Here is a 72,089-nt window from a genome sequence, read left to right on the forward strand (position 1 = left end):
CGGGTTCATACAAATGGCGGTGAAGATATTTCCATGCTCATACAGATGGCGGTGTAGGTATTTCCATGTTCATACAAATGGAAGTGTAGATATTTCCATGTTCATAGAGATGGCGGTGTAGATATTTCCAGGTTCATACAAATGGTGGTGTAGATATTTCCATGTTCATAGAGATGGCGGTGTAGATATTTCCATGTTTATAGAGATAGCAGTGTAGTTATTTCCATGTTTATAGAGATACCAGTCTGGTATTTCCATTGATATATAGATAGCTGTGTAGATATTTGGATGTTCATACAGATAGCGGTGTAGATATTTCCATGTTCATACAGATAGCGGTGTATATATTTCCATGTTCATACAGTTAGCGGTATAGATATTTCCATGTTCATACAGATGGCGGTGTAGATATTTCCATGTTCATACAGATGGCGGTGTAGATATTTCGAAGTTTATAGAGATAGCGCTGTAGTTATTTCCATATTTATAGAGAAATCTCTGTAGATATCTCCATGTATATTCAGATAGCTGTGTAGATATTTCCATGTTCATGCAGATTACGGTGTAGATATTTCCATGTTCATCCAGATGCCGGTGTACATATATCCGTGTTCATACAAATGGCGGTGAAGATATTTCCATGCTCATACAGATGGCGGTGTAGGTATTTCCATGTTCATACAAATGGCGGTGTAGATATTTCCATGTTCATAGAGATGGCGGTGTAGATATTTCTAGGTTCATACAAATGGTGGTGTAGATATTTCCATGTTCATAGAGATGGCGGTGTAGATATTTCCATGTTTATAGAGATAGCAGTGTAGTTATTTCCATGTTTATAGAGATACCAGTCTGGTATTTCCATTGATATATAGATAGCTGTGTAGATATTTGGATGTTGATACAGATAGCGGTGTAGATATTTCCATGTTCATACAGATAGCGGTGTAGATATTTCCATGTTCATACAGATAGCGGTGTAGATATTTCCATGTTCATACAGATAGCGGTGTAGATATTTCCATATTCATACAGTTAGCTGTGTAGATATTTCCATGTTCATGCAGATTACGGTGTAGATATTTCCATGTTCATCCAGATGCCGGTGTACATATATCCGTGTTCATACAAATGGCCGTGAAGATATTTCCATGCTCATACAGATGGCGGTGTAGGTATTTCCATGTTCATACAAATGGCGGTGTAGATATTTCCATGTTCATAGAGATGGCGGTGTAGATATTTCCAGGTTCATACAAATGGTGGTGTAGATATTTCCATGTTCATAGAGATGGCGGTGTAGATATTTCCATGTTTATAGAGATAGCAGTGTAGTTATTTCCATGTTTATAGAGATACCAGTCTGGTATTTCCATTGATATATAGATAGCTGTGTAGATATTTGGATGTTCATACAGATAGCGGTGTAGATATTTCCATGTTCATACAGATAGCAGTGTAGTTATTTCCATGATTAGAGAGATAGCATTGTAGATATTTCCATTGATATACAGATAGCTGTGTAGATATTTACATGTTCATACAGATAGCGGTGTAGATATTTAAATGTTCATACAGATAGCGGTGTAGATATTTCCATGTTCATACAGATAGCGGCGTAGATATTTCCATGTTCATACAGATAGCGGTGTAGATATTTCCATGTTCATACAGATGGCGGTGTAGATATTTACATGTTCATACAGAAGGCGGTGTAGATATTTCCATGTTAATACAGATGGCGGTGTAGATATTTCCATGTTCATACAGATAGCGGTGTAGATATTTCCATGTTCATACAGATAGCGGTGTAGATATTTCCATGTTCATAACAATAGCGGTGTAGATATTTCCATGTTCATACAGTTAGCGGTGTAGATATTTCCATGTTCATACAGGTGGCGGTGTAGATATATACATGTTCATACAGATGGCGGTTTAGATATTTCCATGTTCGTACGGATGGCAGAGTAGATATTTCCATGTTCATACAGGTGGCGGTGTAGACATTTCCATGTTTATACAGATAGCAGTGTAGTTATTTCCATGTTTATAGAGATAGCAGTGTGGATATTTCCATTAATATTCAGATAGCTGTGTAGATACTTTCATGTTCATACAGAGTGCGGTGTAGCTATTTCCATGTTCGTACAGATAGCGGTGTAGATATTTCCTTGTTCCTACAGATAGCGGTGTAGATATTTCCATGTTCATACAGATAACGGTGTAGATATTTCCAAGTTCATGCAGAGAGCGGTGTAGATATTTCCATGTTCATAGAGATGGCGGTGTAGATATTTCCATGTTCATACAGATGGCGGTGTAGATATTTCCATGTTCGTACAGATGGCGGTGTAGATATTTCCATGTTCATAGAGATGGCGGTGTAGATATTTCCATGTTTATGCAGATAGCGGTATAGATATTTCCATGTTTATACAGATGGTGGTGTAGATATTTCCATGTTTATAGAGATGGCGTTCTAGATATTTCCATGTTTACAGAGATAGTGGTGTAGTTATTTCCAAGTTTATAGAGACAGCATTGTAGATATTTCCATGTTTATACAGATAGCGGTGAAGATATTTCCATGTTTATACAGATAGCGGTGTAGATATTTCCATGTTTATACAGATAGCAGTGTAGATATTTCCATGTTTATAGAGATAGTGGTGTAGATAATTTCAATTTTATACAGAGAGCAGTGTAGATATTCGCAAGTTCATACAGATAGCGGTGTAGATATTTCCACATTTATAGAGATGGCGGTGTAGATATTTCCATGTTTATACAGATAACACTGTAGATATTTCCATGTTTATAGAGATAGTGGTGTAGATAAAGTCAATTTTATACCGAGAGCAGTGTAGATATTTCCAAGTTCATACAGATAGCGGTGTAGATATTTCCATGTTTATAGGGATGGCGGTGTAGATATTTTCATGTTTACACAGATGGCGGTGTAGATATTTCCATGTTTCCACAGATATCAGTGTAGACATTTCCATGTTTACACAGATAGCGGTGTGGATATTTCCATGTTTATGCAGATAGCGGTGTAGACATTTCCATGTTTATGCAGATAGCGGTGTGGTTATTTCCATGTTTATACAGATAGTGGTGGAGATATTTCCATGTTCATACAGATACCGGTGTTGATATTTCCATGTTCATACAGATAGCGGTGTCGATATTTCCATGTTCATACAGATGGCGGTGTAGATATTTACATGTTCATACAGATGGCGGTGTAGATATTTCCATGTTCGTACAGGTGTTGGTTTAGATATTTCCAGGTTCATAGAGATGGCGGTGTAGATATTTCCATGTTTATGCAGATAGCGGTATAGATATTTCCATTTTTATACAGATGGTGGTGTAGATATTTCCATTTTTATAGAGAAGGCGGTCTAGATATTTCCATGTTTATAGAGATAGTAGTGTAGTTATTTCCAAGTTTATAGAGACAGTGTTGTTGATATTTCCATGTTTATAGAGACAGCGGTGAAGATATTTCCATGTTTATACAGATAGCGGTGTAGATAATTCCAATTTTATACAGATAGCGGTGTAGATATTTCCATGTTGATTGAGATAGTGGCGTAGATAATTCCAATTTTATACAGATAGCAGTGTAGATATTTCCAAGTTCATACAGATAGCGGTGTAGATATTTCCACGTTTATAGAGATGGCGGTGTTGATATTTCCATGCTCATACAGATGGCCGTGTAGATATTTCCATGTTTATAGAGATGACAGTGTAGATATTTTCATGTTTACACAGATGGCGGTGTAGATATTTCCATGATTACACAGATAGCGGTGCAGACATTTCCATGTTTACACAGATAGCGGTGTGTATATTTCCATGTTTATGCAGATAGCGGTGTAGATATTTCCATGTTTATACAGATAGCGGTGCGGATATTTCCATGTTTATACAGATAGTGGTGCAGATATTTCCATGTTTATACAGATAGCGGTGTAGATATTTCCATCTTAAAACAGATGGCGGTGTAGATATTTCCATGTTTATGCAGATGACGGTATAGATATTTCCATGTTTATACAGATGGTGGTGTAGATATTTCCATCTTCATACAGATGGCGGTGTAGATATTTCGAAGTTTATAGAGATAGCGCTGTAGTTATTTCTATATTTCTTTAGAAATCTGTGTAGATATTTCCATGTGTATGCAGATAGCTGTGTAGATATTTCCATGTTCCTGCAGATAGCGGTGTAGTTATTTCCATGTTCATCCAGATGCCGGTGTAGATACATCCATGTTCATACAGATGGCGGTGAAGGTATTTCCATGTTCATACAGATGGCTGTGTAGATATTTCCATGTTCATAGAGATGGCGGTGTAGATATTTCCATGTTGATGCAGATAGCAGTGTAGTTATTTCCATGTTTATAGAGATAGCAGTGTACATTTTCCATAGATATAGAGATAGCGGTGTAGATATTTCGGTGTTCATACTGATAGCGGTGTAGATATTTCCATGTTCATACAGATAGCGGTGTAGATATTTCCATGTTCATACAGATAGCGTTGTAGGTATTTCCATGTTCATACAGATAGCGGTGTAGATATTTCCATGTTCATATTGTTAGCGGTGTAGATATTTCCTAGTTCATACAGATAGCGGTGTAGATATTTCCATGTCCATCCAGATGCCGGTGTAGATATATCCATGTTCATAGAGATGGCGGTGAAGATATTTCCATGTTCATACGGATGGCGGTGTAGATATTTCCATGTTCATACAAATGGCGGTGTAGATATTTCCATGTTCATACCAATAGCGGTGGAGATATTTCCATGTCCATACAGTTAGCGTTGTAGATATTTCCTTGTTTATACAGATAGTAGTGTGGTTATTTCCACGTTTATACAGATAGCAGTGTAGATATTTCCATTGATATTCAGATAGCTCTGTAGATATTTGCATGTTCATACAGATAGCGGTGTAGATATTTCCATGTTCATACAGATATCGGTGAAGATATTTCCATGTTCATACAGATAGCGGTGTAGATATTTCCATGTTCATACAGATAGCGGTGTAGATATTTCATTGTTCATACCAATAGCGGTGTAGATATTTCCATTTTTCATACAGTTAGCGGCGTAGATATTTCCAAGTTCATACAGATGGCGGTGTAGATATTTACATGTTCATACAGATGGCGGTGTAGATATTTCCATGTTCGTACGGATGGCAGTGTAGATATTTCCATGTTCATACAGGTGGCGGTGTAGATATTTCCATGTATATACAGATAGCAGTGTAGTTATTTCCATGTGTATAGAGATAGCAGTGTAGATATTTCCATGTTTATACAGATAGCGGTGGGGATATTTCCATGTTTATACAGGTAGTTGGGCAGATATTTCCATGTTTATACAGATAGCGGTGTAGATACTTCCATCTTAATACAGATGGCGGTGTAGATTTGTGCATATTCGTACAGACGGCGGTGCAGATATTTCCATGTTCAAACAGATGGCGGTGTAGATATTTCGAAGTTTATAGAGATAGCGCTGTAGTTATTTCCATATTTATAGAGAAATCTGTGTAGATATTTCCATGTATATTCAGAGAGCTGTGTAGATATTTCCATGTTCATGCAGATAGCGGTGTAGATATTTCCATGTTCATCCAGATGCCGGTGTACATATATCCAAGTTCATACAGATGGCGGTGAAGATATTTCCATGTTCATACAGATGGCGGTGTAGATATTTCCATGTTCATACAAATGGCGGTGTAGATATTTCCATGTTTGTACAGATAGCAGTGTAGTTATTTCCATGTTTATAGAGATAGCAGTGTGGATATTTCCATTGATATGCAGATAGCTGTGTAGATAATTGCATGTTCATATAGATAGCGGTGTAGATATTTCCATGTTCATACAGATAGCGGTGTAGATATTTCTGTGTTCATACAGATAGTGGTGTAGATATTTCCATGTTCATACAGATGGCGGTGTAGATATTTCCATGTTCATAACAATAGCGGTGTAGATATTTCCATGTTCATACAGTTAGCGGTGTAGATATTTCCATGTTCATACAGATGGCGGTGTAGATATATACATGTTCATACAGATGGCGGTTTAGATATTTCCATGTTCGTACGGATGGCAGTGTAGATATTTCCATGTTCATACAGGTGGTGGTGTAGACATTTCCATGTTTATACAGATAGCAGTGTAGTTATTTCCATGTTTATAGAGATAGCAGTGTGGATATTTCCATTAATATTCAGATAGCTGTGTAGATACTTGCATGTTCATACAGAGAGCGGTGTAGCTATTTCCATGTTCGTACAGATAGCGGTGTAGATATTTCCTTGTTCCTACAGATAGCGGTGTAGATATTTCCATGTTCATACAGATAACGGTGTAGATATTTCCAAGTTCATGCAGATAGCGGTGTAGATATTTCCATGTTCATACAGACGGCGGTGTAGATATTTACATGTTCATACAGATGGCGGTGTAGATATTTCCATGTTCGTACAGATGGCGGTGTAGATATTTCCATGTTCATAGAGATGGCGGTGTTGATATTTCCATGTTTATGCAGATAGCGGTATAGATATTTCCATGTTTATACAGACGGTGGTGTAGATATTTCCATGTTTATAGAGATGGCGTTCTAGATATTTCCATGTTTACAGAGATAGTGGTGTAGTTATTTCCAAGTTTATAGAGACAGCATTGTAGATATTTCCATGTTTATACAGAGAGCGGTGAAGATATTTCCATGTTTATACAGATAGCGGTGTAGATATTTCCATGTTTATACAGATAGCAGTGTAGATATTTCCATGTTTATAGAGATAGTGGTGTAGATAATTTCAATTTTATACAGAGAGCAGTGTAGATATTTCCAAGTTCATACAGATAGCGGTGTAGATATTTCCACATTTATAGAGATGGCGGTGTAGATATTTCCATGCTTATACAGATAGCAGTGTAGATATTTCCATGTTTATAGAGATAGTGGTGTAGATAAATTCAATTTTATACCGAGAGTAGTGTAGATATTTCCAAGTTCATACAGATAGCGGTGTAGATATTTCCATGTTTATAGAGATGGCGGTGTAGATATTTTCATGTTTACACAGATGGCGGTGTAGATATTTCCATGTTTCCACAGATATCAGTGTTGACATTTCCATGTTTACACAGATAGCGGTGTGGATATTTCCATGTTTATGCAGATAGCGGTGTAGACATTTCCATGTTTATGCAGATAGCGGTGTGGTTATTTCCATCTTTATACAGATAGTGGTGGAGATATTTCCATGTTCATACAGATACCGGTGTTGATATTTCCATGTTCATACAGATAGCGGTGTCGATATTTCCATGTTCATACAGATGGCGGTGTAGATATTTACATGTTCATACAGATGGCGGTGTAGATATTTCCATGTTCGTACAGATGTTGGTTTAGATATTTCCATGTTCATAGAGATGGCGGTGTAGATATTTCCATGTTTATGCAGATAGCGGTATAGATATTTCCATTTTTATACAGATGGTGGTGTAGATATTTCCATTTTTATAGAGAAGGCGGTCTAGATATTTCCATGTTTATAGAGATAGTAGTGTAGTTATTTCCAAGTTTATAGAGACAGTGTTGTTGATATTTCCATGTTTATAGAGACAGCGTTGTAGATATTTCCATGTTTATAGAGACAGCGGTGTAGATATTTCCATGTTCATACAGATAGTGGTGTAGATATTTCCATGTTCATACAGATAGCGGTGTAGATATTTCCATGTTCATACAGTTAGAGGTGTAGATATTTCCATGTTCATACAGATGGCGGTGTAGATATTTGCATGTTCAAACAGATGGCGGTGTAGATATTTCCATCTTCATACGGATGGCAGTGTAGATATTTCCATGCTCATACAGATGGCGGTGTAGATATTTCCATGTTCATAGAGATGGCGGTGTAGATATTTCTATGTTTATGCAGATAGCGTTATAGATATTTCCATGATTATAGAGATGGTGGTGTAGGTATTTCCTTGTTTATAGAGATGGCGGTCTCGATATTTCCATGTTTATAGAGATAGAGGTGTAGTTATTTCCAAGTTTATAGAGACAGCGGTGAAGATATTTCCATGTTTATACAGATATCGGTGTAGATATTTCCATGTTTATACAGATAACAGTGTAGATATTTCCATGTTTATAGAGATAGTGGTGTAGATAATTTCAATTTTATACAGATAGTAGTGTAGTTATTTCCAAGTTCATACAGATAGCGGTGTAGATATTTAAACGATTATAGAGATGGCGGTGTAGATATTTCCATGTCCATACAGATGGCGGTGTAGATATTTCCATGTTTATAGAGATGGCGGTGTAGATATTTTCATGTTTACACAGATGGCGGTGTAGATATTTCCATGTTTACACAGATAGCGGTGTAGACATTTCCATGTTTACACAGATATCGGTGTGGATATTTCCATGTTTATGCAGATAGCGGTGTAGATATTTCCATGTTTATACAGATAGCGGTACGGATATTTCCATGTTTATACAGATGGGCAGATATTTCCATGTTTATACAGGTAGCGGTGTAGATATTTCCTTCTTAATACAGATGGCAGTGTAAATATGTCTATGTTCGTACAGATGGCGGTGTAGGTATTTCCATGTTCATACAGATGGCGGTGTAGATATTTCGAAGTTTATAGAGATATCGCTGTAGTTATTTCCATATTTATAGAGAAATCTGTGAAGATATTTCCATGTATATGCAGATAGCTGTGTAGATATTTCCATGGTCATGCAGATATCGGTGTAGATATTTCCATGTTCATCCAGATGCCGTTGTAGATATATCCATGTTCATACAGATGGCGGTGAAGATATTTCCATGTTCATACAGATGGCGGTGTAGATATTTCCATGTTCATACAAATGGCGGTGTGGATATTTCCATGTTCATAGAGATGGCGGTGTAGATATTTCCATGTTCATACAAATGGCGGTGTAGATAATTCCATGTTCATAGAGAAGGCGGTGTAGATATTTCCATGTTTATACAGATAGCAGTGTAGTTATTTCCATGTTTATAGAGATAGTGGTGTAGATAATTTCAATTTTATACAGACAGCTGTGTAGAGATTTGCATGTTCATACAGATAGCGGTGCAGATATTTCCATGTTCATACAGATAGCGGTGTAGATATTTCCATGTTCATACAGATAGCGGTGTAGATATTTCCATGTTCATACAGAGAGCTTTGTAGATATTTCCATGTTTATACAGATAGCGGTGTAGATATTTCCATGTTCATACAGATAGCGGTGTAGGTATTTCCATGTTCTTGCAGTTAGCGGTGTAGATATTTCCATGTTCATACAGATGGCGGTGTAGATATTTCCATGTTCATACAGATGGCAGTGTAGATATTTCCATGTTCATACAGGTGGCGGTGTAGATATTTCCGTGTTTATTCAGATAGTGGTGCGGATATTTCCATGTTTATAAAGATAGTTGGGCAGATATTTGCATGTTCATACTGATATCGGTGTAGATATTTCCATGTTCATCCAGATAGCGGTGTAGAGATTTCCATGTTCATACAGATAGCGGCGTAGATATTTCCATGTTCATAGAGATAGCGGTCCAGATATTTCCAGGTTCATACCAATAGCGGTGTAGACATTTCCATGTTCGTACAGATAGCGGTGTAGATATTTACATGTTCATACACATAGGGGTGCGGATATTTCCATGTTTATACAGATAGTGGTGCAGATATTTCCATGTTTATAAAGATAGCGGTGTAGATATTTCCATTTATATACAGATAGCTGTGTAGATATTTGCATGTTCATACAGATAGCGGAGTAGATATTTCCATGTTCATACAGATAGCGGTGTAGATATTTCCATGTTCATACAGATAGCAGTGTAGATATTTCCATGTTCATACAGACGGCGGTGTAGATATTTACATGTTCATACAGATGGCGGTGTAGATATTTCCATGTTCATACAGATAGCGGTGTAGAGATTTCCATGTTCATACAGATAGCGGCGTAGATATTTCCATGTTCATACAGATAGCGGTCCAGATATTTCCAGGTTCATACCAATAGCGGTGTAGACATTTCCATGTTCATACAGTTAGCGGTGTAGATATTTCCATGTTCATACAGAGGGCGGTGTAGATATTTACAAGTTCATACAGATGGCGGTGTAGATATTTCCATGTTCGTACGGATGGCAGCGTCGATATTTCCATGCTCATATAGGTGGCGGTGTAGATATTTCCATGTTTATACTGATAGCAGTGTAGTTATTTCCATGTTTATAGAGATAGCAGTGTAGATATTTCCATTGATATACAGATAGCTGTGTAGATATTTGCATGGTCATACAGATAGCGGTGTAGATATTTCCATGTTCGTACAGATAGCGGTGTAGATATTTCCATGTTCATTCAGATAGCGGTGTAGATGTTTCCATGTTCATACAGATAACGGTGTAGATATTTCCATGTTCATACAGATAGCGGTGTAGATATTTCCATGTTTATACAGTTAGCGGTGTAGTTATTTCCATGTTCATACAGATGGCGGTGTAGATATTTACATGTTCATACAGATGGCGGTATAGATATTTCCATGTTCGTACAGATGGCGGTGTAGATATTTCCATGTTTCTGCAGATAGCGGTATAGATATTTCCATGTTTATACAGATGGTGGTGTAGATATTTCCATGTTTATAGAGATGGCGGTCTAGATATTCCCATGTTTACAGAGATAGTGGTGTAGTTATTTCCACGTTTATAGAGACAGCGTTGTAGGTATTTCCATGTATATACAGATAGCGGTGAAGATATTTCCTTGTTCCTACAGATAGCAGTGTAGATATTTCCATGTTCATACAGATAGTGGTGAAGGTATTTCCATGTTCATACAGATAGCGGTGTAGATATTTCCAAGTTTATAGACATAGTGGGGTAGATAATTCCAATTTTATACAGATAGCAGTGTAGATATTTCCAAGTTCATACAGATAGCAGTGTAGATATTTCCACGTTTATAGAGATGGCGGTGTAGATATTTTCATGCTTACACAGATGGCAGTGTAGATATTTCCATGTTTACAAAGATAGCGGTGTAGTCATTTCTATGTTTACAGTCATTCTATGTTATGTTACATTTCTATGTTTATGTACATATTTTCATGCTTACACAGATGGCAGTGTAGATATTTCCATGTTTACACAGATAGCGGTGTAGTCATTTCTATGTTTACAGAGATAGCGGTGTGGATATTTCCATGTTTATGCAGATAGCGGTGTAGATATTTCCATGTTTATGCAGATAGCGGTGCAGTTATTTCCATGTTTATACAGATAGTCGTGCAGATATTTCCATGTTTATACAGATATCGGTGTAGTTATTTCCATCTTAAAACAGATGGAGGTGTAGATATGTCCATGTTCGTACAGATGGCGTTGTAGATATTTCCATGTTCACACAGATGGCGGTGTAGATATTTCGAAGTTTATAGAGATAGCGCTGTAGTTATTTCCATATTTATAGAGAAATCTGTGTAGATATTTCCATGTATATGCAGATAGCTGTGTAGATATTTCCATGTTCATGCAGATAGCGGTTTAGATATTTCCATGTTCATCCAGATGCCGGTGTACATATATCCATGTTCATACAGATGGCAGTGAAGATATTTCCATGTTCATACAGATGGTGGTGTAGGTATTTCCATGTTCATACAAATGGAGGTGTAGATATTTCCATGTTCATAGAGATGGCAGTGTAGATATTTTCATGTTTATACAGATAGCAGTGTAGTTATTTCCATGTTTATAGAGATACCAGTGTGGATATTTCCATTGATATACAGATAGCTGTGTTGATATTTACTTGTTCATACAGATAGCGGTGTAGATATTTCCATGTTCATACAGATAGCGGTGTAGATATTTCCATGTTCATACAGATAGCGGTGTAGATATTTCGATGTTCATACAGATAGCAGTGTAGATATTTCCATGTTCATACAGTTAGCGGTGTAGATATTTCCATGTTCCTACAGATGGCGGTGTAGATATTTACATGTTCATACAGATGGCGGTGTACATATTTCCATGTTCATACAGATAGCGGTGTAGAGATTTCCATGTTCATACAGATAGCGGTGTAGATATTTCCATGTTCATACAGATAGCGGTCTAGATATTTCCAGGTTCATACCAATAGCGGTGTAGACATTTCCATGTTCATACAGTTAGCGGTGTAGATATTTCCATGTTCATACAGATGGTGGTGTAGATATTTACATGTTCATACAGATAGCAGTGTAGTTATTTCCATGTTTATAGAAATAACAGTGTAGATATTTCCATTGATAAACAGATAGCTGTATAGATACTTGCATGGTCATACAGATAGCGGTGTAGATATTTCCATGTTCGTACAGATAACGGTGTAGATATTTCCATGTTCCTACAGATAGCGGTGTAGATATTTCCATGTTCATACAGATAACGGTGTAGATATTTAAATTTTCATACAGATAGCGGTGTAGATATTTCCATGTTCATACAGTTAGTGGTGTAGATATTTCTATGATCATACAGATGGCGGTGTAGATATTTACATGTTCATACAGATGGCGGTATAGATATTTCCATGTTCGTACAGATTGCGGTGTAGATATTTCCATGTTCATAGAGATGGCGGTGTAGATATTTCCATGTTTATGCAGATAGCTGTATAGATATTTCCATGTTTATACAGATGGTGGTGTAGATATTTCCATGTTTATAGAGATGGCGGTCTAGATATTCCCATGTTTACAGAGATAGTGGTGTAGTTATTTCCACGTTTATAGAGACAGCGTTGTAGGTATTTCCATGTATATACAGATAGCGGTGAAGATATTTCCTTGTTCCTACAGATAGCAGTGTAGATATTTCCATGTTCATACAGATAGTGGTGAAGATATTTCCATGTTCATACAGATAGCGGTGTAGATATTTCCAAGTTTATAGACATAGTGGGGTAGATAATTCCAATTTTATACAGATAGCAGTGTAGATATTTCCAAGTTCATACAGATAGCAGTGTAGATATTTCCACGTTTATAGAGATGGCGGTGTAGATATTTTCATGCTTACACAGATGGCAGTGTAGATATTTCCATGTTTACAAAGATAGCGGTGTAGTCATTTCTATGTTTACAGTCATTCTATGTTATGTTACATTTCTATGTTTATGTAGATATTTTCATGCTTACACAGATGGCAGTGTAGATATTTCCATGTTTACACAGATAGCGGTGTAGTCATTTCTATGTTTACAGAGATAGCGGTGTGGATATTTCCATGTTTATGCAGATAGCGGTGTAGATATTTCCATGTTTATGCAGATAGCGGTGCGGTTATTTCCATGTTTATACAGATAGTCGTGCAGATATTTCCATGTTTATACAGATATCGGTGTAGTTATTTCCATCTTAAAACAGATGGAGGTGTAGATATGTCCATGTTCGTACAGATGGCGTTGTAGATATTTCCATGTTCACACAGATGGCGGTGTAGATATTTCGAAGTTTATAGAGATAGCGCTGTAGTTATTTCCATATTTATAGAGAAATCTGTGTAGATATTTCCATGTATATGCAGATAGCTGTGTAGATATTTCCATGTTCATGCAGATAGCGGTTTAGATATTTCCATGTTCATCCAGATGCCGGTGTACATATATCCATGTTCATACAGATGGCAGTGAAGATATTTCCATGTTCATACAGATGGTGGTGTAGGTATTTCCATGTTCATACAAATGGAGGTGTAGATATTTCCATGTTCATAGAGATGGCAGTGTAGATATTTTCATGTTTATACAGATATCAGTGTAGTTATTTCCATGTTTATAGAGATACCAGTGTGGATATTTCCATTGATATACAGATAGCTGTGTTGATATTTACTTGTTCATACAGATAGCGGTGTAGATATTTCCATGTTCATACAGATAGCGGTGTAGATATTTCCATGTTCATACAGATAGCGGTGTAGATATTTCGATGTTCATACAGATAGCGGTGTAGATATTTCCATGTTCATACAGTTAGCGGTGTAGATATTTCCATGTTCCTACAGATGGCGGTGTAGATATTTACATGTTCATACAGATGGCGGTGTACATATTTCCATGTTCATACAGATAGCGGTGTAGAGATTTCCATGTTCATACAGATAGCGGTGTATATATTTCCATGTTCATACAGATAGCGGTCTAGATATTTCCAGGTTCATACCAATAGCGGTGTAGACATTTCCATGTTCATACAGTTAGCGGTGTAGATATTTCCATGTTCATACAGATGGTGGTGTAGATATTTACATGTTCATACAGATAGCAGTGTAGTTATTTCCATGTTTATAGAAATAACAGTGTAGATATTTCCATTGATAAACAGATAGCTGTATAGATACTTGCATGGTCATACAGATAGCGGTGTAGATATTTCCATGTTCGTACAGATAACGGTGTAGATATTTCCATGTTCCTACAGATAGCGGTGTAGATATTTCCATGTTCATACAGATAACGGTGTAGATATTTAAATTTTCATACAGATAGCGGTGTAGAGATTTCCATGTTCATACAGTTAGTGTTGTAGATATTTCTATGATCATACAGATGGCGGTGTAGATATTTACATGTTCATACAGATGGCGGTATAGATATTTCCATGTTCGTACAGATTGCGGTGTAGATATTTCCATGTTCATAGAGATGGCGGTGTTGATATTTCCATGTTTATGCAGATAGCTGTATAGATATTTCCATGTTTATACAGATGGTGGTGTAGATATTTCCATGTTTATAGAGATGGCGGTCTAGATATTTCCATGTTTACAGAGATAGTGGTGTAGTTATTTCCATGTTTATAGAGATAGCAGTGTAGATATTTCCACTGATATACAGATAGCTGTGTAGATATTTGCATGTTCATTCAGATAGCGGTGTAGATATTTCCATGTTCATACAGATAGCGGTGTAGATATTTCCATGTTCCTACAGTTAGCGGTGTAGATATTTCCATGTTCATACAGATGGCGGTGTAGATATTTACATGTTCATACAGATGGCGGTGTAGATATTTCCATGTTCGCAAAGGATGGCAGTGTAGATATTTCCATGTTTATAGAGATAGTGGTGTAGATAATTTCAATTTATACCGAGAGCAGTGTAGATATTTCCAAGTTCATACAGATAGCGGTGTAGATATTTCCACGTTTATAGAGATGGCGGTGTAGATATTTCCATGTTCATGCAGATGGCGGTGTAGATATTTCCATGTTCATACAAATGTCGGTGTAGGTATTTCCATGTTCATAGAGATGGCAGTGTAGATATTTCCATGTTCATACAAATGGCGGTGTAGATATTTCCATGTTCATAGAGATGGCGGTGTAGATATTTCCATGTTTATACAGATAGCAGTGTAGTTATTTCCATGTTTATAGAGATAGCAGTGTAGATATTTCCATTGATATACAGATAGCTGTGTAGATATTTGCATGTTCATACAGACAGCGGTGTAGATATTTCCATGTTTATGCAGATAGCGGTATAGTTATTTCCATGTTTATACAGATGGTGGTGTAGATATTTCCATGTTTATAGAGATGGCGGTCTAGATATTTCCATGTTTATAGAGATAGTGGTGTAGTTATTTCAAAGTTTATAGAGACAGCATTGTAGATATTTCCATGTTTATACAGATAGCGGTGAAGTTATTTCCATGTTCATACAGATAGCGGTATAGATATTTCCATGTTTATACAGATAGCGGTGTAGATATTTCCATGCTTATAGAGATAGTGGTGTTGATAATTCCAATTTTATACTGATAGCAGAGTATATGTTTCCAAGTTCATACAGATAGCAGTGTAGATATTTCCACGTTTATAGAGATGGCTGTGTAGATATTTCCATGTTCATACAGATGGCGGTGTAGATATTTCCATTTTTATAGAGATGGCGGTGTAGATATATTCAGGTTTACACAGATGGCAGTGTAGATATTTCCATGTTTACACACATAGCGGTGTAGACATTTCCATGTTTACACAGATAGCTGTGTGGATATTTCCATGTTTATGCAGATAGCGGTGTAGATAATTCCATGTTCATACAGATAGCGGTGTAGATATTTCCATGTTCATACCAATAGTGGTGTAGATATTTCCATGTTCATACAGTTAGCGGTATAGATATTTCCATGTTTATACAGATGGTGGTGTAGATATTTCCATGTTTATGCAGATGGCGGTATGGATATTTCCATGTTTATACAGATGGTGGTGTAGATATTTCCATGTTCATACAGATGGCGGTGTAGATATTTCGAAGCTTATAGAGATACCGCTGTAGTTATTTCTATATTTATATAGAAATCTGTGTAGATATTTCCATGTATATGCAGATAGCTGTGTAGATATTTCCATGTTCGTACGGATGGCAGTGTAGATATTTCCATGTTCATACAGGTGGCGGTGTAGATATTTCCATGTTCATACAGATAGCGGTGTAGATATTTTCCTGTTCATACAGATAGCGGTGTAGATACTTCCATGTTCATACAGATAATGGTGTAGATATTTCCATGTTCATACAGTTAGCAGTGTAGATATTTGCATGTTCATAGAGATAGCGGTGTAGATATTTCCATGTTCATACAGATAGCGGTGTAGATATTTCCATGTTCATACAGATAGCGGTGTGGATATTTCCATGTTTATGCAGATAGCAGTGTAGATATTTCCATGTTTATACAGATAGCGGTGCGGATATTTCCATGTTTATTCAGATAGCGGTGCGGATATTTCCATGTTTATACAGATAGTTGGGCCGATATTTCCATGTTTATACAGATAGCGGTGTAGATATTTCCATCTTAATACAGATGGCGGTGTAGATATGTCCATGTTTGTATAGATGGCGGTGTAGATATTTCCACGTTCATACAGATGGCGGTGTAGATATTTTGAAGTTTATAGAGATAGCGCTGTAGTTATTTCCATATTTATAGAGAAATCTGTGTAGATATTTCCATGTATATTCAGATAGCTGTGTACATAGATCTATGTTCATGCAGATAGCGGTGTAGATATTTCCATGTTCATCCAGATGCCAGTGTACATATATCCATGTTCATATAGATGGCGGTGAAGATATTTCCATGTTCATACAGATGGTGGTGTAGATATTTCCATGTTCATACAAATGGCGGTGTAGATATTTCCATGTTCATAGAGATGGCTGTGTAGATATTTCCATGTTCATTCAAATGGCGGTGTAGATATTTCCATGCTCATAGAGATGCCGGTGTTGATATTTCCATATTTATAGAGATAGCAGTGTAGTTATTTCCATGTTTATAGAGATAGTAGTGTAGATATTTCCATTGATATACAGATAGCTGTGTAGATATTTGCATGTTCATACACATAGCGGTGTAGATATTTCCATGTTCATACAGATAGCGGTGTAGATATTTCCATGTTCATACAGATAGCGCTGTAGATATTTCCATGTTCATACAGATAGCTGTGTAGATATTTCATTGTTCATACAGTTAGCGGTTTAGATATTTCCATGTTCATACAGATGGCGGTGTAGATATTTACATGTTCATACAGATGGCGGTGTAGTTGTTTCCCTGTTCATACAGATAGCGGTGTAGATATTTCCATGTTCATACAGATAGCGGTGTAGATATTTCCATGTTCATACAGATAGCGGTGTAGATATTTCCATGTTCATACCAATAGCGGTGTAGAGATTTCCAAGTTCATATATTTAGCGGTGTAGATATTTCCATATTCATACAGATGACGAAGATATTTCCATGTTCATACAGATAGCATTGTAGATATTTCCATGTTCATACAGTTAGCGGTGTAGATATTTCCATGTTCATACAGATGCCAGTGTACATATATCCATGTTCATACAAATGGCGGTGAAGATATTTCCATGCTGATACAGATGGCGGTGTAGATATTTCCATGTTCATACAAATGGCGGTGTAGGTATTTCCATGTTCATAGAGATGGCGGTGTAGATATTTCCAGGTTCATACAAATGGCGGTGTAGATATTTCCATGTTCATAGACATGGCGGTGTACATATTTCCATGTTTATACAGATAGCAGTGTAGTTATTTCCATGTTTATAGAGATACCAGTCTGGATATTTCCATTGATATACAGATAGCTGTGTAGATATTTGCATGTTCATACAGATAGCGGTGTAGATATTTCCATGTTCATACACATAGCAGTCTAGATATTTCCATGTTCAGATAGCGGTGTACATATTTCCATGTTATTACAGATAGCGGTGTAGATATTTCCATGTTCATACAGATAGCGTTGTAGATATTTAAATGTTCATACAGTTAGCGGTGTAGATATTTCCATGTTCATACAGATGGCGGTGTAGATATTTACATGTTGATACAGATGGCGGAGAAGATATTTCCATGTTCATACAGATAGCGGTGTAGATATTTCCATTGATATACAGATAGCTGTGTAGATATTTGCATGGTCATACAGATAGCGGTGTAGATATTTCCATGTTCGTACAGATAGCGGTGTAGATATTTCCATGTTCATACAGATAGCGGTGTAGATATTTCCATGTTCATACAGATAACGGTGTAGATATTTCCATGTTCATACAGTTAGCGGTGTAGATATTTCCATGTTCATACACATGGCGGTGTAGATATTTCCATGTTCGTACAGATGGCGGTGTAGATATTTCCATGTTCATAGAGATGGCGGTGTAGATATTTCCATGTTTATGCAGATAGCGGTATAGATATTTCCATGTTTATACAGATGGTGGTGTAGATATTTACATGTTTATAGAGATGGCAGTCTAGATATTTCCATGTTTACAGAGATATTGGTGTAGTTATTTCCAAGTTTATAGAGACAGCGTTGAAGATATTTCCATGTTTATACAGATAGCGGTGAAGATATTTCCATGTTTATACAGATAGCGGTGTAGATATTTCCATGTTTATACAGATAGCAGTGTAGATATTTCCATGTTTATAGAGATAATGGTGTAGATAATTTCAATTTTATACAGAGAGCAGTGTAGGTATTTCCAAGTTCATACAGATAGCAGTGTAGATATTTCCACGTTTATAGAGATGGCGGTGTAGATATTTCCATGTTCATACAGATGGCGGTGTAGATATTTCCATGTTTATAGGGATGGCGGTGTAGATATTTTCAAGTTTACACAGATGGCGGTGTAGATATTTCCCTGTTTACACAGATAGCGGTGTAGACATTTCCATGTTTACACAGAGAACGGTGTGGGTATTTCCATGTTTATGCAGATAGCAGTGTAGATATTTCCATGTTTATAAAGATAGCGCTGCGGATATTTCCATGTTTATACAGATAGTTGGGCAGATATTTCCATGATTATACAGATAGCGGTGTAGATATTTCCATCTTAATAGAGATGGCGGTGTAGATATTTCTATGTTTATGCAGATAGCGGTGTAGATATTTCCATGTTCATCCAGATGCCTGTGTACATATATCCATGTTCATACAGATGGCAGTGAAGATATTTCCATGTTCATACAGATGGTGGTGTAGATATTTCCATGTTCATACAAACGGCGGTGTAAATATTTCCATGTTTATACAGATAGCAGTGCAGTTATTTCCATGTTAATGGAGATAGCTGTGTAGATATTTCCATTGATAAACAGATAGCTGTGTAGATATTTGCATGTTCATACAGATAGCGGTGTAGATATTTCCATGTTCATACAGATAGCGGTGTAGATATTTTCCTGTTCATACAGATGGCGGTGAAGATATTTCCATATTCATACAGATGGTGGTGTAGATATTTCCATGTTCATACAAATGGAGGTGTAGATATTTCCATGTTGATAGAGATGGCATTGTAGATATTTCCATGTTCATACAAATGGCAGTGTAGATATTTCCATGTTCATAGAGATGGCGGTGTAGATATTTCCATATTTATTGAGATAGCAGTGTAGTTATTTCCATGTTTATAGAGATAGAAGTGTAGATATTTCCATTGATATACAGATAGCTGTGTAGATATTTGCATGTTCATAGAGATAGCAGTGTAGATATTTGCATGTTCATAGAGATAGCGGTGTAGATATTTCCATGTTCATACAGATAGCGGTGTAGATATTTCCATGTTCATACAGATAGCGGTGTAGATATTTCCATGTTCATACAGATAGCGGTGTAGATATTACCATGTTCATACAGATAGCGGTGTAGTTATTTCCATGTTCATACAGTTAGCGGTGTAGATATTCCCATGTTCATACTGATGGCGGTGTAGATATTTACATGTTCATACAGATGGCGGTGTAGATATTTCCATGTTCATACAGATAGTGGTTTAGATATTTTCATGTTCATACAGATAGCGGTGTAGATATTTCCATGTTCATACAGATAGCGGTGTAGATATTTCCATGTTCATACCAATAGCGGTGTAGACATTTCCATGTTCATACATTTAGCTGTGTAGATATTAACATGTTCATACAGTTGGCGGTGAAGATATTTACATGTTCATACAGATGGCGGTGTAGATATTTCCATGTTCCTACGGATGGCAGTGTAGATATTTCCATGTTCATACAGGTGGCGGTGTAGATATTTCCATGTTTATTCAGATAGCCGTGTAGTTATTTCCATGTTTATAGAGATAGATGTGTAGGTATTTCCATTGCTATACAGATAGGTGTGTAGATATTTGCATGTTCATACAGATAGCGGTGTAGATATTTCCATGTTCATACAGATAGCGGTGTAGATATTTCCATGTTCGTACAGTGAGCGGTGTAGATATTTCCATGTTCATACACATAGCGGTGTATATATTTCCATGTTCATACAGATAGCGGTGTAGGTATTTCCATGTTCATATAGTTAGCGGTGTAGATAATTCCATGTTCATACAGATGGCGGTTTAGATATTTACATGTTCATACAGAAGGCGGTGAAAATACTTCCAAGTTCTTACAGATGGCGGTGTAGATATTTCCATGTTCATAGAGATGGCGGTGTAGATATTTCCATGTTTATGCAGATAGCGGTATTGATATTTCCATGTTTATACAGATGGTGGTGTAGATATTTCCATGTTTATACAGATGGCGCTCTGGATATTTCCATGTTTATAGAGATAGTGGTGTAGTTATTTCAAAGCTTATAGAGTCAGCATTGTAGATATTTCCATGTTTATACAGATAGCGGTGAAGTTATTTCCATGTTTATACAGATAGCGGTGTAGATATTTCCATGTTTATACAGATAGCGGGATAGGTATTTCCATGTTTATAGACATAGTGGGGTAGATAATTCCAATTTTATACAGATAGCAGTGTAGATATTTCCAAGTTCATACTGATAGCAGTGTAGATATTTCCACGTTTATAGAGATGCCGGTGTAGATATTTCCATGTTCACACAGATGGCGTTGTAGATATTTCCATGTTTATAGAGATGGCGGTGTAGATATTTTCATGCTTACACAGATGGCAGAGTAGATATTTCCATGTTTACACAGATAGCGGTGTAGACATTTCTATGTTTACACAGATAGCGGTGTGGATATTTCCATGGTTTTGCAGATAGCGGTGTAGGTATTTCCATGTTTATACAGATAGCGGTGCGGTTATTTCCATGTTTATACAGATAGTCGTGCAGATATTTCCATGTTTATACAGATATCGGTGTAGATATTTCCATCTTAAAACAGATGGAGGTGTAGATATTTCCATGTTCATACAGATGGCGGTGTAGATATTTCGAAGTTTATAGAGATAGTGCTGTAGTTATTTCCATTTTTATAGAGAAATCTGTGTAGATATTTCCATGTATATGCAGATAGCTGTGTAGATATTTCCATGTTCATGCAGATAGCGGTGTAGATATTTCCATGTTCATCCAGATGCCGGTGTACATATATCCATGTTCATACAGATGGCGGTGAAGATATTTCCATGTTCATACAGATGGTGGTGTAGGTATTTCCATCTTCATACAAATGGCAGTGTAGATATTTCCATGTTCATAGAGATGGCAGTGTAGGTGTTTCCAGGTTCATACAAATGGCGGTGTAGATATGTCCATGTTCATAGAGATGGCCGTGTAGATATTTCCATGTTTATACAGATAGCAGTGTAGTTATTTCCTTGTTTATAGAGATACCAGTGTGGATATTTCCATTGATATACAGATAGCTGTGAAGATATTTATATGTTCATACAGATAGCGGTGTAGATATTTGCATGGTCATACAGATAGCGGTGTAGATATTTCCATGTTCATGCAGATAGCGGTGTAGATATTGCCATGTTCATCCAGATGCCGGTGTACATATATGCATGTTCATATAGATGGCGGTGAAGATATTTCCATGTTCATACAGATGGTGGTGAAGTTATTTACATGTTCATACAGATGGCGGTATAGATATTTCCATGTTCTTACAGATGGCGGTGTAGATATTTCCATGTTCATAGAGATGGCGGTGTAGATATTTCCATGTTTCTGCATATAGCGGTATAGATATTTCCATGTTTATACAGATGGTGGTGTAGATATTTCCAAGTTTATAGACATGGCGGTCTAGCTATTTCCATGTTTACAGAGATAGTTGTGTAGTTATTTCCAAGTTTATAGAGACAGCGTTGTAGATATTTCCATGTTTATACAGATAGCGGTGAAGATATTTCCATGTTTATACAGATAGCGGTGTAGACATTTCCATGTTTATTCAGATAGCAGTGTAGATATTTCCTTGTTTATACAGATGATGTAGATAATTTGAATTTTATACAGAGACCAGTGTAGATATTTCCAAGTTCATACAGATAGCGGTGTAGATATTTCCACGTTTATAGAGATGGCGGTTTAGATATTTCCATGTTCATACAAATGGTGGTGTAGATATTTCCATGTTCATAGAGATGGCGGTGTAGATATTTTCATGTTTACACAGATGGCGGTGTAGATATTTCCATGTTTACACAGATAGCGTTGTAGACATTTCCATGTTTACACAGATAGCGGTGTGGATATTTCCATGTTTATGCAGATAGCAGTGTAGATATTTCCATGTTTATACAGATAGCGGTGCGGATATTTCCATGTTTATTCAGATAGCGGTGCGGATATTTCCTTGTTTATACGGATAGTTGGGCAGATATTTCCATGTTTATACAGATAGCGGTGTAGATATTTCCATCTTAATACAGATGGCGGTGTAGATAAGTCCATGATCGTACAGATGGTGGTGTAGATATTTCCATGTTCATACAGATGGCGGTGTAGATATTTCGAAGTTTATAGAGATAGTGATGTAGTTATTTCCATATTTATAGAGAAATCTATGTAGATATCTCCATGTATATTCAGATAGCTGTGCAGATATTTCCATGTTCATGCAGATTACGGTGTAGATATTTCCATGTTCATCCAGATGCCGGTTTACATATATCCATGTTCATACAAATGGCGGTGAAGATATTTCCATGCTCATACAGATGGCGGTGTAGGTATTTCCATGTTCATACAAATGGCGGTGTAGATATTTCCATGTTCATAGAGATGGCGGTGTAGATATTTCCAGGTTCATACAAATGGCAGTGTAGATATTTCCATGTTCATAGAGATGGCGGTGTAGATATTTCCATGTTTATACAGATAGCAGTGTAGTTATTTCCATGTTTATAGAGATACCAGTGTGGATATTTCCATTGATATACAGATAGCTGTGTAGATATTTACATGTTCATACAGACAGCGGTGTAGATATTTCCATGTTCATACAGATAGCTGTGTAGATATTTCCATGTTCATACAGTTAGCGGTTTAGATATTTCCATGTTCATACAGATGGCGGTGTAGATATTTACATGTTCATACAGATGGCGGTGTAGTTATTTCCATGTTCATACAGATGGCGGTGTAGTTATTTCCATGTTCATACAGATAGCGGTGTAGATATTTCCAAGTTTATACAGATAGCGGTGTAGATATTTCCATGTTCATACAGATAGCGGTGTAGATATTTCCATGTTCATACCAATAGCGGTGTAGAGATTTCCATGTTCATATATTTAGCGGTGAAGATATTTCCATGTTCATACAGATGGCGAAGATATATCCATGTTCATACAGATAGCGGTATAGATATTTCCATGTTCATACAGTTTGCGGTGTAGATATTTCCATGTTCATACAGATGGCGGTGTAGATATTTCCGTGTTCTTAGAGATGGCGGTGTAGATATTTCCATATTTATACAGATAGCAGTGTAGTTATTTTCATGTTAATAGAGATAGCAGAGTAGATATTTCCATTGATATACAGATAGCTGTGTAGATATTTGCATGTTCTTACAGATAGCGGTGTAGATATTTCCATGTTCGTACAGATAGCGGTGTAGATATTTCCATGTTCATACAGATAGCGGTGTAGATATTTCCATGTTCATACAGTTAGCGGTTTAGATATTTCCATGTTCATACAGATGGCGGTGTAGATATTTACATGTTCATACAGATGGCGGTGTAGTTATTTCCATGTTCATACAGATAGCGGTGTAGATATTTCCAAGTTTATACAGATATCGGTGTAGATATTTCCATGTTCATACAGATAGCGGTGTAGATATTTCCATGTTCATACCAATAGCGGTGTAGACATTTCCATGTTCATCTATTTAGCTGTGAAGGTATTTCCATGTTCATACAGACGGCGAAGATATTTCCATGTTCATACAGATAGCGGTGTAGATATTTCATTGTTCATACAGATGGCGGTGTAGATATTTCCATGTTCATAGAGATGGCGGTGTAGATATTTCCATATTTATACAGATAGCAGTGTAGTTATTTCCATGTTTATAGAGATAGCAGTGTAGATATTTCCATTGATATACAGATAGCTGTGTAGATATTTCCATGTTCGTACAGATAGCGGTGTAGATATTTCCATGTTCATACAGATAGCGGTGTAGATATTTCCATGTTCATACAGATAACGGTGTAGATATTTCCATGTTCATACAGATAGCGGTGTAGATATTTCCATGTTCATAGAGATAGCGGTGTAGATATTTCCATGTTCATACAGTTAGCGGTGTAGATATTTCCATGTTCATACAGATGGCGGTGTAGATATTTACATGTTCATACCGATGGCGGTGTAGATATTTCCATGTTCATAGAGATGGCCGTGTAGATATTTCCATGATTATACAGATAGCAGTGTAGTTATTTCCATGTTCATAGAGATACCAGTGTGGATATTTCCATTGATATACAGATAGCTGTGTTGATATTTACATGTTCATACAGATAGCGGTGTAGATATTTAAATGTTCATACAGATAGCGGTGTAGATATTTCCATGTTCATACAGATAGCGGTGTAGATATTTCCATGTTCATACAGATAGCGGTGTAGATATTTCCATGTTCATACAGTTAGCGTTGTAGATATTTCCATGTTCATACAGATGGTGGTGTAGATATTTCCATGTTCATAGAGATGGCGGTGTAGGTATTTCCATGTTTATAGAGATAGCAGTGTAGTTATTTCCATGTTTATAGAGATACCAGTCTGGTATTTCCATTGATATATAGATAGCTGTGTAGATATTTGGATGTTCATACAGATAGCGGTGTAGATATTTCCATGTTCATACAGATAGCGGTGTAGATATTTCCATGTTCATACAGATAGCGGTGTAGATATTTCCATGTTCATACAGATAGCGGTGTAGATATTTCCATGTTCATACAGATAGCGGTGTAGATATTTAAATGTTCATACAGTTAGCGGGGTTGATATTTCCATGTTCATACAGATGGCAGTGTAGATATTTACATGTTGATAAAGATGGCTGTGTAGATATTTCCATGTTCATACAGATAGCGGTGTAGATATTTCCATGTTCATACAGATAGCGGTGTAGATATTTCCATGTTCATACAGATAGCGGTGTAGATATTTCCATGTTCATACAGATAGCGGTGTAGATATTTCCATGTTCATACAGATAGCGGTGTAGATATTTCCATGTTCATACCAATAGCGGTGTAGACATTTCCATGTTCATACATTTAGCGGTGTAGATATTTCCATGTTCATACAGATGGCGGTGAAGATATTTACATGTTCATACAGATGGCGGTATAGATATTTCCATGTTCTTACAGATGGCGGTGTAGATATTTCCATGTTCATAGAGATGGTGTAGATATTTCCATGTTTCTGCAGATAGCGGTATAGGTATTTCCATGTTTATACAGATGGTGGTGTAGATATTTCAAAGTTTATGGAGATGGCGGTCTAGCTATTTCCATGTTTACAGAGATAGTGGTGTAGTTATTTCCAAGTTTATAGAGACAGCGTTGTAGATATTTCCATGTTTATACAGATAGCGGTGAAGATATTTCCATGTTTATACAGATAGCGGTGTAGATATTTCCATGTTTATACAGATAGCAGTGTAGATATTTCCTTGTTTATAGAGATAATGATGTAGATAATTTGAATTTTATACAGAGAGCAGTGTAGATATTTCCAAGTTCATACAGATATCGGTGTAGTTATTTCCACGTTTATAGAGATGGCGGTGTAGATATTTCCATGTTCATACAAATGGCGGTGTAGATATTTCCATGTTCATAGAGATGGCGGTGTAGATATTTTCATGTTTACACAGATAGCGGTGTAGATATTTCCATGTTTACACAGATAGCGGTGTAGACATGTCCATGTTTACCCAGATAGCGATGTAGATATTTCCATGTTTATGCAGATAGCAGTGTAGATATTTCCATGTTTATACAGATAGCGGTGCGGATATTTCCATGTTTATTCAGATAGCGGTGCGGATATTTCCATGTTTATACAGATAGTTGGTCAGATATTTCCATGTTTATACAGATAGCGGTGAAGATATTTCCATCTTAATACAGATGGCGGTTGAGATATGTCCATGATCGTACAGATGGTGGTGTAGATATTTCCGTGTTCATACAGATGGCGGTGTAGATATTTCGAAGTTTGTAGAGATAGCGCTGTAGTTATTTCCATATTTATAGAGAAATCTCTGTAGATATCTCCATGTATATTCAGATAGCTGTGTAGATATTTCCATGTTCATGCAGATTACGGTGTAGATATTTGCATGTTCATCCAGATGCCGGTGTACGTATATCCGTGTTCATACAAATGGCGGTGAAGATATTTCCATGCTCATACAGATGGCGGTGTAGGTATTTCCATGTTCATACAAATGGCGGTGTAGATATTTCCATGTTTATAGAGATGGCGGTGTAGCTATTTCCAGTTTCATACAAATGGCGGTGTAGATATTTCCATGTTCATAGAGATGGCGGTTTAGATATTACCATGTTTATAGAGATAGCAGTGTAGTTATTTCCATGTTTATAGAGATACCAGTCTGGATATTTCCATTGATATATAGATAGCTGTGTAGATATTTGCATGTTCATACAGATAGCGGTGTAGATATTTCCATGTTCATACAGATAGCGGTGTAGATATTTCCATGTTCATACAGATAGCGGTGTAGATATTTCCATGTTCATACAGATAGCGGTGTAGATATTTCCATGTTCATACAGATAGCGGTGTAGATATTTAAATGTTCATACAGTTAGCGGTGTAGATATTTCCATGTTCATACAGATGGCGGTGTAGATATTTACATGTTGATACAGATGGCTGTGTAGATATTTCCATGTTCATACAGATAGCGGTGTAGATATTTCCATGTTCATACAGATAGCGGTGTAGATATTTCCATGTTTATACAGATAGCGGTGTAGATATTTCCATGTTCATACCAATAGCGGTGTAGACATTTCCATGTTCATACATTTAGCGGTGTAGATATTTCCATGTTCATACAGATGGCGGTGAAGATATTTACATGTTCATACAGATGGCGGTATAGATATTTCCATGTTCTTACAGATAGCGGTGTAGATATTTCCATGTTCATAGAGATGGCGGTGTAGATATTTCCATGTTTCTGCAGATAGCGGTGTAGATATTTCCATGTTTATACAGATGGTGGTGTAGATATTTCCATGTTTATAGAGATGGCGGTCTAGCTATTTCCATGTTTACAGAGATAGTGGTGTAGTTATTTCCAAGTTTATAGAGACAGCGTTGCAGATATTTCCATGTTTATACAGATAGCGGTGAAGATATTTCCATGTTTATACAGATAGCGGTGTAGATATTTCCATGTTTATACAGATAGCAGTGTAGAAATTTCCTTGTTTATAGAGATAATGATGTAGATAATTTGAATTTTATACAGAGAGCAGTGTAGATATTTCCAAGTTCATACAGATAGCGGTGTAGATATTTCCACGTTTATAGAGATGGCGGTGTAGATATTTCCATGTTCATACAAATGGCGGTGTAGGTATTTCCATGTTCATAGAGATGGCGGTGTAGATATTTTCGTGTTTACACAGATGGCGGTGTAGATATTTCCATGTTTACACAGATAGCGGTGTAGACATTTCCATGTTTACACAGATAGCGTTGTGGATATTTCCATGTTTATGCAGATAGCAGTGTAGATATTTCCATGTTTATACAGATAGCGGTGCGGATATTTCCATGTTTATTTAGATAGCGGTGCGGATATTTCCATGTTTATACAGATAGTTGGGCAGATATTTCCATGTTTATACAGATAGCGGTGTAGATATTTCCTTCTTAATACAGATGGCGGTGTAGATATGTCCATGATCGTACAGATGGTGGTGTAGATATTTCCATGTTCATACAGATGGCGGTGTAGATATTTCGAAGTTTATAGAGACAGTGATGTAGATATTTCCATATTTATAGAGAAATCTGTGTAGATATCTCCATGTATATTCAGATAGCTGTGTAGATATTTCCATGTTCATGCAGATTACGGTGTAGATATTTCCATGTTCATCCAGATGCCGGTGTACATATATCCATGTTCATACAAATGGCGGTGAAGATATTTCCATGCTCATACAGATGGCGGTGTAGGTATTTCCATGTTCATACAAATGGCGGTGTAGATATTTCCATGTTCATAGAGATGGCGGTGTAGATATTTCCAGGTTCATACAAATGGCAGTGTAGATATTTCCATGTTCATAGAGATGGCGGTGTAGATATTTCCAAGTTTCTACAGATAGCAGTGTAGTTATTTCCATGTTTATAGAGATACCAGTCTGGATATTTCCATTGATATACAGATAGCTGTGTAGATATTTGCATATTCATACAGATAGCGGTGTAGATATCTCCATGTTCATACAGATAGTGGTGTAGATATTTCCATGTTCATACAGTTAGCGGTTTAGATATTTCCATGTTCATACAGGTGGCGGTGTAGATATTTACATGTTCGCACAGATGGCGGTGTAGTTATTTCCATGTTCATACAGATAGCGGTGTAGATATTTCCAAGTTTATACAGATAGCCGTGTAGATATTTCCATGTTCATACAGATAGCAGTGTAGATATTTCCATGTTTATACCAAAAGCGGTGTAGACATTTCCATGTTCATATATTTAGCGGTGAAGATATTTCCATGTTCATACAGACGGCGAAGATATTTCCATGTTCATACAGATAGCGGTATAGATATTTCCATGTTCATACAGATGGCGGTGTAGATATTTCCATGTTCATAGAGATGGCGGTGTAGATATTTCAATATTTATACAGATAGCAGTGTAGTTATTTCCATTTTTATAGAGATACCAGTGTGGATACTTCCATTGATATACAGATAGCTGTGTAGATATTTGGAAGTTCATACAGATAGCGGTGTAGATATTTCCATGTTCATACAGATAGCGGTGTAGATATTTCCATGTTCATACAGTTAGCGGTGTAGATATTTCCATGTTCATACAGATGGCGGTGTAGATATTTCCATGTTCATACAGATGGCGGTGTAGATATTTCGAAGTTTATAGAGATAGCGCTGTAGTTATTTCCATATTTATAGAGAAATCTCTGTAGATATCTCCATGTATATTCAGATAGCTGTTCAGATATTTCCATGTTCATGCAGATTACGGTGTAGATATTTCCATGTTCATCCAGATGCCTGTGTACATATATCCGGGTTCATACAAATGGCGGTGAAGATATTTCCATGCTCATACAGATGGCGGTGTAGGTATTTCCATGTTCATACAAATGGAAGTGTAGATATTTCCATGTTCATAGAGATGGCGGTGTAGATATTTCCAGGTTCATACAAATGGTGGTGTAGATATTTCCATGTTCATAGAGATGGCGGTGTAGATATTTCCATGTTTATAGAGATAGCAGTGTAGTTATTTCCATGTTTATAGAGATACCAGTCTGGTATTTCCATTGATATATAGATAGCTGTGTAGATATTTGGATGTTCATACAGATAGCGGTGTAGATATTTCCATGTTCATACAGATAGCGGTGTATATATTTCCATGTTCATACAGTTAGCGGTGTAGATATTTCCATGTTCATACAGATGGCGGTGTAGATATTTCCATGTTCATACAGATGGCGGTGTAGATATTTCGAAGTTTATAGAGATAGCGCTGTAGTTATTTCCATATTTATAGAGAAATCTCTGTAGATATCTCCATGTATATTCAGATAGCTGTGTAGATATTTCCATGTTCATGCAGATTACGGTGTAGATATTTCCATGTTCATCCAGATGCCGGTGTACATATATCCGTGTTCATACAAATGGCGGTGAAGATATTTCCATGCTCATACAGATGGCGGTGTAGGTATTTCCATGTTCATACAAATGGCGGTGTAGATATTTCCATGTTCATAGAGATGGCGGTGTAGATATTTCTAGGTTCATACAAATGGTGGTGTAGATATTTCCATGTTCATAGAGATGGCGGTGTAGATATTTCCATGTTTATAGAGATAGCAGTGTAGTTATTTCCATGTTTATAGAGATACCAGTCTGGTATTTCCATTGATATATAGATAGCTGTGTAGATATTTGGATGTTGATACAGATAGCGGTGTAGATATTTCCATGTTCATACAGATAGCGGTGTAGATATTTCCATGTTCATACAGATAGCGGTGTAGATATTTCCATGTTCATACAGATAGCGGTGTAGATATTTCCATATTCATACAGTTAGCGGTGTAGATATTTCCATGTTCATACAGATGGCGGTGTAGATATTTCCATGTTCATACAGATGGCGGTGTAGATATTTCAAAGTTTATAGAGATAGCGCTGTAGTTATTTCCATATTTATAGAGAAATCTCTGTAGATATCTCCATGTATATTCAGATAGCTGTGTAGATATTTCCATGTTCATGCAGATTACGGTGTAGATATTTCCATGTTCATCCAGATGCCGGTGTACATATATCCGTGTTCATACAAATGGCCGTGAAGATATTTCCATGCTCATACAGATGGCGGTGTAGGTATTTCCATGTTCATACAAATGGCGGTGTAGATATTTCCATGTTCATAGAGATGGCGGTGTAGATATTTCCAGGTTCATACAAATGGTGGTGTAGATATTTCCATGTTCATAGAGATGGCGGTGTAGATATTTCCATGTTTATAGAGATAGCAGTGTAGTTATTTCCATGTTTATAGAGATACCAGTCTGGTATTTCCATTGATATATAGATAGCTGTGTAGATATTTGGATGTTCATACAGATAGCGGTGTAGATATTTCCATGTTCATACAGATAGCAGTGTAGTTATTTCCATGATTAGAGAGATAGCATTGTAGATATTTCCATTGATATACAGATAGCTGTGTAGATATTTACATGTTCATACAGATAGCGGTGTAGATATTTAAATGTTCATACAGATAGCGGTGTAGATATTTCCATGTTCATACAGATAGCGGCGTAGATATTTCCATGTTCATACAGATAGCGGTGTAGATATTTCCATGTTCATACAGATGGCGGTGTAGATATTTACATGTTCATACAGAAGGCGGTGTAGATATTTCCATGTTAATACAGATGGCGGTGTAGATATTTCCATGTTCATACAGATAGCGGTGTAGATATTTCCATGTTCATACAGATAGCGGTGTAGATATTTCCATGTTCATAACAATAGCGGTGTAGATATTTCCATGTTCATACAGTTAGCGGTGTAGATATTTCCATGTTCATACAGGTGGCGGTGTAGATATATACATGTTCATACAGATGGCGGTTTAGATATTTCCATGTTCGTACGGATGGCAGAGTAGATATTTCCATGTTCATACAGGTGGCGGTGTAGACATTTCCATGTTTATACAGATAGCAGTGTAGTTATTTCCATGTTTATAGAGATAGCAGTGTGGATATTTCCATTAATATTCAGATAGCTGTGTAGATACTTTCATGTTCATACAGAGTGCGGTGTAGCTATTTCCATGTTCGTACAGATAGCGGTGTAGATATTTCCTTGTTCCTACAGATAGCGGTGTAGATATTTCCATGTTCATACAGATAACGGTGTAGATATTTCCAAGTTCATGCAGAGAGCGGTGTAGATATTTCCATGTTCATAGAGATGGCGGTGTAGATATTTCCATGTTCATACAGATGGCGGTATAGATATTTCCATGTTCTTACAGATAGCGGTGTAGATATTTCCATGTTCATAGAGATGGCGGTGTAGATATTTCCATGTTTCTGCAGATAGCGGTGTAGATATTTCCATGTTTATACAGATGGTGGTGTAGATATTTCCATGTTTATAGAGATGGCGGTCTAGCTATTTCCATGTTTACAGAGATAGTGGTGTAGTTATTTCCAAGTTTATAGAGACAGCGTTGCAGATATTTCCATGTTTATACAGATAGCGGTGAAGATATTTCCATGTTTATACAGATAGCGGTGTAGATATTTCCATGTTTATACAGATAGCAGTGTAGAAATTTCCTTGTTTATAGAGATAATGATGTAGATAATTTGAATTTTATACAGAGAGCAGTGTAGATATTTCCAAGTTCATACAGATAGCGGTGTAGATATTTCCACGTTTATAGAGATGGCGGTGTAGATATTTCCATGTTCATACAAATGGCGGTGTAGGTATTTCCATGTTCATAGAGATGGCGGTGTAGATATTTTCGTGTTTACACAGATGGCGGTGTAGATATTTCCATGTTTACACAGATAGCGGTGTAGACATTTCCATGTTTACACAGATAGCGTTGTGGATATTTCCATGTTTATGCAGATAGCAGTGTAGATATTTCCATGTTTATACAGATAGCGGTGCGGATATTTCCATGTTTATTTAGATAGCGGTGCGGATATTTCCATGTTTATACAGATAGTTGGGCAGATATTTCCATGTTTATACAGATAGCGGTGTAGATATTTCCTTCTTAATACAGATGGCGGTGTAGATATGTCCATGATCGTACAGATGGTGGTGTAGATATTTCCATGTTCATACAGATGGCGGTGTAGATATTTCGAAGTTTATAGAGACAGTGATGTAGATATTTCCATATTTATAGAGAAATCTGTGTAGATATCTCCATGTATATTCAGATAGCTGTGTAGATATTTCCATGTTCATGCAGATTACGGTGTAGATATTTCCATGTTCATCCAGATGCCGGTGTACATATATCCATGTTCATACAAATGGCGGTGAAGATATTTCCATGCTCATACAGATGGCGGTGTAGGTATTTCCATGTTCATACAAATGGCGGTGTAGATATTTCCATGTTCATAGAGATGGCGGTGTAGATATTTCCAGGTTCATACAAATGGCAGTGTAGATATTTCCATGTTCATAGAGATGGCGGTGTAGATATTTCCAAGTTTCTACAGATAGCAGTGTAGTTATTTCCATGTTTATAGAGATACCAGTCTGGATATTTCCATTGATATACAGATAGCTGTGTAGATATTTGCATATTCATACAGATAGCGGTGTAGATATCTCCATGTTCATACAGATAGTGGTGTAGATATTTCCATGTTCATACAGTTAGCGGTTTAGATATTTCCATGTTCATACAGGTGGCGGTGTAGATATTTACATGTTCGCACAGATGGCGGTGTAGTTATTTCCATGTTCATACAGATAGCGGTGTAGATATTTCCAAGTTTATACAGATAGCCGTGTAGATATTTCCATGTTCATACAGATAGCAGTGTAGATATTTCCATGTTTATACCAAAAGCGGTGTAGACATTTCCATGTTCATATATTTAGCGGTGAAGATATTTCCATGTTCATACAGACGGCGAAGATATTTCCATGTTCATACAGATAGCGGTATAGATATTTCCATGTTCATACAGATGGCGGTGTAGATATTTCCATGTTCATAGAGATGGCGGTGTAGATATTTCAATATTTATACAGATAGCAGTGTAGTTATTTCCATTTTTATAGAGATACCAGTGTGGATACTTCCATTGATATACAGATAGCTGTGTAGATATTTGGAAGTTCATACAGATAGCGGTGTAGATATTTCCATGTTCATACAGATAGCGGTGTAGATATTTCCATGTTCATACAGTTAGCGGTGTAGATATTTCCATGTTCATACAGATGGCGGTGTAGATATTTCCATGTTCATACAGATGGCGGTGTAGATATTTCGAAGTTTATAGAGATAGCGCTGTAGTTATTTCCATATTTATAGAGAAATCTCTGTAGATATCTCCATGTATATTCAGATAGCTGTTCAGATATTTCCATGTTCATGCAGATTACGGTGTAGATATTTCCATGTTCATCCAGATGCCTGTGTACATATATCCGGGTTCATACAAATGGCGGTGAAGATATTTCCATGCTCATACAGATGGCGGTGTAGGTATTTCCATGTTCATACAAATGGAAGTGTAGATATTTCCATGTTCATAGAGATGGCGGTGTAGATATTTCCAGGTTCATACAAATGGTGGTGTAGATATTTCCATGTTCATAGAGATGGCGGTGTAGATATTTCCATGTTTATAGAGATAGCAGTGTAGTTATTTCCATGTTTATAGAGATACCAGTCTGGTATTTCCATTGATATATAGATAGCTGTGTAGATATTTGGATGTTCATACAGATAGCGGTGTAGATATTTCCATGTTCATACAGATAGCGGTGTATATATTTCCATGTTCATACAGTTAGCGGTGTAGATATTTCCATGTTCATACAGATGGCGGTGTAGATATTTCCATGTTCATACAGATGGCGGTGTAGATATTTCGAAGTTTATAGAGATAGCGCTGTAGTTATTTCCATATTTATAGAGAAATCTCTGTAGATATCTCCATGTATATTCAGATAGCTGTGTAGATATTTCCATGTTCATGCAGATTACGGTGTAGATATTTCCATGTTCATCCAGATGCCGGTGTACATATATCCGTGTTCATACAAATGGCGGTGAAGATATTTCCATGCTCATACAGATGGCGGTGTAGGTATTTCCATGTTCATACAAATGGCGGTGTAGATATTTCCATGTTCATAGAGATGGCGGTGTAGATATTTCTAGGTTCATACAAATGGTGGTGTAGATATTTCCATGTTCATAGAGATGGCGGTGTAGATATTTCCATGTTTATAGAGATAGCAGTGTAGTTATTTCCATGTTTATAGAGATACCAGTCTGGTATTTCCATTGATATATAGATAGCTGTGTAGATATTTGGATGTTGATACAGATAGCGGTGTAGATATTTCCATGTTCATACAGATAGCGGTGTAGATATTTCCATGTTCATACAGATAGCGGTGTAGATATTTCCATGTTCATACAGATAGCGGTGTAGATATTTCCATATTCATACAGTTAGCGGTGTAGATATTTCCATGTTCATACAGATGGCGGTGTAGATATTTCCATGTTCATACAGATGGCGGTGTAGATATTTCAAAGTTTATAGAGATAGCGCTGTAGTTATTTCCATATTTATAGAGAAATCTCTGTAGATATCTCCATGTATATTCAGATAGCTGTGTAGATATTTCCATGTTCATGCAGATTACGGTGTAGATATTTCCATGTTCATCCAGATGCCGGTGTACATATATCCGTGTTCATACAAATGGCCGTGAAGATATTTCCATGCTCATACAGATGGCGGTGTAGGTATTTCCATGTTCATACAAATGGCGGTGTAGATATTTCCATGTTCATAGAGATGGCGGTGTAGATATTTCCAGGTTCATACAAATGGTGGTGTAGATATTTCCATGTTCATAGAGATGGCGGTGTAGATATTTCCATGTTTATAGAGATAGCAGTGTAGTTATTTCCATGTTTATAGAGATACCAGTCTGGTATTTCCATTGATATATAGATAGCTGTGTAGATATTTGGATGTTCATACAGATAGCGGTGTAGATATTTCCATGTTCATACAGATAGCAGTGTAGTTATTTCCATGATTAGAGAGATAGCATTGTAGATATTTCCATTGATATACAGATAGCTGTGTAGATATTTACATGTTCATACAGATAGCGGTGTAGATATTTAAATGTTCATACAGATAGCGGTGTAGATATTTCCATGTTCATACAGATAGCGGCGTAGATATTTCCATGTTCATACAGATAGCGGTGTAGATATTTCCATGTTCATACAGATGGCGGTGTAGATATTTACATGTTCATACAGAAGGCGGTGTAGATATTTCCATGTTAATACAGATGGCGGTGTAGATATTTCCATGTTCATACAGATAGCGGTGTAGATATTTCCATGTTCATACAGATAGCAGTGTAGATATTTCCATGTTCATAACAATAGCGGTGTAGATATTTCCATGTTCATACAGTTAGCGGTGTAGATATTTCCATGTTCATACAGGTGGCGGTGTAGATATATACATGTTCATACAGATGGCGGTTTAGATATTTCCATGTTCGTACGGATGGCAGAGTAGATATTTCCATGTTCATACAGGTGGCGGTGTAGACATTTCCATGTTTATACAGATAGCAGTGTAGTTATTTCCATGTTTATAGAGATAGCAGTGTGGATATTTCCATTAATATTCAGATAGCTGTGTAGATACTTTCATGTTCATACAGAGTGCGGTGTAGCTATTTCCATGTTCGTACAGATAGCGGTGTAGATATTTCCTTGTTCCTACAGATAGCGGTGTAGATATTTCCATGTTCATACAGATAACGGTGTAGATATTTCCAAGTTCATGCAGAGAGCGGTGTAGATATTTCCATGTTCATAGAGATGGCGGTGTAGATATTTCCATGTTCATACAGATGGCGGTGTAGATATTTCCATGTTCGTACAGATGGCGGTGTAGATATTTCCATGTTCATAGAGATGGCGGTGTAGATATTTCCATGTTTATGCAGATAGCGGTATAGATATTTCCATGTTTATACAGATGGTGGTGTAGATATTTCCATGTTTATAGAGATGGCGTTCTAGATATTTCCATGTTTACAGAGATAGTGGTGTAGTTATTTCCAAGTTTATAGAGACAGCATTGTAGATATTTCCATGTTTATACAGATAGCGGTGAAGATATTTCCATGTTTATACAGATAGCGGTGTAGATATTTCCATGTTTATACAGATAGCAGTGTAGATATTCCCATGTTTATAGAGATAGTGGTGTAGATAATTTCAATTTTATACAGAGAGCAGTGTAGATATTCGCAAGTTCATACAGATAGCGGTGTAGATATTTCCACATTTATAGAGATGGCGGTGTAGATATTTCCATGTTTATACAGATAACACTGTAGATATTTCCATGTTTATAGAGATAGTGGTGTAGATAAAGTCAATTTTATACCGAAAGCAGTGTAGATATTTCCAAGTTCATACAGATAGCGGTGTAGATATTTCCATGTTTATAGGGATGGCGGTGTAGATATTTTCATGTTTACACAGATGGCGGTGTAGATATTTCCATGTTTCCACAGATATCAGTGTAGACATTTCCATGTTTACACAGATAGCGGTGTGGATATTTCCATGTTTATGCAGATAGCGGTGTAGACATTTCCATGTTTATGCAGATAGCGGTGTGGTTATTTCCATGTTTATACAGATAGTGGTGGAGATATTTCCATGTTCATACAGATACCGGTGTTGATATTTCCATGTTCATACAGATAGCGGTGTCGATATTTCCATGTTCATACAGATGGCGGTGTAGATATTTACATGTTCATACAGATGGCGGTGTAGATATTTCCATGTTCGTACAGGTGTTGGTTTAGATATTTCCATGTTCATAGAGATGGCGGTGTAGATATTTCCATGTTTATGCAGATAGCGGTATAGATATTTCCATTTTTATACAGATGGTGGTGTAGATATTTCCATTTTTATAGAGAAGGCGGTCTAGATATTTCCATGTTTATAGAGATAGTAGTGTAGTTATTTCCAAGTTTATAGAGACAGTGTTGTTGATATTTCCATGTTTATAGAGACAGCGGTGAAGATATTTCCATGTTTATACAGATAGCGGTGTAGATAATTCCAATTTTATACAGATAGCGGTGTAGATATTTCCATGTTGATTGAGATAGTGGCGTAGATAATTCCAATTTTATACAGATAGCAGTGTAGATATTTCCAAGTTCATACAGATAGCGGTGTAGATATTTCCACGTTTATAGAGATGGCGGTGTTGATATTTCCATGCTCATACAGATGGCCGTGTAGATATTTCCATGTTTATAGAGATGACAGTGTAGATATTTTCATGTTTACACAGATGGCGGTGTAGATATTTCCATGATTACACAGATAGCGGTGCAGACATTTCCATGTTTACACAGATAGCGGTGTGTATATTTCCATGTTTATGCAGATAGCGGTGTAGATATTTCCATGTTTATACAGATAGCGGTGCGGATATTTCCATGTTTATACAGATAGTGGTGCAGATATTTCCATGTTTATACAGATAGCGGTGTAGATATTTCCATCTTAAAACAGATGGCGGTGTAGATATTTCCATGTTTATGCAGATGACGGTATAGATATTTCCATGTTTATACAGATGGTGGTGTAGATATTTCCATCTTCATACAGATGGCGGTGTAGATATTTCGAAGTTTATAGAGATAGCGCTGTAGTTATTTCTATATTTCTTTAGAAATCTGTGTAGATATTTCCATGTGTATGCAGATAGCTGTGTAGATATTTCCATGTTCCTGCAGATAGCGGTGTAGTTATTTCCATGTTCATCCAGATGCCGGTGTAGATACATCCATGTTCATACAGATGGCGGTGAAGGTATTTCCATGTTCATACAGATGGCTGTGTAGATATTTCCATGTTCATAGAGATGGCGGTGTAGATATTTCCATGTTGATGCAGATAGCAGTGTAGTTATTTCCATGTTTATAGAGATAGCAGTGTACATTTTCCATAGATATAGAGATAGCGGTGTAGATATTTCGGTGTTCATACTGATAGCGGTGTAGATATTTCCATGTTCATACAGATAGCGGTGTAGATATTTCCATGTTCATACAGATAGCGTTGTAGGTATTTCCATGTTCATACAGATAGCGGTGTAGATATTTCCATGTTCATATTGTTAGCGGTGTAGATATTTCCTAGTTCATACAGATAGCGGTGTAGATATTTCCATGTCCATCCAGATGCCGGTGTAGATATATCCATGTTCATAGAGATGGCGGTGAAGATATTTCCATGTTCATACGGATGGCGGTGTAGATATTTCCATGTTCATACAAATGGCGGTGTAGATATTTCCATGTTCATACCAATAGCGGTGGAGATATTTCCATGTCCATACAGTTAGCGTTGTAGATATTTCCTTGTTTATACAGATAGTAGTGTGGTTATTTCCACGTTTATACAGATAGCAGTGTAGATATTTCCATTGATATTCAGATAGCTCTGTAGATATTTGCATGTTCATACAGATAGCGGTGTAGATATTTCCATGTTCATACAGATATCGGTGAAGATATTTCCATGTTCATACAGATAGCGGTGTAGATATTTCCATGTTCATACAGATAGCGGTGTAGATATTTCATTGTTCATACCAATAGCGGTGTAGATATTTCCATTTTTCATACAGTTAGCGGCGTAGATATTTCCAAGTTCATACAGATGGCGGTGTAGATATTTACATGTTCATACAGATGGCGGTGTAGATATTTCCATGTTCGTACGGATGGCAGTGTAGATATTTCCATGTTCATACAGGTGGCGGTGTAGATATTTCCATGTATATACAGATAGCAGTGTAGTTATTTCCATGTGTATAGAGATAGCAGTGTAGATATTTCCATGTTTATACAGATAGCGGTGGGGATATTTCCATGTTTATACAGGTAGTTGGGCAGATATTTCCATGTTTATACAGATAGCGGTGTAGATACTTCCATCTTAATACAGATGGCGGTGTAGATTTGTGCATATTCGTACAGACGGCGGTGCAGATATTTCCATGTTCAAACAGATGGCGGTGTAGATATTTCGAAGTTTATAGAGATAGCGCTGTAGTTATTTCCATATTTATAGAGAAATCTGTGTAGATATTTCCATGTATATTCAGAGAGCTGTGTAGATATTTCCATGTTCATGCAGATAGCGGTGTAGATATTTCCATGTTCATCCAGATGCCGGTGTACATATATCCAAGTTCATACAGATGGCGGTGAAGATATTTCCATGTTCATACAGATGGCGGTGTAGATATTTCCATGTTCATACAAATGGCGGTGTAGATATTTCCATGTTTGTACAGATAGCAGTGTAGTTATTTCCATGTTTATAGAGATAGCAGTGTGGATATTTCCATTGATATGCAGATAGCTGTGTAGATAATTGCATGTTCATATAGATAGCGGTGTAGATATTTCCATGTTCATACAGATAGCGGTGTAGATATTTCTGTGTTCATACAGATAGTGGTGTAGATATTTCCATGTTCATACAGATGGCGGTGTAGATATTTCCATGTTCATAACAATAGCGGTGTAGATATTTCCATGTTCATACAGTTAGCGGTGTAGATATTTCCATGTTCATACAGATGGCGGTGTAGATATATACATGTTCATACAGATGGCGGTTTAGATATTTCCATGTTCGTACGGATGGCAGTGTAGATATTTCCATGTTCATACAGGTGGTGGTGTAGACATTTCCATGTTTATACAGATAGCAGTGTAGTTATTTCCATGTTTATAGAGATAGCAGTGTGGATATTTCCATTAATATTCAGATAGCTGTGTAGATACTTGCATGTTCATACAGAGAGCGGTGTAGCTATTTCCATGTTCGTACAGATAGCGGTGTAGATATTTCCTTGTTCCTACAGATAGCGGTGTAGATATTTCCATGTTCATACAGATAACGGTGTAGATATTTCCAAGTTCATGCAGATAGCGGTGTAGATATTTCCATGTTCATACAGACGGCGGTGTAGATATTTACATGTTCATACAGATGGCGGTGTAGATATTTCCATGTTCGTACAGATGGCGGTGTAGATATTTCCATGTTCATAGAGATGGCGGTGTTGATATTTCCATGTTTATTCAGATAGCGGTATAGATATTTCCATGTTTATACAGACGGTGGTGTAGATATTTCCATGTTTATAGAGATGGCGTTCTAGATATTTCCATGTTTACAGAGATAGTGGTGTAGTTATTTCCAAGTTTATAGAGACAGCATTGTAGATATTTCCATGTTTATACAGAGAGCGGTGAAGATATTTCCATGTTTATACAGATAGCGGTGTAGATATTTCCATGTTTATACAGATAGCAGTGTAGATATTTCCATGTTTATAGAGATAGTGGTGTAGATAATTTCAATTTTATACAGAGAGCAGTGTAGATATTTCCAAGTTCATACAGATAGCGGTGTAGATATTTCCACATTTATAGAGATGGCGGTGTAGATATTTCCATGCTTATACAGATAGCAGTGTAGATATTTCCATGTTTATAGAGATAGTGGTGTAGATAAATTCAATTTTATACCGAGAGTAGTGTAGATATTTCCAAGTTCATACAGATAGCGGTGTAGATATTTCCATGTTTATAGAGATGGCGGTGTAGATATTTTCATGTTTACACAGATGGCGGTGTAGATATTTCCATGTTTCCACAGATATCAGTGTTGACATTTCCATGTTTACACAGATAGCGGTGTGGATATTTCCATGTTTATGCAGATAGCGGTGTAGACATTTCCATGTTTATGCAGATAGCGGTGTGGTTATTTCCATCTTTATACAGATAGTGGTGGAGATATTTCCATGTTCATACAGATACCGGTGTTGATATTTCCATGTTCATACAGATAGCGGTGTCGATATTTCCATGTTCATACAGATGGCGGTGTAGATATTTACATGTTCATACAGATGGCGGTGTAGATATTTCCATGTTCGTACAGATGTTGGTTTAGATATTTCCATGTTCATAGAGATGGCGGTGTAGATATTTCCATGTTTATGCAGATAGCGGTATAGATATTTCCATTTTTATACAGATGGTGGTGTAGATATTTCCATTTTTATAGAGAAGGCGGTCTAGATATTTCCATGTTTATAGAGATAGTAGTGTAGTTATTTCCAAGTTTATAGAGACAGTGTTGTTGATATTTCCATGTTTATAGAGACAGCGTTGTAGATATTTCCATGTTTATAGAGACAGCGGTGTAGATATTTCCATGTTCATACAGATAGTGGTGTAGATATTTCCATGTTCATACAGATAGCGGTGTAGATATTTCCATGTTCATACAGTTAGAGGTGTAGATATTTCCATGTTCATACAGATGGCGGTGTAGATATTTGCATGTTCAAACAGATGGCGGTGTAGATATTTCCATCTTCATACGGATGGCAGTGTAGATATTTCCATGCTCATACAGATGGCGGTGTAGATATTTCCATGTTCATAGAGATGGCGGTGTAGATATTTCTATGTTTATGCAGATAGCGTTATAGATATTTCCATGATTATAGAGATGGTGGTGTAGGTATTTCCTTGTTTATAGAGATGGCGGTCTCGATATTTCCATGTTTATAGAGATAGAGGTGTAGTTATTTCCAAGTTTATAGAGACAGCGGTGAAGATATTTCCATGTTTATACAGATATCGGTGTAGATATTTCCATGTTTATACAGATAACAGTGTAGATATTTCCATGTTTATAGAGATAGTGGTGTAGATAATTTCAATTTTATACAGATAGTAGTGTAGTTATTTCCAAGTTCATACAGATAGCGGTGTAGATATTTAAACGATTATAGAGATGGCGGTGTAGATATTTCCATGTCCATACAGATGGCGGTGTAGATATTTCCATGTTTATAGAGATGGCGGTGTAGATATTTTCATGTTTACACAGATGGCGGTGTAGATATTTCCATGTTTACACAGATAGCGGTGTAGACATTTCCATGTTTACACAGATATCGGTGTGGATATTTCCATGTTTATGCAGATAGCGGTGTAGATATTTCCATGTTTATACAGATAGCGGTACGGATATTTCCATGTTTATACAGATGGGCAGATATTTCCATGTTTATACAGGTAGCGGTGTAGATATTTCCTTCTTAATACAGATGGCAGTGTAAATATGTCTATGTTCGTACAGATGGCGGTGTAGGTATTTCCATGTTCATACAGATGGCGGTGTAGATATTTCGAAGTTTATAGAGATATCGCTGTAGTTATTTCCATATTTATAGAGAAATCTGTGAAGATATTTCCATGTATATGCAGATAGCTGTGTAGATATTTCCATGGTCATGCAGATATCGGTGTAGATATTTCCATGTTCATCCAGATGCCGTTGTAGATATATCCATGTTCATACAGATGGCGGTGAAGATATTTCCATGTTCATACAGATGGCGGTGTAGATATTTCCATGTTCATACAAATGGCGGTGTGGATATTTCCATGTTCATAGAGATGGCGGTGTAGATATTTCCATGTTCATACAAATGGCGGTGTAGATAATTCCATGTTCATAGAGAAGGCGGTGTAGATATTTCCATGTTTATACAGATAGCAGTGTAGTTATTTCCATGTTTATAGAGATAGTGGTGTAGATAATTTCAATTTTATACAGATAGCTGTGTAGAGATTTGCATGTTCATACAGATAGCGGTGCAGATATTTCCATGTTCATACAGATAGCGGTGTAGATATTTCCATGTTCATACAGATAGCGGTGTAGATATTTCCATGTTCATACAGAGAGCTTTGTAGATATTTCCATGTTTATACAGATAGCGGTGTAGATATTTCCATGTTCATACAGATAGCGGTGTAGGTATTTCCATGTTCTTGCAGTTAGCGGTGTAGATATTTCCATGTTCATACAGATGGCGGTGTAGATATTTCCATGTTCATACAGATGGCAGTGTAGATATTTCCATGTTCATACAGGTGGCGGTGTAGATATTTCCGTGTTTATTCAGATAGTGGTGCGGATATTTCCATGTTTATAAAGATAGTTGGGCAGATATTTGCATGTTCATACTGATATCGGTGTAGATATTTCCATGTTCATCCAGATAGCGGTGTAGAGATTTCCATGTTCATACAGATAGCGGCGTAGATATTTCCATGTTCATACAGATAGCGGTCCAGATATTTCCAGGTTCATACCAATAGCGGTGTAGACATTTCCATGTTCGTACAGATAGCGGTGTAGATATTTACATGTTCATACACATAGGGGTGCGGATATTTCCATGTTTATACAGATAGTGGTGCAGATATTTCCATGTTTATAAAGATAGCGGTGTAGATATTTCCATTTATATACAGATAGCTGTGTAGATATTTGCATGTTCATACAGATAGCGGAGTAGATATTTCCATGTTCATACAGATAGCGGTGTAGATATTTCCATGTTCATACAGATAGCAGTGTAGATATTTCCATGTTCATACAGATGGCGGTGTAGATATTTACATGTTCATACAGATGGCGGTGTAGATATTTCCATGTTCATACAGATAGCGGTGTAGAGATTTCCATGTTCATACAGATAGCGGCGTAGATATTTCCATGTTCATACAGATAGCGGTCCAGATATTTCCAGGTTCATACCAATAGCGGTGTAGACATTTCCATGTTCATACAGTTAGCGGTGTAGATATTTCCATGTTCATACAGAGGGCGGTGTAGATATTTACAAGTTCATACAGATGGCGGTGTAGATATTTCCATGTTCGTACGGATGGCAGCGTCGATATTTCCATGCTCATATAGGTGGCGGTGTAGATATTTCCATGTTTATACTGATAGCAGTGTAGTTATTTCCATGTTTATAGAGATAGCAGTGTAGATATTTCCATTGATATACAGATAGCTGTGTAGATATTTGCATGGTCATACAGATAGCGGTGTAGATATTTCCATGTTCGTACAGATAGCGGTGTAGATATTTCCATGTTCATTCAGATAGCGGTGTAGATGTTTCCATGTTCATACAGATAACGGTGTAGATATTTCCATGTTCATACAGATAGCGGTGTAGATATTTCCATGTTTATACAGTTAGCGGTGTAGTTATTTCCATGTTCATACAGATGGCGGTGTAGATATTTACATGTTCATACAGATGGCGGTATAGATATTTCCATGTTCGTACAGATGGCGGTGTAGATATTTCCATGTTTCTGCAGATAGCGGTATAGATATTTCCATGTTTATACAGATGGTGGTGTAGATATTTCCATGTTTATAGAGATGGCGGTCTAGATATTCCCATGTTTACAGAGATAGTGGTGTAGTTATTTCCACGTTTATAGAGACAGCGTTGTAGGTATTTCCATGTATATACAGATAGCGGTGAAGATATTTCCTTGTTCCTACAGATAGCAGTGTAGATATTTCCATGTTCATACAGATAGTGGTGAAGGTATTTCCATGTTCATACAGATAGCGGTGTAGATATTTCCAAGTTTATAGACATAGTGGGGTAGATAATTCCAATTTTATACAGATAGCAGTGTAGATATTTCCAAGTTCATACAGATAGCAGTGTAGATATTTCCACGTTTATAGAGATGGCGGTGTAGATATTTTCATGCTTACACAGATGGCAGTGTAGATATTTCCATGTTTACAAAGATAGCGGTGTAGTCATTTCTATGTTTACAGTCATTCTATGTTATGTTACATTTCTATGTTTATGTACATATTTTCATGCTTACACAGATGGCAGTGTAGATATTTCCATGTTTACACAGATAGCGGTGTAGTCATTTCTATGTTTACAGAGATAGCGGTGTGGATATTTCCATGTTTATGCAGATAGCGGTGTAGATATTTCCATGTTTATGCAGATAGCGGTGCAGTTATTTCCATGTTTATACAGATAGTCGTGCAGATATTTCCATGTTTATACAGATATCGGTGTAGTTATTTCCATCTTAAAACAGATGGAGGTGTAGATATGTCCATGTTCGTACAGATGGCGTTGTAGATATTTCCATGTTCACACAGATGGCGGTGTAGATATTTCGAAGTTTATAGAGATAGCGCTGTAGTTATTTCCATATTTATAGAGAAATCTGTGTAGATATTTCCATGTATATGCAGATAGCTGTGTAGATATTTCCATGTTCATGCAGATAGCGGTTTAGATATTTCCATGTTCATCCAGATGCCGGTGTACATATATCCATGTTCATACAGATGGCAGTGAAGATATTTCCATGTTCATACAGATGGTGGTGTAGGTATTTCCATGTTCATACAAATGGAGGTGTAGATATTTCCATGTTCATAGAGATGGCAGTGTAGATATTTTCATGTTTATACAGATAGCAGTGTAGTTATTTCCATGTTTATAGAGATACCAGTGTGGATATTTCCATTGATATACAGATAGCTGTGTTGATATTTACTTGTTCATACAGATAGCGGTGTAGATATTTCCATGTTCATACAGATAGCGGTGTAGATATTTCCATGTTCATACAGATAGCGGTGTAGATATTTCGATGTTCATACAGATAGCAGTGTAGATATTTCCATGTTCATACAGTTAGCGGTGTAGATATTTCCATGTTCCTACAGATGGCGGTGTAGATATTTACATGTTCATACAGATGGCGGTGTACATATTTCCATGTTCATACAGATAGCGGTGTAGAGATTTCCATGTTCATACAGATAGCGGTGTAGATATTTCCATGTTCATACAGATAGCGGTCTAGATATTTCCAGGTTCATACCAATAGCGGTGTAGACATTTCCATGTTCATACAGTTAGCGGTGTAGATATTTCCATGTTCATACAGATGGTGGTGTAGATATTTACATGTTCATACAGATAGCAGTGTAGTTATTTCCATGTTTATAGAAATAACAGTGTAGATATTTCCATTGATAAACAGATAGCTGTATAGATACTTGCATGGTCATACAGATAGCGGTGTAGATATTTCCATGTTCGTACAGATAACGGTGTAGATATTTCCATGTTCCTACAGATAGCGGTGTAGATATTTCCATGTTCATACAGATAACGGTGTAGATATTTAAATTTTCATACAGATAGCGGTGTAGATATTTCCATGTTCATACAGTTAGTGGTGTAGATATTTCTATGATCATACAGATGGCGGTGTAGATATTTACATGTTCATACAGATGGCGGTATAGATATTTCCATGTTCGTACAGATTGCGGTGTAGATATTTCCATGTTCATAGAGATGGCGGTGTAGATATTTCCATGTTTATGCAGATAGCTGTATAGATATTTCCATGTTTATACAGATGGTGGTGTAGATATTTCCATGTTTATAGAGATGGCGGTCTAGATATTCCCATGTTTACAGAGATAGTGGTGTAGTTATTTCCACGTTTATAGAGACAGCGTTGTAGGTATTTCCATGTATATACAGATAGCGGTGAAGATATTTCCTTGTTCCTACAGATAGCAGTGTAGATATTTCCATGTTCATACAGATAGTGGTGAAGATATTTCCATGTTCATACAGATAGCGGTGTAGATATTTCCAAGTTTATAGACATAGTGGGGTAGATAATTCCAATTTTATACAGATAGCAGTGTAGATATTTCCAAGTTCATACAGATAGCAGTGTAGATATTTCCACGTTTATAGAGATGGCGGTGTAGATATTTTCATGCTTACACAGATGGCAGTGTAGATATTTCCATGTTTACAAAGATAGCGGTGTAGTCATTTCTATGTTTACAGTCATTCTATGTTATGTTACATTTCTATGTTTATGTAGATATTTTCATGCTTACACAGATGGCAGTGTAGATATTTCCATGTTTACACAGATAGCGGTGTAGTCATTTCTATGTTTACAGAGATAGCGGTGTGGATATTTCCATGTTTATGCAGATAGCGGTGTAGATATTTCCATGTTTATGCAGATAGCGGTGCGGTTATTTCCATGTTTATACAGATAGTCGTGCAGATATTTCCATGTTTATACAGATATCGGTGTAGTTATTTCCATCTTAAAACAGATGGAGGTGTAGATATGTCCATGTTCGTACAGATGGCGTTGTAGATATTTCCATGTTCACACAGATGGCGGTGTAGATATTTCGAAGTTTATAGAGATAGCGCTGTAGTTATTTCCATATTTATAGAGAAATCTGTGTAGATATTTCCATGTATATGCAGATAGCTGTGTAGATATTTCCATGTTCATGCAGATAGCGGTTTAGATATTTCCATGTTCATCCAGATGCCGGTGTACATATATCCATGTTCATACAGATGGCAGTGAAGATATTTCCATGTTCATACAGATGGTGGTGTAGGTATTTCCATGTTCATACAAATGGAGGTGTAGATATTTCCATGTTCATAGAGATGGCAGTGTAGATATTTTCATGTTTATACAGATATCAGTGTAGTTATTTCCATGTTTATAGAGATACCAGTGTGGATATTTCCATTGATATACAGATAGCTGTGTTGATATTTACTTGTTCATACAGATAGCGGTGTAGATATTTCCATGTTCATACAGATAGCGGTGTAGATATTTCCATGTTCATACAGATAGCGGTGTAGATATTTCGATGTTCATACAGATAGCGGTGTAGATATTTCCATGTTCATACAGTTAGCGGTGTAGATATTTCCATGTTCCTACAGATGGCGGTGTAGATATTTACATGTTCATACAGATGGCGGTGTACATATTTCCATGTTCATACAGATAGCGGTGTAGAGATTTCCATGTTCATACAGATAGCGGTGTATATATTTCCATGTTCATACAGATAGCGGTCTAGATATTTCCAGGTTCATACCAATAGCGGTGTAGACATTTCCATGTTCATACAGTTAGCGGTGTAGATATTTCCATGTTCATACAGATGGTGGTGTAGATATTTACATGTTCATACAGATAGCAGTGTAGTTATTTCCATGTTTATAGAAATAACAGTGTAGATATTTCCATTGATAAACAGATAGCTGTATAGATACTTGCATGGTCATACAGATAGCGGTGTAGATATTTCCATGTTCGTACAGATAACGGTGTAGATATTTCCATGTTCCTACAGATAGCGGTGTAGATATTTCCATGTTCATACAGATAACGGTGTAGATATTTAAATTTTCATACAGATAGCGGTGTAGAGATTTCCATGTTCATACAGTTAGTGTTGTAGATATTTCTATGATCATACAGATGGCGGTGTAGATATTTACATGTTCATACAGATGGCGGTATAGATATTTCCATGTTCGTACAGATTGCGGTGTAGATATTTCCATGTTCATAGAGATGGCGGTGTTGATATTTCCATGTTTATGCAGATAGCTGTATAGATATTTCCATGTTTATACAGATGGTGGTGTAGATATTTCCATGTTTATAGAGATGGCGGTCTAGATATTTCCATGTTTACAGAGATAGTGGTGTAGTTATTTCCATGTTTATAGAGATAGCAGTGTAGATATTTCCACTGATATACAGATAGCTGTGTAGATATTTGCATGTTCATTCATATAGCGGTGTAGATATTTCCATGTTCATACAGATAGCGGTGTAGATATTTCCATGTTCCTACAGTTAGCGGTGTAGATATTTCCATGTTCATACAGATGGCGGTGTAGATATTTACATGTTCATACAGATGGCGGTGTAGATATTTCCATGTTCGCAAAGGATGGCAGTGTAGATATTTCCATGTTTATAGAGATAGTGGTGTAGATAATTTCAATTTATACCGAGAGCAGTGTAGATATTTCCAAGTTCATACAGATAGCGGTGTAGATATTTCCACGTTTATAGAGATGGCGGTGTAGATATTTCCATGTTCATGCAGATGGCGGTGTAGATATTTCCATGTTCATACAAATGTCGGTGTAGGTATTTCCATGTTCATAGAGATGGCAGTGTAGATATTTCCATGTTCATACAAATGGCGGTGTAGATATTTCCATGTTCATAGAGATGGCGGTGTAGATATTTCCATGTTTATACAGATAGCAGTGTAGTTATTTCCATGTTTATAGAGATAGCAGTGTAGATATTTCCATTGATATACAGATAGCTGTGTAGATATTTGCATGTTCATACAGACAGCGGTGTAGATATTTCCATGTTTATGCAGATAGCGGTATAGTTATTTCCATGTTTATACAGATGGTGGTGTAGATATTTCCATGTTTATAGAGATGGCGGTCTAGATATTTCCATGTTTATAGAGATAGTGGTGTAGTTATTTCAAAGTTTATAGAGACAGCATTGTAGATATTTCCATGTTTATACAGATAGCGGTGAAGTTATTTCCATGTTCATACAGATAGCGGTATAGATATTTCCATGTTTATACAGATAGCGGTGTAGATATTTCCATGCTTATAGAGATAGTGGTGTTGATAATTCCAATTTTATACTGATAGCAGAGTATATGTTTCCAAGTTCATACAGATAGCAGTGTAGATATTTCCACGTTTATAGAGATGGCTGTGTAGATATTTCCATGTTCATACAGATGGCGGTGTAGATATTTCCATTTTTATAGAGATGGCGGTGTAGATATATTCAGGTTTACACAGATGGCAGTGTAGATATTTCCATGTTTACACACATAGCGGTGTAGACATTTCCATGTTTACACAGATAGCTGTGTGGATATTTCCATGTTTATGCAGATAGCGGTGTAGATAATTCCATGTTCATACAGATAGCGGTGTAGATATTTCCATGTTCATACCAATAGTGGTGTAGATATTTCCATGTTCATACAGTTAGCGGTATAGATATTTCCATGTTTATACAGATGGTGGTGTAGATATTTCCATGTTTATGCAGATGGCGGTATGGATATTTCCATGTTTATACAGATGGTGGTGTAGATATTTCCATGTTCATACAGATGGCGGTGTAGATATTTCGAAGCTTATAGAGATACCGCTGTAGTTATTTCTATATTTATATAGAAATCTGTGTAGATATTTCCATGTATATGCAGATAGCTGTGTAGATATTTCCATGTTCGTACGGATGGCAGTGTAGATATTTCCATGTTCATACAGGTGGCGGTGTAGATATTTCCATGTTCATACAGATAGCGGTGTAGATATTTTCCTGTTCATACAGATAGCGGTGTAGATACTTCCATGTTCATACAGATAATGGTGTAGATATTTCCATGTTCATACAGTTAGCAGTGTAGATATTTGCATGTTCATAGAGATAGCGGTGTAGATATTTCCATGTTCATACAGATAGCGGTGTAGATATTTCCATGTTCATACAGATAGCGGTGTGGATATTTCCATGTTTATGCAGATAGCAGTGTAGATATTTCCATGTTTATACAGATAGCGGTGCGGATATTTCCATGTTTATTCAGATAGCGGTGCGGATATTTCCATGTTTATACAGATAGTTGGGCCGATATTTCCATGTTTATACAGATAGCGGTGTAGATATTTCCATCTTAATACAGATGGCGGTGTAGATATGTCCATGTTTGTATAGATGGCGGTGTAGATATTTCCACGTTCATACAGATGGCGGTGTAGATATTTTGAAGTTTATAGAGATAGCGCTGTAGTTATTTCCATATTTATAGAGAAATCTGTGTAGATATTTCCATGTATATTCAGATAGCTGTGTACATAGATCTATGTTCATGCAGATAGCGGTGTAGATATTTCCATGTTCATCCAGATGCCAGTGTACATATATCCATGTTCATATAGATGGCGGTGAAGATATTTCCATGTTCATACAGATGGTGGTGTAGATATTTCCATGTTCATACAAATGGCGGTGTAGATATTTCCATGTTCATAGAGATGGCTGTGTAGATATTTCCATGTTCATTCAAATGGCGGTGTAGATATTTCCATGCTCATAGAGATGCCGGTGTTGATATTTCCATATTTATAGAGATAGCAGTGTAGTTATTTCCATGTTTATAGAGATAGTAGTGTAGATATTTCCATTGATATACAGATAGCTGTGTAGATATTTGCATGTTCATACACATAGCGGTGTAGATATTTCCATGTTCATACAGATAGCGGTGTAGATATTTCCATGTTCATACAGATAGCGCTGTAGATATTTCCATGTTCATACAGATAGCTGTGTAGATATTTCATTGTTCATACAGTTAGCGGTTTAGATATTTCCATGTTCATACAGATGGCGGTGTAGATATTTACATGTTCATACAGATGGCGGTGTAGTTGTTTCCCTGTTCATACAGATAGCGGTGTAGATATTTCCATGTTCATACAGATAGCGGTGTAGATATTTCCATGTTCATACAGATAGCGGTGTAGATATTTCCATGTTCATACCAATAGCGGTGTAGAGATTTCCAAGTTCATATATTTAGCGGTGTAGATATTTCCATATTCATACAGATGACGAAGATATTTCCATGTTCATACAGATAGCATTGTAGATATTTCCATGTTCATACAGTTAGCGGTGTAGATATTTCCATGTTCATACAGATGCCAGTGTACATATATCCATGTTCATACAAATGGCGGTGAAGATATTTCCATGCTGATACAGATGGCGGTGTAGATATTTCCATGTTCATACAAATGGCGGTGTAGGTATTTCCATGTTCATAGAGATGGCGGTGTAGATATTTCCAGGTTCATACAAATGGCGGTGTAGATATTTCCATGTTCATAGACATGGCGGTGTACATATTTCCATGTTTATACAGATAGCAGTGTAGTTATTTCCATGTTTATAGAGATACCAGTCTGGATATTTCCATTGATATACAGATAGCTGTGTAGATATTTGCATGTTCATACAGATAGCGGTGTAGATATTTCCATGTTCATACACATAGCAGTCTAGATATTTCCATGTTCAGATAGCGGTGTACATATTTCCATGTTATTACAGATAGCGGTGTAGATATTTCCATGTTCATACAGATAGCGTTGTAGATATTGAAATGTTCATACAGTTAGCGGTGTAGATATTTCCATGTTCATACAGATGGCGGTGTAGATATTTACATGTTGATACAGATGGCGGAGAAGATATTTCCATGTTCATACAGATAGCGGTGTAGATATTTCCATTGATATACAGATAGCTGTGTAGATATTTGCATGGTCATACAGATAGCGGTGTAGATATTTCCATGTTCGTACAGATAGCGGTGTAGATATTTCCATGTTCATACAGATAGCGGTGTAGATATTTCCATGTTCATACAGATAACGGTGTAGATATTTCCATGTTCATACAGTTAGCGGTGTAGATATTTCCATGTTCATACACATGGCGGTGTAGATATTTCCATGTTCGTACAGATGGCGGTGTAGATATTTCCATGTTCATAGAGATGGCGGTGTAGATATTTCCATGTTTATGCAGATAGCGGTATAGATATTTCCATGTTTATACAGATGGTGGTGTAGATATTTACATGTTTATAGAGATGGCAGTCTAGATATTTCCATGTTTACAGAGATATTGGTGTAGTTATTTCCAAGTTTATAGAGACAGCGTTGAAGATATTTCCATGTTTATACAGATAGCGGTGAAGATATTTCCATGTTTATACAGATAGCGGTGTAGATATTTCCATGTTTATACAGATAGCAGTGTAGATATTTCCATGTTTATAGAGATAATGGTGTAGATAATTTCAATTTTATACAGAGAGCAGTGTAGGTATTTCCAAGTTCATACAGATAGCAGTGTAGATATTTCCACGTTTATAGAGATGGCGGTGTAGATATTTCCATGTTCATACAGATGGCGGTGTAGATATTTCCATGTTTATAGGGATGGCGGTGTAGATATTTTCAAGTTTACACAGATGGCGGTGTAGATATTTCCCTGTTTACACAGATAGCGGTGTAGACATTTCCATGTTTACACAGAGAACGGTGTGGGTATTTCCATGTTTATGCAGATAGCAGTGTAGATATTTCCATGTTTATAAAGATAGCGCTGCGGATATTTCCATGTTTATACAGATAGTTGGGCAGATATTTCCATGATTATACAGATAGCGGTGTAGATATTTCCATCTTAATAGAGATGGCGGTGTAGATATTTCTATGTTTATGCAGATAGCGGTGTAGATATTTCCATGTTCATCCAGATGCCTGTGTACATATATCCATGTTCATACAGATGGCAGTGAAGATATTTCCATGTTCATACAGATGGTGGTGTAGATATTTCCATGTTCATACAAATGGCAGTGTAAATATTTCCATGTTTATACAGATAGCAGTGCAGTTATTTCCATGTTAATGGAGATAGCTGTGTAGATATTTCCATTGATAAACAGATAGCTGTGTAGATATTTGCATGTTCATACAGATAGCGGTGTAGATATTTCCATGTTCATACAGATAGCGGTGTAGATATTTTCCTGTTCATACAGATGGCGGTGAAGATATTTCCATATTCATACAGATGGTGGTGTAGATATTTCCATGTTCATACAAATGGAGGTGTAGATATTTCCATGTTGATAGAGATGGCATTGTAGATATTTCCATGTTCATACAAATGGCAGTGTAGATATTTCCATGTTCATAGAGATGGCGGTGTAGATATTTCCATATTTATTGAGATAGCAGTGTAGTTATTTCCATGTTTATAGAGATAGAAGTGTAGATATTTCCATTGATATACAGATAGCTGTGTAGATATTTGCATGTTCATAGAGATAGCAGTGTAGATATTTGCATGTTCATAGAGATAGCGGTGTAGATATTTCCATGTTCATACAGATAGCGGTGTAGATATTTCCATGTTCATACAGATAGCGGTGTAGATATTTCCATGTTCATACAGATAGCGGTGTAGATATTACCATGTTCATACAGATAGCGGTGTAGTTATTTCCATGTTCATACAGTTAGCGGTGTAGATATTCCCATGTTCATACTGATGGCGGTGTAGATATTTACATGTTCATACAGATGGCGGTGTAGATATTTCCATGTTCATACAGATAGTGGTTTAGATATTTTCATGTTCATACAGATAGCGGTGTAGATATTTCCATGTTCATACAGATAGCGGTGTAGATATTTCCATGTTCATACCAATAGCGGTGTAGACATTTCCATGTTCATACATTTAGCTGTGTAGATATTAACATGTTCATACAGTTGGCGGTGAAGATATTTACATGTTCATACAGATGGCGGTGTAGATATTTCCATGTTCCTACGGATGGCAGTGTAGATATTTCCATGTTCATACAGGTGGCGGTGTAGATATTTCCATGTTTATTCAGATAGCCGTGTAGTTATTTCCATGTTTATAGAGATAGATGTGTAGGTATTTCCATTGCTATACAGATAGGTGTGTAGATATTTGCATGTTCATACAGATAGCGGTGTAGATATTTCCATGTTCATACAGATAGCGGTGTAGATATTTCCATGTTCGTACAGTGAGCGGTGTAGATATTTCCATGTTCATACACATAGCGGTGTATATATTTCCATGTTCATACAGATAGCGGTGTAGGTATTTCCATGTTCATATAGTTAGCGGTGTAGATAATTCCATGTTCATACAGATGGCGGTTTAGATATTTACATGTTCATACAGAAGGCGGTGAAAATACTTCCAAGTTCTTACAGATGGCGGTGTAGATATTTCCATGTTCATAGAGATGGCGGTGTAGATATTTCCATGTTTATGCAGATAGCGGTATTGATATTTCCATGTTTATACAGATGGTGGTGTAGATATTTCCATGTTTATACAGATGGCGCTCTGGATATTTCCATGTTTATAGAGATAGTGGTGTAGTTATTTCAAAGCTTATAGAGTCAGCATTGTAGATATTTCCATGTTTATACAGATAGCGGTGAAGTTATTTCCATGTTTATACAGATAGCGGTGTAGATATTTCCATGTTTATACAGATAGCGGGATAGGTATTTCCATGTTTATAGACATAGTGGGGTAGATAATTCCAATTTTATACAGATAGCAGTGTAGATATTTCCAAGTTCATACTGATAGCAGTGTAGATATTTCCACGTTTATAGAGATGCCGGTGTAGATATTTCCATGTTCACACAGATGGCGTTGTAGATATTTCCATGTTTATAGAGATGGCGGTGTAGATATTTTCATGCTTACACAGATGGCAGAGTAGATATTTCCATGTTTACACAGATAGCGGTGTAGACATTTCTATGTTTACACAGATAGCGGTGTGGATATTTCCATGGTTTTGCAGATAGCGGTGTAGGTATTTCCATGTTTATACAGATAGCGGTGCGGTTATTTCCATGTTTATACAGATAGTCGTGCAGATATTTCCATGTTTATACAGATATCGGTGTAGATATTTCCATCTTAAAACAGATGGAGGTGTAGATATTTCCATGTTCATACAGATGGCGGTGTAGATATTTCGAAGTTTATAGAGATAGTGCTGTAGTTATTTCCATTTTTATAGAGAAATCTGTGTAGATATTTCCATGTATATGCAGATAGCTGTGTAGATATTTCCATGTTCATGCAGATAGCGGTGTAGATATTTCCATGTTCATCCAGATGCCGGTGTACATATATCCATGTTCATACAGATGGCGGTGAAGATATTTCCATGTTCATACAGATGGTGGTGTAGGTATTTCCATCTTCATACAAATGGCAGTGTAGATATTTCCATGTTCATAGAGATGGCAGTGTAGGTGTTTCCAGGTTCATACAAATGGCGGTGTAGATATGTCCATGTTCATAGAGATGGCCGTGTAGATATTTCCATGTTTATACAGATAGCAGTGTAGTTATTTCCTTGTTTATAGAGATACCAGTGTGGATATTTCCATTGATATACAGATAGCTGTGAAGATATTTATATGTTCATACAGATAGCGGTGTAGATATTTGCATGGTCATACAGATAGCGGTGTAGATATTTCCATGTTCATGCAGATAGCGGTGTAGATATTGCCATGTTCATCCAGATGCCGGTGTACATATATGCATGTTCATATAGATGGCGGTGAAGATATTTCCATGTTCATACAGATGGTGGTGAAGTTATTTACATGTTCATACAGATGGCGGTATAGATATTTCCATGTTCTTACAGATGGCGGTGTAGATATTTCCATGTTCATAGAGATGGCGGTGTAGATATTTCCATGTTTCTGCAGATAGCGGTGTAGATATTTCCATGTTTATACAGATGGTGGTGTAGATATTTCCATGTTTATAGAGACGGCGGTCTAGCTATTTCCATGTTTACAGAGATAGTGGTGTAGTTATTTCCAAGTTTATAGAGACAGCGTTGCAGATATTTCCATGTTTATACAGATAGCGGTGAAGATATTTCCATGTTTATACAGATAGCGGTGTAGATATTTCCATGTTTATACAGATAGCAGTGTAGAAATTTCCTTGTTTATAGAGATAATGATGTAGATAATTTGAATTTTATACAGAGAGCAGTGTAGATATTTCCAAGTTCATACAGATAGCGGTGTAGATATTTCCACGTTTATAGAGATGGCGGTGTAGATATTTCCATGTTCATACAAATGGCGGTGTAGGTATTTCCATGTTCATAGAGATGGCGGTGTAGATATTTTCGTGTTTACACAGATGGCGGTGTAGATATTTCCATGTTTACACAGATAGCGGTGTAGACATTTCCATGTTTACACAGATAGCGGTGTGGATATTTCCATGTTTATGCAGATAGCAGTGTAGATATTTCATTGTTTATACAGATAGCGGTGCGGATATTTCCATGTTTATTTAGATAGCGGTGCGGATATTTCCATGTTTATACAGATAGTTGGGCAGATATTTCCATGTTTATACAGATAGCGGTGTAGATATTTCCTTCTTAATACAGATGGCGGTGTAGATATGTCCATGATCGTACAGATGGTGGTGTAGATATTTCCATGTTCATACAGATGGTGGTGTAGATATTTCGAAGTTTATAGAGACAGTGATGTAGATATTTCCATATTTATAGAGAAATCTGTGTAGATATCTCCATGTATATTCAGATAGCTGTGTAGATATTTCCATGTTCATGCAGATTACGGTGTAGATATTTCCATGTTCATCCAGATGCCGGTGTACATATATCCATGTTCATACAAATGGCGGTGAAGATATTTCCATGCTCCTACAGATGGCGGTGTAGGTATTTCCATGTTCATACAAATGGCGGTGTAGATATTTCCATGTTCATAGAGATGGCGGTGTAGATATTTCCAGGTTCATACAAATGGCAGTGTAGATATTTCCATGTTCATAGAGATGGCGGTGTAGATATTTCCAAGTTTCTACAGATAGCAGTGTAGTTATTTCCATGTTTATAGAGATACCAGTCTGGATATTTCCATTGATATACAGATAGCTGTGTAGATATTTGCATGTTCATACAGATAGCGGTGTAGATATCTCCATGTTCATACAGATAGCGGTGTAGATATTTCCATGTTCATACAGTTAGCGGTTTAGATATTTCCATGTTCATACAGGTGGCGGTGTAGATATTTACATGTTAGCACAGATGGCGGTGTAGTTATTTCCATGTTCATACAGATAGCGGTGTAGATATTTCCAAGTTTATACAGATAGCGGTGTAGATATTTCCATGTTCATACAGATAGCAGTGTAGATATTTCCATGTTTATACCAATAGCGGTGTAGACATTTCCATGTTCATATATTTAGCGGTGAAGATATTTCCATGTTCATACAGACGGCGAAGATATTTCCATGTTCATACAGATAGCGGTGTAGATATTTCCATGTTCATACAGATGGCGGTGTAGATATTTCCATGTTCATAGAGATGGCGGTGTAGATATTTCAATATTTATACAGATAGCAGTGTAGTTATTTCCATGTTTATAGAGATACCGGTGTGGATATTTCCATTGATATACAGATAGCTGTGTAGATATTTGGATGTTCATACAGATAGCGGTGTAGATATTTCCATGTTCATACAGATAGCGGTGTAGATATTTCCATGTTCATACAGTTAGCGGTGTGGATATTTCCATGTTCATACAGATGGCGGTGTAGATATTTCCATGTTCATACAGATGGCGGTGTAGATATTTCGAAGTTTATAGAGATAGCGCTGTAGTTATTTCCATATTTATAGAGAAATCTCTGTAGATATCTCCATGTATATTCAGATAGCTGTGTAGATATTTCCATGTTCATGCAGATTACGGTGTAGATATTTCCATGTTCATCCAGATGCCGGTGTACATATATCCGTGTTCATACAAATGGCGGTGAAGATATTTCCATGCTCATACAGATGGCGGTGTAGGTATTTCCATGTTCATACAAATGGCGGTGTAGATATTTCCATGTTCATAGAGATGGCGGTGTAGATATTTCCAGGTTCTTACAAATGGTGGTGTAGATATTTCCATGTTCATAGAGATGGAGGTGTAGATATTTCCATGTTTATAGAGATAGCAGTGTAGTTATTTCCATGTTTATAGAGATACCAGTCTGGTATTTCCATTGATATATAGATAGCTGTGTAGATATTTGGATGTTCATACAGATAGCGGTGTAGATATTTCCATGTTCATACAGATAGCGGTGTAGATATTTCCATGTTCATACAGTTAGCGGTGTAGATATTTCCATGTTCATACAGATGGCGGTGTAGATATTTCCATGTTCATACAGATGGCGGTGTAGATATTTCGAAGTTTGTAGAGATAGCGCTGTAGTTATTTCCATATTTATAGAGAAATCTCTGTAGATATCTCCATGTATATTCAGATAGCTGTGTAGATATTTCCATGTTCATGCAGATTACGGTGTAGATATTTCCATGTTCATCCAGATGCCGGTGTACATATATCCGTGTTCATACAAATGGCGGTGAAGATATTTCCATGCTCATACAGATGGCGGTGTAGGTATTTCCATGTTCATACAAATGGCGGTGTAGATATTTCCATGTTCATAGAGATGGCGGTGTAGATATTTCCAGGTTCATACAAATGGTGGTGTAGATATTTCCATGTTCATAGAGATGGCGGTGTAGATATTTCCATGTTTATAGAGATAGCAGTGTAGTTATTTCCATGTTTATACAGATACCAGTCTGGTATTTCCATTGATATATAGATAGCTGTGTAGATATTTGGATGTTCATACAGATAGCGGTGTAGATATTTCCATGTTCATACAGATAGCGGTGTAGATATTTCCATGTTCATACAGATAGCGGTGTAGATATTTCCATGTTCATACAGATAGCGGTGTAGATATTTCCATATTCATACAGTTAGCGGTGTAGATATTTCCATGTTCATACAGATGGCGGTGTAGATATTTCCATGTTCATACAGATGGCGGTGTAGATATTTCGAAGTTTATAGAGATAGCGCTGTAGTTATTTCATATTTATAGAGAAATCTCTGTAGATATCTCCATGTATATTCAGATAGCTGTGTAGATATTTCCATGTTCATGCAGATTACGGTGTAGATATTTCCATGTTCATCCAGATGCCGGTGTACATATATCCGTGTTCATACAAATGGCGGTGAAGATATTTCCATGCTCATACAGATGGCGGTGTAGGTATTTCCATGTTCATACAAATGGCGGTGTAGATATTTCCATGTTCATAGAGATGGCGGTGTAGATATTTCCAGGTTCATACAAATGGTGGTGTAGATATTTCCATGTTCATAGAGATGGCGGTGTAGATATTTCCATGTTTATAGAGATAGCAGTGTAGTTATTTCCATGTTTATAGAGATACCAGTCTGGTATTTCCAATGATATATAGATAGCTGTGTAGATATTTGGATGTTCATACAGATAGCGGTGTAGATATTTCCATGTTCATACAGATAGCGGTGTAGATATTTGGATGTTCATACAGATAGCGGTGTAGATATTTCCATGTTCATACAGATAGCGGTGTAGATATTTCCATATTCATACAGTTAGCGGTGTAGATATTTCCATGTTCATACAGATGGCGGTGTAGATATTTCCATGTTCATACAGATGGCGGTGTAGATATTTCGAAGTTTATAGAGATAGCGCTGTAGTTATTTCCATATTTATAGAGAAATCTCTGTAGATATCTCCATGTGTATTCAGATAGCTGTGTAGATATTTCCATGTTCATGCAGATTACGGTGTAGATATTTCCATGTTCATCCAGATGCCGGTGTACATATATCCGTGTTCATACAAATGGCGGTGAAGATATTTCCATGCTCATACAGATGGCGGTGTAGGTATTTCCATGTTCATACAAATGGCGGTGTAGATATTTCCATGTTCATAGAGATGGCGGTGTAGATATTTCCAGGTTCATACAAATGGTGGTGTAGATATTTCCATGTTCATAGAGATGGCGGTGTAGATATTTCCATGTTTATAGAGATAGCAGTGTAGTTATTTCCATGTTTATAGAGATACCAGTCTGGTATTTCCATTGATATATAGATAGCTGTGTAGATATTTGGATGTTCATACAGATAGCGGTGTAGATATTTCCATGTTCATACAGATAGCGGTGTAGATATTTCCATGTTCATACAGATAGCGGTGTAGATATTTCCATGTTCATACAGATAGCGGTGTAGATATTTAAATGTTCATACAGTTAGCGGTGTAGATATTTCCATGTTCATACAGATGGCGGTGTAGATATTTACATGTTGATACAGATGGCTGTGTAGATATTTCCATGTTCATACAGATAGCAGTGTAGATATTTCCATGTTCATACAGATAGCAGTGTAGATATTTCCATGTTCATACAGATAGCGGTGTAGATATTTCCATGTTCATAGAGATGGCGGTGTAGATATTTTCATGTTTACACAGATGGCGGTGTAGATATTTCCATGTTTACACAGATAGCGGTGTAGACATTTCCATGTTTACCCAGATAGCGATGTGGATATTTCCATGTTTATGCAGATAGCAGTGTAGATATTTCCATGTTTATACAGATAGCGGTGCGGATATTTCCATGTTTATTCAGATAGCGGTGCGGATATTTCCATGTTTATACAGATAGTTGGGCAGATATTTCCATGTTTATACAGATAGCGGTGTAGATATTTCCATCTTAATACAGATGGCGGTGTAGATATGTCCATGATCGTACAGATGGTGGTGTAGATATTTCCATGTTCATACAGATGGCGGTGTAGATATTTCAAAGTTTATAGAGATAGTGATTTAGTTATTTCCATATTTATAGAGAAATCTGTGTAGATGTCTCCATGTATATTCAGATATCTGTGTAGATATTTCCATGTTCATTCAGATTACGGTGTAGATATTTCCATGTTCATCCAGATGCCGGTAACATATATCCATGTTCATACAAATGGCGGTGAAGATATTTCCATGCTCATACAGATGGCGGTGTAGGTATTTCCATGTTCATACATATGGCGGTGTAGATATTTCCATGTTCATAGAGATGGCGGTGTAGATATTTCCAGGTTCATACAAATGGCAGTGTAGATATTTCCATGTTCATAGAGATGGTGGTGTAGATATTTCCATGTTTCTACAGATAGCAGTGTAGTTATTTCCATGTTTATAGAGATACCAGTCTGGTTATTTCCATTGATATACAGATAGCTGTGTAGATATTTGCATGTTCATACAGATGGCGGTGTAGATATTTCCATGTTCATACAGATAGCGGTGTAGATATTTCCATGTTCATACCAATAGCGGTGTAGACATTTCCATGTTCATATATTTAGCGGTGAAGTTAATTCCATGTTCATACAGATGGCGAAGATATTTCCATGTTCATACAGATAGCGGTGTAGATATTTCCATGTTCATACAGTTAGCAGTGTAGATATTTCCATGTTCATACAGATGACGGTGTAGATATTTCCATGTTCATAGAGGTGGCGGTGTAGATATTTCCATATTTATACAGATAGCAGTGTAGTTATTTCCATGTTTATAGAGATAGCAGTGTAGATATTTCCATTGATATACAGATAGCTGTGTAGATATTTCCATGTTCGTACAGATAGCGGTGTTGATATTTCCATGTTCATACAGATAGCGGTGTAGATATTTCCATGTTCATACAGATAACGGTGTAGATATTTCCATGTTCATACAGATGGCGGTGTAGATATTTCGAAGTTTATAGAGATAGCACTGTAGTTATTTCCATGTTTATAGAGAAATCTCTGTAGATATCTCCATGTATATTCAGATAGCTGTGTAGATATTTCCATGTTCATGCAGATTACGGTGTAGATATTTCCATGTTCATCCAGATACCGGTGTACATGTATACGTGTTTATACAAATGGCGGTGAATATATTTCCATGCTCATACAGAAGGCGGTGTAAGTATTTCCATGTTCCTACAAATGGCGGTGTAGATATTTCCATGTTCATAGAGATGGCGATGTAGATATTTCCAGGTTCATACAAATGGCGGTGTAGATATTTCCATGTTCATAGAGATGGCGGTGTAGATATTTCCATGTTTATAGAGATATCAGCGTAGTTATTTCCATGTTTATAGAGATACCAGTCTGGATATTTCCATTGATATATAGATAGCTGTGTAGATATTTGCATGTTCATACAGATAGCGGTGTAGATATTTCCATATTCATACAGATAGCGGTGTAGATATTTCCATGTTCATACAGATAGCGGTGTAGATATTTCCATGTTCATACAGATAGCGGTGTAGATATTTCCATGTTCATACAGATAGCGGTGTAGATATTTCCATGTTCATACAGATAGCGGTGTAGCTATTTAAATGTTCATACAGTTAGCGGTGTAGATATTTCCATGTTCATACAGATGGCGGTGTAGATATTTACATGTTGATACAGATGGCTGTGTAGATATTTCCATGTTCATACAGATAGCGGTGTATATATTTCCATGTTCATACAGATAGCGGTGTAGATTTTTCCATGTTCATACAGATAGCGGTGTAGATATTTCCATGTTCATACCAATAGCGGTGTAGACATTTCCATGTTCATACATTTAGCGGTGTAGATATTTCCATGTTCATACAGATGGCGGTGAAGATATTTACATGTTCATACAGATGGCGGTATAGATATTTCCATGTTCTTACAGATGGCGGTGTAGATATTTCCATGTTCATAGAGATGGCGGTGTAGATATTTCCATGTTTCTGCATATAGCGGTATAGATATTTCCATGTTTATACAGATGGTGGTGTAGATATTTCCAAGTTTATAGACATGGCGGTCTAGCTATTTCCATGTTTACAGAGATAGTTGTGTAGTTATTTCCAAGTTTATAGAGACAGCGTTGTAGATATTTCCATGTTTATACAGATAGCGGTGAAGATATTTCCATGTTTATACAGATAGCGGTGTAGACATTTCCATGTTTATTCAGATAGCAGTGTAGATATTTCCTTGTTTATACAGATGATGTAGATAATTTGAATTTTATACAGAGACCAGTGTAGATATTTCCAAGTTCATACAGATAGCGGTGTAGATATTTCCACGTTTATAGAGATGGCGGTTTAGATATTTCCATGTTCATACAAATGGTGGTGTAGATATTTCCATGTTCATAGAGATGGCGGTGTAGATATTTTCATGTTTACACAGATGGCGGTGTAGATATTTCCATGTTTACACAGATAGCGTTGTAGACATTTCCATGTTTACACAGATAGCGGTGTGGATATTTCCATGTTTATGCAGATAGCAGTGTAGATATTTCCATGTTTATACAGATAGCGGTGCGGATATTTCCATGTTTATTCAGATAGCGGTGCGGATATTTCCTTGTTTATACGGATAGTTGGGCAGATATTTCCATGTTTATACAGATAGCGGTGTAGATATTTCCATCTTAATACAGATGGCGGTGTAGATAAGTCCATGATCGTACAGATGGTGGTGTAGATATTTCCATGTTCATACAGATGGCGGTGTAGATATTTCGAAGTTTATAGAGATAGTGATGTAGTTATTTCCATATTTATAGAGAAATCTATGTAGATATCTCCATGTATATTCAGATAGCTGTGCAGATATTTCCATGTTCATGCAGATTACGGTGTAGATATTTCCATGTTCATCCAGATGCCGGTTTACATATATCCATGTTCATACAAATGGCGGTGAAGATATTTCCATGCTCATACAGATGGCGGTGTAGGTATTTCCATGTTCATACAAATGGCGGTGTAGATATTTCCATGTTCATAGAGATGGCGGTGTAGATATTTCCAGGTTCATACAAATGGCAGTGTAGATATTTCCATGTTCATAGAGATGGCGGTGTAGATATTTCCATGTTTATACAGATAGCAGTGTAGTTATTTCCATGTTTATAGAGATACCAGTGTGGATATTTCCATTGATATACAGATAGCTGTGTAGATATTTACATGTTCATACAGACAGCGGTGTAGATATTTCCATGTTCATACAGATAGCTGTGTAGATATTTCCATGTTCATACAGTTAGCGGTTTAGATATTTCCATGTTCATACAGATGGCGGTGTAGATATTTACATGTTCATACAGATGGCGGTGTAGTTATTTCCATGTTCATACAGATGGCGGTGTAGTTATTTCCATGTTCATACAGATAGCGGTGTAGATATTTCCAAGTTTATACAGATAGCGGTGTAGATATTTCCATGTTCATACAGATAGCGGTGTAGATATTTCCATGTTCATACCAATAGCGGTGTAGAGATTTCCATGTTCATATATTTAGCGGTGAAGATATTTCCATGTTCATACAGATGGCGAAGATATATCCATGTTCATACAGATAGCGGTGTAGATATTTCCATGTTCATACAGTTTGCGGTGTAGATATTTCCATGTTCATACAGATGGCGGTGTAGATATTTCCGTGTTCTTAGAGATGGCGGTGTAGATATTTCCATATTTATACAGATAGCAGTGTAGTTATTTTCATGTTAATAGAGATAGCAGAGTAGATATTTCCATTGATATACAGATAGCTGTGTAGATATTTGCATGTTCGTACAGATAGCGGTGTAGATATTTCCATGTTCGTACAGATAGCGGTGTAGATATTTCCATGTTCATACAGATAGCGGTGTAGATATTTCCATGTTCATACAGTTAGCGGTTTAGATATTTCCATGTTCATACAGATGGCGGTGTAGATATTTACATGTTCATACAGATGGCGGTGTAGTTATTTCCATGTTCATACAGATAGCGGTGTAGATATTTCCAAGTTTATACAGATAGCGGTGTAGATATTTCCATGTTCATACAGATAGCGGTGTAGATATTTCCATGTTCATACCAATAGCGGTGTAGACATTTCCATGTTCATATATTTAGCTGTGAAGGTATTTCCATGTTCATACAGACGGCGAAGATATTTCCATGTTCATACAGATAGCGGTGTAGATATTTCATTGTTCATACAGATGGCGGTGTAGATATTTCCATGTTCATAGAGATGGCGGTGTAGATATTTCCATATTTATACAGATAGCAGTGTAGTTATTTCCATGTTTATAGAGATAGCAGTGTAGATATTTCCATTGATATACAGATAGCTGTGTAGATATTTCCATGTTCGTACAGATAGCGGTGTAGATATTTCCATGTTCATACAGATAGCGGTGTAGATATTTCCATGTTCATACAGATAACGGTGTAGATATTTCCATGTTCATACAGATAGCGGTGTAGATATTTCCATGTTCATAGAGATAGCGGTGTAGATATTTCCATGTTCATACAGTTAGCGGTGTAGATATTTCCATGTTCATACAGATGGCGGTGTAGATATTTACATGTTCATACCGATGGCGGTGTAGATATTTCCATGTTCATAGAGATGGCCGTGTAGATATTTCCATGATTATACAGATAGCAGTGTAGTTATTTCCATGTTCATAGAGATACCAGTGTGGATATTTCCATTGATATACAGATAGCTGTGTTGATATTTACATGTTCATACAGATAGCGGTGTAGATATTTAAATGTTCATACAGATAGCGGTGTAGATATTTGAATGTTCATACAGATAGCGGTGTAGATATTTCCATATTCATACAGATAGTGGTGTAGATATTTCCATGTTCATACAGATGGCGGTGTAGATATTTCCATGTTCATACAGATAGCGGTGTAGATATTTCCATGTTCATACCAATAGCGGTGTAGACATTTCCATGTTCATATATTTAGCGGTGAAGTTAATTCCATGTTCATACAGATGGCGAAGATATTTCCATGTTCATACAGATAGCGGTGTAGATATTTCCATGTTCATACAGTTAGCAGTGTAGATATTTCCATGTTCATACAGATGACGGTGTAGATATTTCCATGTTCATAGAGGTGGCGGTGTAGATATTTCCATATTTATACAGATAGCAGTGTAGTTATTTCCATGTTTATAGAGATAGCAGTGTAGATATTTCCATTGATATACAGATAGCTGTGTAGATATTTCCATGTTCGTACAGATAGCGGTGTTGATATTTCCATGTTCATACAGATAGCGGTGTAGATATTTCCATGTTCATACAGATAACGGTGTAGATATTTCCATGTTCATACAGATGGCGGTGTAGATATTTCGAAGTTTATAGAGATAGCACTGTAGTTATTTCCATGTTTATAGAGAAATCTCTGTAGATATCTCCATGTATATTCAGATAGCTGTGTAGATATTTCCATGTTCATGCAGATTACGGTGTAGATATTTCCATGTTCATCCAGATACCGGTGTACATGTATACGTGTTTATACAAATGGCGGTGAATATATTTCCATGCTCATACAGATGGCGGTGTAAGTATTTCCATGTTCCTACAAATGGCGGTGTAGATATTTCCATGTTCATAGAGATGGCGATGTAGATATTTCCAGGTTCATACAAATGGCGGTGTAGATATTTCCATGTTCATAGAGATGGCGGTGTAGATATTTCCATGTTTATAGAGATATCAGTGTAGTTATTTCCATGTTTATAGAGATACCAGTCTGGATATTTCCATTGATATATAGATAGCTGTGTAGATATTTGCATGTTCATACAGATAGCGGTGTAGATATTTCCATATTCATACAGATAGCGGTGTAGATATTTCCATGTTCATACAGATAGCGGTGTAGATATTTCCATGTTCATACAGATAGCGGTGTAGATATTTCCATGTTCATACAGATAGCGGTGTAGATATTTCCATGTTCATACAGATAGCGGTGTAGCTATTTAAATGTTCATACAGTTAGCGGTGTAGATATTTCCATGTTCATACAGATGGCGGTGTAGATATTTACATGTTGATACAGATGGCTGTGTAGATATTTCCATGTTCATACAGATAGCGGTGTATATATTTCCATGTTCATACAGATAGCGGTGTAGATATTTCCATGTTCATACAGTTAGCGTTGTAGATATTTCCATGTTCATACAGATGGTGGTGTAGATATTTCCATGTTCATAGAGATGGCGGTGTAGGTATTTCCATGTTTATAGAGATAGCAGTGTAGTTATTTCCATGTTTATAGAGATACCAGTCTGGTATTTCCATTGATATATAGATAGCTGTGTAGATATTTGGATGTTCATACAGATAGCGGTGTAGATATTTCCATGTTCATACAGATAGCGGTGTAGATATTTCCATGTTCATACAGATAGCGGTGTAGATATTTCCATGTTCATACAGATAGCGGTGTAGATATTTCCATGTTCATACAGATAGCGGTGTAGATATTTAAATGTTCATACAGTTAGCGGGGTTGATATTTCCATGTTCATACAGATGGCAGTGTAGATATTTACATGTTGATAAAGATGGCTGTGTAGATATTTCCATGTTCATACAGATAGCGGTGTAGATATTTCCATGTTCATACAGATAGCGGTGTAGATATTTCCATGTTCATACAGATAGCGGTGTAGATATTTCCATGTTCATACAGATAGCGGTGTAGATATTTCCATGTTCATACAGATAGCGGTGTAGATATTTCCATGTTCATACCAATAGCGGTGTAGACATTTCCATGTTCATACATTTAGCGGTGTAGATATTTCCATGTTCATACAGATGGCGGTGAAGATATTTACATGTTCATACAGATGGCGGTATAGATATTTCCATGTTCTTACAGATGGCGGTGTAGATATTTCCATGTTCATAGAGATGGTGTAGATATTTCCATGTTTCTGCAGATAGCGGTATAGGTATTTCCATGTTTATACAGATGGTGGTGTAGATATTTCAAAGTTTATGGAGATGGCGGTCTAGCTATTTCCATGTTTACAGAGATAGTGGTGTAGTTATTTCCAAGTTTATAGAGACAGCGTTGTAGATATTTCCATGTTTATACAGATAGCGGTGAAGATATTTCCATGTTTATACAGATAGCGGTGTAGATATTTCGATGTTTATACAGATAGCAGTGTAGATATTTCCTTGTTTATAGAGATAATGATGTAGATAATTTGAATTTTATACAGAGAGCAGTGTAGATATTTCCAAGTTCATACAGATATCGGTGTAGTTATTTCCACGTTTATAGAGATGGCGGTGTAGATATTTCCATGTTCATACAAATGGCGGTGTAGATATTTCCATGTTCATAGAGATGGCGGTGTAGATATTTTCATGTTTACACAGATAGCGGTGTAGATATTTCCATGTTTACACAGACAGCGGTGTAGACATGTCCATGTTTACCCAGATAGCGATGTAGATATTTCCATGTTTATGCAGATAGCAGTGTAGATATTTCCATGTTTATACAGATAGCGGTGCGGATATTTCCATGTTTATTCAGATAGCGGTGCGGATATTTCCATGTTTATACAGATAGTTGGTCAGATATTTCCATGTTTATACAGATAGCGGTGAAGATATTTCCATCTTAATACAGATGGCGGTTGAGATATGTCCATGATCGTACAGATGGTGGTGTAGATATTTCCGTGTTCATACAGATGGCGGTGTAGATATTTCGAAGTTTATAGAGATAGTGATGTAGTTATTTCCATATTTATAGAGAAATTTGTGTAGATATCTCCATGTATATTCAGATAGCTGTGTAGATATTTCCATGTTCATGCAGATTACGGTGTAGATATTTCCATGTTCATCCAGATACCGGTGTACATATATCCGTGTTCATACAAATGGCGGTGAAGATATTTCCATGCTCATACAGATGGCAGTGTAGATATTTAAAGGTTCATACAAATGGCGGTGTAGATATTTCCATGTTCATAGAGATGGCGGTGTAGATATTTCCATGTTTATAGAGATAGCAGTGTAGTTATTTCCATGTTTATAGAGATACCAGTCTGGATATTTCCATTTATATATAGATAGCTGTGTAGATATTTGAATGTTCATACAGATAGCGGTGTAGATATTTCCATATTCATACAGATAGTGGTGTAGATATTTCCATGTTCATACAGATAGCGGTGTAGATATTTCCATGTTCATACAGATAGCGGTGTAGATATTTCCATGTTCATACAGATGGCGGTGTAGATATTTCGAAGTTTATAGAGATAGCACTGTAGTTATTTCCATGTTTATAGAGAAATCTCTGTAGATATCTCCATGTATATTCAGATAGCTGTGTAGATATTTCCATGTTCATGCAGATTACGGTGTAGATATTTCCATGTTCATCCAGATACCGGTGTACATGTATACGTGTTTATACAAATGGCGGTGAATATATTTCCATGCTCATACAGATGGCGGTGTAAGTATTTCCATGTTCCTACAAATGGCGGTGTAGATATTTCCATGTTCATAGAGATGGCGATGTAGATATTTCCAGGTTCATACAAATGGCGGTGTAGATATTTCCATGTTCATAGAGATGGCGGTGTAGATATTTCCATGTTTATAGAGATATCAGTGTAGTTATTTCCATGTTTATAGAGATACCAGTCTGGATATTTCCATTGATATATAGATAGCTGTGTAGATATTTGCATGTTCATACAGATAGCGGTGTAGATATTTCCATATTCATACAGATAGCGGTGTAGATATTTCCATGTTCATACAGATAGCGGTGTAGATATTTCCATGTTCATACAGATAGCGGTGTAGATATTTCCATGTTCATACAGATAGCGGTGTAGATATTTCCATGTTCATACAGATAGCGGTGTAGCTATTTAAATGTTCATACAGTTAGCGGTGTAGATATTTCCATGTTCATACAGATGGCGGTGTAGATATTTACATGTTGATACAGATGGCTGTGTAGATATTTCCATGTTCATACAGATAGCGGTGTATATATTTCCATGTTCATACAGATAGCGGTGTAGATTTTTCCATGTTCATACAGATAGCGGTGTAGATATTTCTATGTTCATAC

This window comes from Gorilla gorilla, chromosome 4, assembly GCF_029281585.2.
Source record: "Gorilla gorilla gorilla isolate KB3781 chromosome 4, NHGRI_mGorGor1-v2.1_pri, whole genome shotgun sequence".
NCBI lineage: Eukaryota > Metazoa > Chordata > Mammalia > Primates > Hominidae > Gorilla > Gorilla gorilla.